The sequence below is a fragment of the Oreochromis aureus genome, linkage group 12, assembly GCF_013358895.1.
Source record: "Oreochromis aureus strain Israel breed Guangdong linkage group 12, ZZ_aureus, whole genome shotgun sequence".
NCBI classification, from domain to species: domain Eukaryota; kingdom Metazoa; phylum Chordata; class Actinopteri; order Cichliformes; family Cichlidae; genus Oreochromis; species Oreochromis aureus.
Window position 1 is genome coordinate 1,770,544 of NC_052953.1, and position 72,089 is coordinate 1,842,632.

Below are 72,089 nucleotides of genomic sequence, written 5' to 3' on the forward strand. Positions count from 1 at the left end.
TATTAACCATTCACACCATTCTCTCACTCATACAAGCAGCAAGCAGATCTTCATTGCATATGCTTATGTTCTTAGCCAGGTTTATTCAATGTCTCTATGCATTAAACTTCATGAGCTTGTCTTTGTAAAGTTAATGCATTTTCTGTTTGTGTGTGTTATTTATGCATCTATGGCTTCGCAGTCTTTCAAACTCCTTCCCAATTCTCCAGTTAAGCAGTCAGTTATCTCTTCCCCGACTTACTAGCCCAAATTTTAATTTCCCACCTTGAATAAAAGCCCTCCTGGTCTCCAGCCAGGAGCTAGGGCCTGTTTTCCAGGTTCATGGACACCTGATTCTGTGAACAATTCAACCAGAAACTTGCCTTAACTTATCCATTGGCGTTAACCTACAATTTTCTTCCAACTGCTGGATCTGGAGAGCTGGTCCGGGTCTGCTTTGCTCCTAAAAATAACAAACTAAGACATTTTCATTATTATCACGAGTGGTCAAACGACCCACTTTTCTCTTTCTCTGGTCAGAAATATCAATTATGTCATGTATGTCAGCGTGTTCTTCCTTGCGTTAGGCGGTCATGTTAATACAGTGTAAGCTGCTTCTTCCTTGAATTAATTCATTGAGTTCTTCGTTGCATTTCTATGTATTCATGTTAATGTACTCTACGTGTAAGCTGTTTCTTCATTGCATCTTAAATTATAATCAGTTTTACTTCATGCATTTTTCACTGAGGTTTAGATTCAAACTATCTCACTTCTGATTCATTTCAAAAATAATCTCACATATAACAATTTGTATGTGTGTTTTCTATTCATTAAGGTAATGACAATTATTTTCTTTCATTATTCCTACCTTTTCTAATGTTTACCTCTTTGTTATGCTGTGGTGGACATCCCTAAACAATTCATGAGTTCAGGCTTCAATTTTCAATCCAAACATATCCTGTATTCTCGCAGTCAAACTCGTCCAGCTTCATCTCTCACTGGTCCTTTTTCATTCACAGTGTCCTGTTCGGGCTTCAAAGTTCCAGCAAACACAGTCTCAACTCAGCTGTTGTCTTCTTCTCTGTTTCTTTACAGCCTTTCTTTTAGGTTAAGTCCCCGCATGGCAAAATATCACCTTCAGTCTTATTTTCATTTGCTCTGTTTTCTTCTCCATTCATGGCAAATATGAGAGTCAGTGCCTTCAAGCAGACACATCACCCTGTTCTTCACCAGCATGCATGTTGCATCTTTCACACTGCTGGACTCATCAGTGGTCATCAGTGTTACTGCTTTCGCTTGCACTGCTCTTAGCTTCAGTTAATTCTTCAAGTCCACGATGTTCTGTCGGTCTTCATCAGGAGATTGACTGTCCTTGACTGTCCTTTGAGTTTCTTCTCAGTTTCAGGGACAAAGTGAGAGATCAAGCCGCACAATTTCGAGCCAAAGACTGGCTTATCTTCTCCCAATTCTGTTAATCTATTGTTCTGGTGCTGCACTCAAGGTTCCAAAGTTGAGAGACGTCCACCTGTATTGGCACACTAAAGCATACAATTAGTATTATATTCATTTCTTTTCTTAAAGGCTTCATTTGCTTCATGTGTCTAGAGGTAGCTCATCTGTCTCTCTGTGTTATTTCTTTACACACTCAGTTCCCATATATGGGCATGCGTTTCCTGTCCCACACACACACACATACTTCCTGTTGCAGCAGCCTCCGCAGAGACTTCCTGCAGGCAACAGTCAGACTCTGTCTCCCTTTGAATTTCACAGTCTACAAACAATCAGTAATTCTACTAAATCTTGATCTAAAACAGTACACATTCATTTTCACTCACACACATTTAAATAGAGCTCTTTCAAACATCCCAACAATTAACCAAGAGTATATACTTATGTGTTTTTGAACTGAGAGAAAAAGAAACTCAACCTCTCATACCATCACTCATGCATTTCTTGAATTAAAAGCACTTTCAAACTTTAAAACATCCTACTCTACATCACAAAAGAAATATATTTCACACTCCTTTCTTTCATACACACTTTTAAAGGTTCTAACCTCTTTCAGACGCCATGAGTCGTCTCACACACACTGCCTTTTCTCTCACTCAGAGAACTCACGCAGAGTCACTCCAATCAAATACTGACAGCATTCACCCAGTTAAAATCACACAAAATTCACTTTCATACGAGTATTTTGGACATGCCTTCCATGATCAGAAAGAGCAAGTCAAAAAGAAAAGAAAAAGAAAACTGAAACCTCTCATCGTCCTCACAGCTTCTCACCACACACACATAACTGAAAAATAAAACACACCAGCCTTTATGGCTCAAGATATATACATCTATCAAAATTCAGTCAATTACTATACATCCACACTAATATATTCAAACTGTATTTATACTCTCGTGATAAGCAACACCAGCCTCTTAATTACAGGCATTTAGCAAAATTGGCAAACAATAGTCATAAAGCTCAATACTCTCGAAACTGAAACCACCCTCTCTGCGCGTCACCGCTCCTCATTTGCATTTACACACACCATCAGTGCACATCCGGCTGTGCATTGGTGACACAGAGACTGATCTTACTCATAGATCTCATATTTTATATTACAGACGTCTTTAATTACAACTGCACAGATTTAGGCCTTTTAAAACCTATATAATTTTGACAAATTTAATAATAACGGTCCAACCGATAAAGTCCCAGACTTTTTTGCGACCAATTTTAGCCAGTATTCCGTCCCTGACGGTGGCCCGATTACTAATGCCCTAACCAAATTTATCGTAGCCAAAAAAGCGCAGATACCGTTCCAAACGGTAAAGTGGTCCAACCACTGGCTTATCTCAGGATGCCCTGTACCCCACGGTCAAGCCAAACCGAGCTAACCGTATTCGCTGATAGGTCAACAATGTGCGTCCACATCGAGGAGGGATCGCAACGTCCGGGCTATGCGCTTCTTAAGGGTCCCAGACTCCTCGTCCTATAGTAATTTAGAATAATTTGAAACAACAATCTGCACCCAAACCAGGATTAAGATTGAGGACAACCCTCAACAGTTTTGGAGTTTCCCCAGTTCTCCTCGGATGTTGCCCGAAACTATCCCTAGTCGCAGCTAGGTGAAGGATAGATTTCTCCATCCAGCAGGGAGCGTCACCTCCGAGAAGCTTCTTAAGGGTTGCATGACCAATGGGGCTCCAACCCACAAAATGACCAAATTCCCTACCACACTAAATTAGCAGCTCCAACTGCTTTAATTCTCTTTTCATTCCTTTATTCTCATTACTCAGTACTGTCACTTATACTTCATTATCATTACTTCAACCGGTAAACCTCATAAAAACTTCACCAAAATTAAAAAACAGACATTCACCAGTAATTACAGTGACCAGGCTTTTAATTTGACATGCCCAATGTGACACCTTTTGGAAATATATTTCAACAGGCAGTGTCTTACCTTTAAATGCCCCGGGGAATGCCTGCTCACTTTCACCACTGATTACCGTCTGCCCGTCCAATTACCACGGACCCCGGATCTCTCCGTCTACCCCAATATTCCCTCTCTCTCACCGGAACGAGCCCCCAAATGTTAGGGTTCAATGTTGAGAGAGGAATCCATAAATAACCACAGATCCAGGCGTGTGCAATTTAGACGGCATTTTAATGAACACATGTGTGAGTTCAACAACCCAATCAGTATTGAACTGCTTTACCATATTCAAACAACGGTTTTATAGGGTTAAGATAGTACAGCCCCCTTTTCTGTTGCTAGGCAGATTTAAACAAAGCATACGTCACTCCAAACCACAAAATGTTCCGTGAACTTTAACATAGTTTAAAGAACATTACGTCTCATCTCCATCCCGGTGTCACCCCACGTACGCCTCCTTATCTCAACATCAGTTGCACTTCCTCTAAGTACTTCGGCACAATTCTGCAATTGCAGCAAAAACCCATCTTCACTTCTTACTTACCAAAATAGATCTATTATGGTGTGTGTGTGTGTCTGCAGTGTATGCTATGTATGTGTCATGACCTCTCCTGCACTCCGGCTCACCTCACACCCCTCGCCCTAGCCAGACATAAGGCCTGTGCTCGTGCACAGCTGAACTATGTGTGACTTCTAAATGTCACACTCAAATGATGATACTCAAACCATGAAGGAAACTTACTCAAACTGAACATAAATGAACCTTAAAACTTACTCAAAAGGATATAAGTGATAAATGATACAAACTTAACTCTTAGCTCTAAAGAATATAAGGATATAAGGATATAACTCCAGGCATATGTCATGTAAGCAGGTGTGTTGCAATTCCTTTCAGAGCTCCTGTCCTCCTCACCGTGTATTGGCAGATCATAACGCCCGCCAAGAGTTTCTGACCTTCACTTGACCAGGAGCCACAGCTCTTTAATATGCTCAAATGCAATCATGTATAAAAGATTAAAATCATTTTCATAACACAGGTTTTCCTTCTCAGATCTGCCAATATGTTTGCTCCTCCTAATATAGTCTAAAAGCAACCCCAAGCAAAACAATTTGAACTTTCCCCTATCAGTGATCCCTCTAACTAAGTGTGTGTATGTCTCGTCTGTCTGTGGGTGCACAGAGTGTGCATCTGCTCTCTGAACAGTTTCACTTCTGCAAAAGCATGGCTTGCAGACGCATTTCCTGTCAGCCTGCAGTCAGCTTCTCACCCACTGAAGACTTCAGTATAAGAATACAAAAACACCCAAAAGCCCCAAAACTATAGACCCAACTCAACAATCTGAAGTGAAAATAAAATAATAAATCAAAATGACAAAACATAATACTTCCTCCTCCACATTATCAAATTGGCCACGATGGGTGAAACTGGGGAGCCCATGGCACACCCATGTTTCTGCCTGTAGAACTGAATCTTGTATGTGAAGTAGGTGGAATGAAGACACAGTTCCAAAAGCAAACACACTTGGTCGATGCTGAGAGTGGTCCTGTTGCTGAGGTTGGTGTAATCTCTTACGGACTACCTCCAACGCTTCCGTGACTGGGATGCAAGTGAAGAGAGATGTAACGTCGTACGAGACCATGGTTTCATCTGCCTCCATAATGACATCTCTCACCTTCTCAACAAAATCCAGAGTGTTCTGGATGTGGTGTTCAGAGCTGCCCACCAGCGGGTTGAGAATCGAAGCCAGAAACTTGTTATAGGTGACCGAGTTGATCATGCAGACAATTGGTCTTAAAGGTGCACCCTGCTTATGTATTTTCGGTAAACCATACAGACTTGGTGTAGACTCCCCTGGGTACAGCCTGTGGTATGAGGTCCGGTCGATAGCCTTGTCTTGTTCTAACTGCTTCAGACAGTCTATCACCCTCTTCCTGTAGCCACTTCCTGGGTCTCGTTTCAGGGGCTCACAAGTATTTTCATCACTGAGTAGTGACAAAATCTTCTCATGATAGTCTTTCTGGTTAAGCAATACTGTGCACCTACCCTTGTCTGCCGGAAGGATGATAATGTTGTTGTCATCACTAAGTGATGTGAGTGCCTTCCTCTCCTCCATGGTGATGTTGGATGCTGGGGGCTTAGCATTGCTGAGACAGGCCGAAACTTTCGTCCGTAGTTGCTCTGCTTCCACTTCTGCAATATTGTTGTTACGAATTGCTGTTTCTGTGGCTGTGATCAGCTCCACTAGAGGGATTTGTCTCGGTGTGACGGCAAAATTCAACCCTTTAGCAAGGATGTTTTTCTCTGTTTGGGTGAGCTGTCTGTCAGACAAATTCTTCACCCACTTGTCCACATCCTCCATGTCGCATCCTTCTCTTTTCTGGCCGCTGAGGACACTCTCCGTATTTTGCGGTGGTTTCCGACGTACAACAAGTAAGTCAAACTTCCTTTGTTGCCTGGTCTTAGACTTCTTGTGCTGTGCTAGACGAGCCTTCTCAGTGAAGTCATCAACCCCCCTGTGGTCTTTTACTACTCAGGTTAAACATGATATATATAGTTAGTTAGTTATTTAGTTAGTTAGTTATGGCTATGGATTGAAAATACCCCCCACACCTACCCCACCCCTAACGGCTGCACCTCCCGAAGAATTTTGTCTGGGCTCTTATCTCACTTTTTTATTTCAAACAATCAACAGAAAATTTCACAAACATGGTTTCATAAGGTTTTTAAGGCTGTGGTGTTAATTTTTAAGTAACATGAGCCCAGCGGCAGCAGCAACGCTAGGCTAACACTAACTAGCTAGCAAGATTAAAAACCTGGTGCTAAACTAAGAGAAGCCACAAAATCAGTTTGAATAAGACTAAACATTTACTCACCAAGTCAGTGTATCAGGTAAAGATCCACAGCAATGACAACAATAATATCTTGAGCTGAAGCTTCTCAAGGTTTGCTCATAAAAAATGCACCATGAACATCCGGACTGATCTGTGCGAGGGAGGAGGACGGTAGTGACGTGGCATTTTCAAACCACATCGTTTCATCCTTCCGCACTGAGAAGCAAAACTTCCAGCTTACTTAGTTCTAAGTTAAGACAACTCAAATAAATTGAGCTGATCAGTGTTTTTGCATAAAAAGTACTGGTAACTTACTTAAACTGAGTTCTAATAACAAACTGATAAAAATTGAGTTCAGCTTACTTAATATTTTTAATTATACACAATATTAGATTTTACAGCGCAGGACACCCCAAGGGACACGGTTGAATGCCTTCTCCAAGTCCACAAAACACATGTAGACTGGTTGGACGAACTCTCCTTTCCAACACCCTGGCATAGACTTTCCAGGGAGGCTGAGGAGTGTGATCCCCCTGTAGTTGGAACACACCCTCCGGTCCCCCTTCTTAAAGATGGAGACCACCACCCCGGTCTGCCAGTCCAGGGGTACTGCCCCTGATCTCCATGCGTCTCTGTGGGATGATTATTGGTAATTTTTTCTCTAATGATTAAAATTTTATGTGTGAAGAAGTTTATGAAGTCATTACTAGTTAGCTCGATAGAGCTCTGACTGTTTGTCAGCCTGGCTACAGTGCTGAAGAGAAACCTGGGGTTGTTCTTATTTTCTTCAATCAGTGACGAATAGTAAGATGTTCTGGCTTTGCGGAGGGCTTTCTTATAAAGCAACAAACTATTTCTCCAGGCTATATGATGATCCTCTAAATTTGTGACACGCCATTTCCTCTCCAGCTTACGAGTTATCTGCTTTAGGCTACGCGTTTGAGAATTATACCACGGAGTCAGGTACTTCTGATTTGAGACCTTAGTTTTCACAGTAGCTACAGTATCCAGAGTCGTACGTAGTGAGGAGGTAAAATTATTAACAAGATGATTGACCTCTGTTGGAGTAGCGTTCAGATAGCTGCTCTGCTCTATGTTGGTACAGGGCATTGAAGATGATAACAGTGGGTGGATTATATTCTTAAACTTAGTTACAGCACTTTCAGAAAGACATCTACTTTGATAAAGTCTACTCTCCACTGCTGTGTAATCAATTATTGTAAATGTAAATGTTATCAGGAAATGATCAGACAGCAGAGGGTTTTCAGGAAACACTGTTAAATGTTCAGTTTCTATGCCATATGTTAAAACAAGATCTAGAGTGTGATTAAAGTGGTGGGTGGGTTCTTTTACATTTTGAGAGAAGCCAATTGAGTCTAATAACAGATTAAATGCCATGTTGAGGCTGTCATTTTTAGCATCTACATGGATGTTAAAATGGTAAATGGTAAATGGCCTGTATTTGTATAGGAGGACCCCAAAGCACTTTACACTGCATTCAGTCATCCACACATTCACACACTGGTGGTGGCAAGCTACATTGTAGCCACAGCTGGCCTGGTGGACAGAGGTTTTTTTATGTTTAAGTTGTTTGTTGCTGGTTTTTAGTTTGTTTTTTGTCTGTTTGGGAGCTGACACAGTCTCAGTGGAGATGGGTTTTTGGGGGGTAGCAGGAGGAGAGAAGCTGCAGAGAGGCGTGTAAGACTGCAACTCTGCTTCCTGGTCCCAACTCTGGATAGTCATATTTTGGGGGTTTAATAAATTTGTCCATATTTCTAGAAATGAGAGCTGCTCCTTCCAAAGTGGGATGGATGCCGTCTCTCCTAAAAAGACCAGGTTTCCTCCAGAAGGTTTGCCAATTATCTATGAAGCCCACATCGTTTCTGGGACACCACTCAGACAGCCAGCAATTTAAGGAGAACATGCGGCTAAACATGTCACTCCTGGTCTGATTGGGGAGGGGACCAGAGAAAACTACAGAGTCCCACATTGTTTTGTCAAAGTTACACACCGATTCAATATTGATTTTAGTGACCTCCGATTGGCGTAACCGGGTGTCATTACTGCCGACGTGAATTATGATCTTACTGTATTTACGTTTACCCTTAGCCAGCAGTTTTAAATTTCCCTCAATGTCGCCTGCTCTGGCCCCTGGAAGACAATTGACTATGGTTGCCGGTGTCTCTAGCTTCACATGTCTGAGAACAGAATCACCAATTACCAGAGTTTGACCCCCGGCGGGTGTGTCGCCGAGTGGGGAAAAACGGTTAGACACATGAACAGGTTGGTGGTGTACCTGGGGCTTCAGTTTAAGACTATGCTTCCTCCTCACCGTCACCCAGCCGCCCTCTTTCCCCAGCTGCTTGGGGTCTGCTGGGGAACAGCTAGCGGGGCCTGCGCTATCTTTGGCTGCACCAGCTACAGGGGCCTGGCTAGCTACGGGTGAATGAAGGGTGCGAAGCCGAGTCTCCAATTCAGTAATCCTGGCCTCCAGAGCTGCAAATATGCTACATTTGTTACAGGTATCATTACTGCTAAAGGAGGCCGAGGAGTAACTAAACATCTGACACAATGAGCAGGAAAGTGCAGGAGGGACAGGAGAAGTAGCCATGGTGCTAACGAGTCGGCTACAAGCTAAGCTAAGCTAGCGAAACAGTACAGAGACAGTGAGTGAATACTTTGGCTATAAATTAGGTAGTGAGTACACAGAAAGGGTGATTCAGATGAAGCACGTGAAGATTATACTATGAAAAAAGAATGTATCTAAAAGTTTTTAATTAAAATGCTAAGCAGATAAGCTACTCAGAAACACCACTGTGTTTGAGCAGGAACAGGAAGTGATACTCTACTGCAGAGAGAGCGAACACCAAGTGACAGCGCCACCAACAGCCATTATTGTTTCATTTTATTATAGAATCTTACAAGAACGAGGCAAAATTGTATTCCATTGTGCTTTATGAGCTGCTTCGGTGAAAAACAAATTAACACTGGAAAAAAAAAAAATTTCAAAACAACATACTGGACAACAGTTATTCATAACTTGATTGCTTCAATACAACCCTTGGGCACATATATGCGGGACTTTTCGTGGCTGTTTTGATCTCACTCTCCTTCTTAACCGATCAAGTCTGGCTGTGGTAGCAGCTTTAAACTCGGTATGGCCCAGGTTGATAGAGGTGCCCAGTCTGTATCTCATTCCAGCATTTTGTTGGCTGGATTGCCTAAAAAGCACAACAAGCATTAGCCCGCAAAGCCACAGTCAGTGTTGGGGAGTAACGGAATACATGTACCGCCGTTACGTATTTAAAATACAAAATATGAGTAACTGTATTCCGTTACAGTTACCGTTTATTAAGGTGGTATTCAGAATACAGTTACTTTGTTGAAATAAATGGATTACACGGCGGTACTTCCCTGTTTCATATTGTCTCGGGTCAGGACTGTTTGGGTTTGTTTGACAGCTATGTTCTGTTGTTCCAGGCGGCAGCGTTACGGTTGCCATGGTTACAGGGTGACGCGCTCTCTCTGCGTGTTTCCTGGGTGAGAGAGCTCTTTTTTGTTGTTGTTGTTGTGCTAAGCTAAAAGGCAGAATGCTACAGACATAGCTCTAAAGAATGTAGCCTCATGGGCAGTGTAGTCCGTGCTGCAGCGAGAATGGACTGCCATACACGTTATGTGTCTGTGAGCGAGGGAGGGAGAGAAAGGAAAAGTCCGAGCTGTCACGGAGCAAAAACGGGAGCTGGAAGCATGTAAATATAATAATAACCACAGCAGCCAAGAAGAGTGCCTGACGAGCCCATTTGTAAGTAATTTGTAACTATTAAGACTGAACTGTACACTGTGTTCGTGTAAATAAGTTCCGTTGGAGCAGCCTTTCAACGCCTCTCTCTGTCTCTGGCAAGCAAAGTTGACCCAGACAACAAAGTAAAGCTAGTTTTCGGCTACCAGCCCGACACGGAACCCACCGTATTAGCCAGAGGTCCCTTTACTACTGTTCGGAGCCGCGGACCTTCAGTAACAGTAATAAATCACAGCAATAGTACATTCATGTAGTTGTAAACAGCATGATAATATATTAAGTAATCCAAAGTATTCAGAATACGTTACTCTCATTGAGTAACATAACAGAATACGTTACAGAATACATTTTGGGGCATGTATTCGGTATTCTGTAGTGGAATACATTTTAAAAGTAACCTTCCCAACACTGGCCACAGTAAACAAAGCACCATAGCGTAACGAATTCAGTTCAAATCAGTATTATTATTGTAACCTACATCTACAATTATTTTATGATAAATTACGTGACAACTACAACAAAAGACTTACATATGTGGAAAGGCTTGGAGCAGACCAACATGCGAGCTGGAGTGTTCTGGAACATTATATTTGGTCTTTGAATAGCTGCAATCCAGGTCATCCTTCGCCTCTTCGTGACTTCGTACTTATGCAATTAATCACTGGACAGACGGACAGGTACGTTTATAAATAATATTATATTTGACCAATTTTCTTATACATAGCTTTGACCTGGGGGTAGAGTTGATTGTGAACTGGAAAGGGGAAATACTTATGAACTTGTAAAGTAAAAACATGATGCATTTAAGGTTATCTTGTTTGGTTTTTATTAAAGAAGAGAATTTGTTCCAGTGTGCGGTGGCCGAGTCTGCTCGTTTTCTTGGAGATAATTTCTCCTGCCTTAGATAAAATCCTCTCACATGGAACAGAAGAGGCTGGAGAGCACAGAAACTGCAACGCAATTGGGTAGAGATGCAGGAGTATGGTCTTCCTGGGTCCCACAGACTATCAGCTAAACAAATTAAATTGCTGCACATTTAGTAGAACAAGATTTTAAGATTATTTTAAAAATAAAATATATTTTTTATTCAATTTTCATTCAATTAAATTGAAAGAGTCAAATGGAAGTCTTTCTAAAGTTATTTAATGATTTTTATATTATGAAAAGCAGATTTTTGACATTTTAAGTATTTAATGTTTTCAGATAAAATAAACACACACAAAACAAAAGCAAATGAAAAGAACAGAATCCTAACAAACCCACACGATTGACCAAAATCAGCTCAACATACTCACACACAACAGACATCACATGACTGTGGCCAAATGAATCAAGCCTCGACACAGTGCTTCTGAAGCAAAGGGGTATGTCTATCAAAGACTATTACTTCAGTTTTATTTTCATTCGATGCGAGAAAGTTTTGTGATAACCAAACTTTAACATCATGAAGACAGTTAAACAAAGGTTGTAGTGGGTCAGAGACATCCAAGTTCAGGGGGAAGTAAACTTGGATGTCATCAGCTTAGCAGTGAAAAGAGATGTTAATATTTTTTGAAAGTATAGTCCAAAGGCAGCATATACAGGGAGAACAAAGTAGGACCAAGAACAGACCCCTGGGGCACACCACAGTAGATATGGGCAGAAGAGGAAAAGTACTGCCTCATAGCAACGGAGAAAGTCCTCTCTGAGAGATCTGATTTAAACTAAGATAGGACTATGCCTTTGAGACCAACAGCATGTTCTAGCCTCGATAATAAAATGTGGTGATCAACTGTATCGAAAGCAGAGGTCAAATCAAGTCGAACTAAAACCACAGAGCAGCCTGAGTGGACGGTTAAAAGTAAATCAATGTTAGAACTCAGGAACACAGAAGTGCAGTAACATGTATCAACAAGTCATTACTGTACATGAGATGAATTAGTTTGACCAGTCTGAGTCAGAAGCATATTTAATGTTGGTGTAAAGACCTGTGGTTTAATGATGACACTGCTGAGACTGATGATCACTAATCAGTTTCTGTGGCTGTGATCGACAGCAGGAGTAAAACATGCTCAACAACAAATCAGTGCTACTTTAAAGATTCTCTTATCTAAATGACAGAAAGAGAAGAACATCTGACGTTTCATTTCATAAAATGCTGCAGGCTGATGAGCTGCTGATCTCTTCTCCCAAAATGTTTTTCATCAACTCATTTAGTTGATCTTTTTGTTTTTCCTGGAGGTCTTCCATGTCCTCCTCATTAGTCCGATTGATTTGTTTTTCATGTTTTTGCATTAAATTCTTGATCTTATTCAGATTTTCAGTCTTTTTGGTCACACGTTTCACTAAGTCATACATTTCCTTCTTATGTTCTTCCCTCTGTTTTGCTAATTCGTCGATGTGTTTCTTCTGGGCTTGGTTGAACTCTTCAGCTTTCTTTCTGGCTTCCTCTTCATGTTTCTTCTTTAGATCATCCAGAGTTTTCTTATGAATTTCCTCCAATCCTTTTATTTCCTGTTCTCTTCTTCTTTGATCCTCCTCTTTATTGATTTTTTCACATTTCAGCTTTTCGTTATAATCTTCCTGTAGTTTTTTCATTTTTTCTTTCTCTTCCTCTCGTCTTTTGTCTTCTTCATGTCGTTGTTTGTCCCACCATTCTTTCTGTTCTTTCTCCCACTCCTCTTGTTTTCTTCTCATCTCTTCTCTGGCTTCTTCCAGTTTTCTGTCGACATTTTCTTTTGCCTCTTTTTCTGACTGAATTTGTTTGTCCAGCATTTCAAGTTCTTTTTCAAATTCTTGTCGACGTCTTTCTTCTTCTGCTTCCTTTTCCCTTTTCTCCTTTTCCCTGATTTCCTGTTCCTGCTTTCTCTTCTCTTCTTCTTCCCTAATTTTATTTTTCATTTTTTCTAGATCTTTTTCTCTCTGTATTCTCTCCTTTTCTCTCTCTTCATCGATTCTTTTCTTCATATCCTCCATTTCTTTTATATATCTTCTTTCAATTTCTTCCTTTTCTTTTTGCATCTCTTCTTCCTTCTCCTTTAAAATCTTCTGCATCTCCTTCCTTATCGCAGTTTCAGCCTCTTGCAGCATCTTGTTGGTAAAGCAGCGCCTTCCATTGTCCTTCATCATGGTGTCAATCTTTGCTATCAGCTCACTGACTTGTTTTTTATTTTGTTTGTCATTGTTATTGAACACGTGGTATCTTCCTCCACAGTCAGAGATCAGCTTCTTAAAGGAAGGATCACAGTTGTTTTTGATGTAGTCCTCTGAGGACAATCTGCTATGCTCCAGTTCATCTCCTCTGGTTAAAAGAACGATGGTGAACTTTTCAGAATTCTTCCCAAAGAATTGCTTGATGAGTTTCAGTGTCTCCTTCTCCTCTGCTGTGAATCTGCCAATATGAATCACCAACAGGAAGACATGTGGTCCTGGAGCCAGGAGGCTGACACATTTCACCAGCTCTTCTAGAACCTCCTCATTGGACAAACTTGTGTCAAACAGACCAGGAGTGTCAACCACAAGAACAGGATGACCGTCCACCTCACCGTGTACTTTATGACACTTCTGTGTAACTGATATTTGACTTGATTCAGCTTTAAACTCGTCTCTTCCTAAAATGGTGTTTCCTGTAGAGCTCTTTCCACAGCCGGTCTTTCCAATCAGCACAATCCTGAGACAGTCTGAGTCCTGTTCTCCAACTTCACCACCTAAAACATGAAAATAGTTGCATTTAACTTAAGGAGTTATATCAGGACTCAGTGGGTCATTGGAAAATATAAAATCTAAACTACTTACCAGTGACAAGTTTTAAGACTTTCTCCATTTGTGCGTGTAAAAATGTTGTGGCTGTGTAACAGCACAGTTGTCCTGTGGGCTGACTAATTTTGTCAACAATCTCAAACATCTCTGGGATCTGCTGTTTTTTCTTGATGTTGAGAACAACTGATCTTCCTCCACAGCTCTCACAGAGCTCCTGGATGTCCTTGTCTTCCTTTAGAAAGTTAAGAACAGCTGGATCTGTAGGATCTGAGTCCACAGTGAACAGAATCATGGTGAAGTCATTGACTCGAGAGCCGAATGCATCCTGGATGGTCTCTAACTCTCTCTTGTCTTCATCAGTGAGGGGAGCCACAGGTAGGACCAGGATGAAGGCATGGACACCCTCAGGATCACAGAGGGAGATACACCTGAGTGATTCCTCCATCACTGCCTCCTGAGGTTTTCCATACAGGGCAGGCAGCTCCACCAGGGAAACCCAACGTTCACACACCTCTCCCTGATGTTTAACACACTCTGATGAGTTGGAGACTGAATGAAGCTCAGTCTGACCTAAAATGGCCTTGGCTGCTGACGTCTTCCCTGCTCCTCTCCTCCCACACAGAACCAGGTTTACACTGGACTTCAGATTGGGTTTAACCTCTTCTTTTAACATTAGATATTTCCCCCAGTTTTTACTCACTATCTCATTCATTTCTTCCATCAACTCTGAGGAATCTGAGAAGGAGTCTTTTCTGTCAAAATTAACGAAGTGCTGCCTTTGTTTGGATTCTTCAATGAGTTTATCCACTGAGTTATTCCCTTCGTGATTATGTGTTAGGATGACGATGGAGTGATTAAAAGCATCTTGACCAAACAAGCTCAGAACCAAATTCAGAGTCTGTCTGTTCTCCTCAGTGAAATCAGAAGGTTTCACTAACAGCAGCAGAACGTTTGGTCCAGGAGGACAGAGACTCACACAGCTCTTCATCACTTTAAACAGCGCTTCCACAGGCAGGCTGAAGATGTCGGGAGTTTTTACAACTGTGAGAGGTTTCCTGTTCCACTCTCCAGAGGCAGCACCAGATTGCTTTCCTCCAAAACCTTTAGACTCTTTTTTCCCAACGAGGAGCTTTTCCAGGGCTGATTTCTTCTTCTCACTTTTTCCAAACAGCATTATCCTGAGTTCACGTGCTGCAATAAAAAAAAAGTTATTTTACCTCAAAAATTCCGAAACACATATTTACGTCACATTCCATTACATAGTTTGTAATTGTTAATCATATCACTTGAGAAATAATCATTTACAAATTTGTCTTAAAACAGGTTGCTTTGTGATAGCACTGGCAGGTACACTTTACAATATGGTTTCTTGATGACGGGCCGGGCTAAGTTTGAACAGCCATGTCAGCTCTCCATTAAGGAGGATGAGCTTCTGGGAAGGTTTTAAAGGCACTGGCCTGATATTGTTGGGCAGAGGTGGCAAAGGTGCAAACTCTGAAATGTACTCAGTGTAAGAAAGTAAAAAGTAACCTATTGAAGAACATTTCTATGAACAATTTTCATACAAAGGTAACTGAACCTTGTGCTATATTAATATAACAATGAAATAATGTTAGTGCATAAATCTAAATTCTAATGAATGTACTCAGTTTGAATCTGTTATGTTGGACACCTGCATTGAACGATAGTTTAAAAAAATAACTATTTTCTGTTGCATATATTGTAAATGTTAACAGTAAAATGAGTACAGTCAAGGGTTACAGTGGGCGGGTGGGGCAACCCTAAGAGGGAAAATATCACAACTCACAAAACCTTTTAATATGAGCTTCAGTAGATTTTCTTTTTCTTGACTGATGTCTGTCCTCTACACTGATACTAAACTGTTTATACTGTCTTTATACTAGACAGTATAAAGTTAGTATAAAGTTGGAATTTAGTTAATGAATCATCAGCTTAAACGCAAATTATAAGCACTCTGATCATGAGCACCACAGCCACTGTGCACCAGTCCAACACAATTCCTGACTGTGTGCTGGAAACTAACCTGTTTGTACTGGCAGTACCTCTGGATTGGCAGCCTGGGGTGGTGGTTCCCATCTTTAAGAAGGGGGACCAGAGGGTGTGCTCCAAATATAGGGGGCACACACACTTCACCCCGGGAAAGTGTATGCCAGGATGGTAGAACAATGTGGTTTTTGTCCTGGTCTTGGAACACTGGACCAGCTCTTTACCCCCTAGAGGACACTTCAAGGTGCATGGGAGTTTGCAAAACCAGTCTAGATGTGTTTTGTGAACATGGAGTATTGGGAGTCTGGTCCAGATCAGTCCACAGTTCTGGAGCTGCTCCTCTAAGTTTACTCTCAGTCCCGGGTACATTCAGGAGCAGCCGATCAGCTGACATGACAGAGCGGGTGGGTGTATAAGGCTGTAGCAGCTCAGAGAGATAAGATGGGGCTAGGCCATGGAGAGCTTTAAAAGCAAATAAAAGAATTTTAAAATGAATCCTAAAAGAAATGGGCAGCCAGTGAAGTGAGGCTAAAATAGTGGAAATGTGCTGAAACGTTCAAGTGCCAGTTAAAAAACGAGCTGCTGCTTTTTGCACCCTCTGTAGACGAGTAATATATGATGCACTGACCCCAATATAAAGTGCATTACAGTAATCCAACTTAGTGCTAACAAAGGTGTGGATCACTGTCTCGAAGTGCTTCCATGAAAAAGTTGGCTTTATTTCAGTCAGCTGAGTTAATCTGACTGTCAAGCTTCAGATCACAGTCCACTTTCACCCCCAGGTTTGTGACAGTTGGCTTATTATACTGGGCCACGGTATCTAAATACACATTGAGGGTCTCAGTGGGGCTACCAAAAAACATCACCTCAGGCTTTTTGTCAGTGAATTTTAAAAAGTTAAGAGACATCCAAGCCTTAATGTCATCAAGACACTGCAGTAATGGCTGTGTGGAGTATGTACCTTTGTTCTTTAGAGGGACATAGATCTAGATAGTCATCAGCATAAAAGTGAAATGCAATGCTGTGTTTTCTCAGTATACAACCAAGAGGAAGCAGATATAAAGAAAAGAATAGGGGCCTAGAACTGAGCCCTGTGGGACACCATACAAGAGAGGAGCGGAGGACGACACATGGTCACAGAGACTGACACAGAAAGTTCGCCCCGCCAAGTACAACCTGACCCACTCCAGTACCGTGCCCCTAATGCCCACCCGAAACCTTTAAAAGGGCTGATTCAGTGCTATGAAAGGGTTTAAAACCAGATTGGAAAACCTCTAAAACTTTTTGCTTTTCCAGGAAGGTCATTATTTGGCTGTGAACCATCTTTTCAAGAATTTTGGAAAGAAAACATAATTTGGAGATAGGCTTATAATTTGGAATAACCGTAGGATCAAGAGCAGGTTTTTCAATCAGGGGTTTGACTACTGCATGTTGAAAATCTTTAGGGACAACACCTGACATCAAAGTGGTTTACCAGCTCAAGAACCAACGGTCCAACTGTAGGTAACACCTCTTTTAAGAGTCGAGGCAGGACAGCAACATTTGTAGACCCTGCAGGCTTAAAATGGCCAACAGTCTCCTTTAAAGAGGACAGAGTCACAGGCTCAAACTTGTCAAAGACAGCAGAGCAGGAAGCAGAGACTGAGAGGTCACGAGCACAAGGAGACATGTGAGCCCTGGTGTCACGGCTGGGGCAGCAGTCGTGTTGTGGATGAATGAGGACCCAAAATGCAAGCAAGCGACTGATGAAGAGTGTGACGTTTATTTACAAAAGTGGCAGGGTGGCAAACAAGCAGTGAGGCATGGCAAATAACTGAAGGAGACCTAAACTGGGATAAACTAAATAACAAACCTGAGAGCACACAAAAGGGCTGCGGGGCAGAGAGACACGGACAGGAACGAAGCACCATGGAACGAGGACAAACGCAGATTAACGCAGAGATACACAGACGAGCCGACGACAGGCACAGACTGACACCCACTATATATACACCCACAAACAAGGAGACCAGGTAATGACATACAGGTGGGAGCACAGCTGATTCTAATACACAAGACGACCTGAGGATACAAGCTGAACACGATGACAACAGACACAGACCTACAGAATACAACAGGAAATCCAGAACACGAACAGGGCACAAGGGGAGGAGACAGAATACCAAAATCAGAATAACCAGAACAGAGGAAAATAATCATACAACACAAAACGCTGGGTCAAAATGACCCAGGATCATGACACCTGGTGGAGGAGACCTTCTCAGTAAAAAAGTGTAAAAAATTTTCACAGGCTTCACACGAGGGCTCGATACAGTGGTGCACTAAGAACAGAGTTAATAGTTTTCAATAAAAACATGCGGGTTGTGGCAGTTTGACAGAACAATGTCAGATAAGTGTTTTCTTTTGGCATCTTTTACAGTTTTTTGATACTGATGCCAACAGTCCTTTAGCATCTGGAATGACACTTGTAGTTTGTCCTTTTTCCACTTGCGCTCAGCTCGATGCAGAGCTGGACTGGCCATCGGGCAAACGGGGCATTTGCCCGGTGGGCTGATGGTGATTTTTCGTTTTTATGGGCCGATGGGTGTTTTTTTGTTTTGTTTTTGTTTTGTTGTAACGGTATAAACAATGAAAGCTGGTGGATTGACCAGATGCTGGCCAATGTGTAAAAATAACTCGTTTAATAACTTGTTTGGTGGTGGTTCCTATGGCGGAGCTTTCGCAGAGGCCAGCAGGTGGATGACGGCAAGGAGAGGCAGGAGGAGGGGAGACCCGAGGCGGCCGCCAGTCCGAGTGTCAGGTGAGCTGAACTTCAGGTAAGAAGTTATGACCTGCAGTCTATCTGGGTCAGATATAAACCAAGTTTAGGTGGAGTTTATTTTCGGTATGCTGATTTTTTACCGTCAGTTACAATAACTGGTACTGCGTACTAGCTAGCATGACAGAGTTTGTATACAGCTGGGTGGGTGCTGTGATGTTACTGATAGTGAACTTTATTTTATTCATAAGGTTAATTATTAGAGTTGCCAACCGTCCCGTAAAAAGATGGAATCGTCCCGTATTCAGAGAAAATATTACGCGTTTCGTACTGAGGTGAAAAGGAACAGTTTGTCCCGGACTTCAGCTACAATGAAAAAGACACAAAGCTGAAGCTGCACAGCTGCCTCTTCTTCTCTCATTCTCTCCCCCTCCCTCTCCTGTTTCTACGTCAATCATGAAACTGATCAATGATCAGCTGATCGGCTTTTCTCTCTTGTTTGTTTATTGCCCACTTTGCGCCAGAAAGAGGAAACCAGCGGATGTTGCGCTAAACAACAGCAGCACATTTAAGCTTGATCAGCTGTTGTTAGAATTTATTTAATATTAATTTCTAGTATCAGCTGATGTTTGCTGGAGCCACAGCTGTAAAGCTGCTGGTCATGATGGTTTGTATATGTGGTGAGAGGGAAACATGAAGATGAAACCAGGAGATGTCCTTACTGAATCATCAGAGCTGAACAGCTGATGGAGAAACAGGTTTACCTTTTAGGTGACATGAATGAGTTGAAGGGAAGCTATGAACTGTTTCTGAGAGACAAATAACACCAGGATCCTTTTCTATGTAGCTGACAGCTGGTAACTGTGCAGGGGCGGGTCTAGCAAAGTGTTGCCAGGGGGCCAGGTAGGGCATTAACAGGGAAAGGGGGGCACAGAGAAATACTTTTCTTACTTATTCTCATTTAAAATGTCTCGCTTTTAATAAGTAATAATCTGAATCTTACAACCAAAGTTTTTATCTGATATAAAATCTATAAACATCATACATATACCAACAAGACTGTACATCACTGTCACAACAGCGTTCGTTTTCATTCAAAGGCTTTATGGCTTTTCCTATAATACCTGGTGGGCCGGTCTCTAGTCAAAATGCCCAGGCCGATTTTTTTGTCCCAGTCCAGCCCTGGCTCGATGACAGTCGCGTCTGACAGCTCGGGTTGTTGTTCAGCCAGGGCTCAGATTTAGTTTTAGGGAGCCTGATTTTTAATGGAGCGACAGTGTCCAAGGCAGCCCGACAAGTGGAATAAAACCATGAGCTCAGGTTCTCAGTCTGTGTGCATGAACACTCCAGGATTTTAAAGTTCTGGTTAAAAACTGTTGATAATAACAGTGGAGGAGTTAAACATGCGACAGCGCTGAGCAGCAGCGTGATGTTTGACCCAACATCTACAGCGAATTAAAATAGCAGCAATATTTAACATATTGTATTGTTAAATAGTCTGTCTAGTCTAGTCTGTTTCTGTTACTGTACTGGAGCAACTGTAACCCACATAATTTTCTAAGGGATTAATAAAGTATGCTGATTCTGCTGATTCTGATTAGCAAGCGGTTAAGCAAGCCTGGCTACTGTCCTAATACGGCGGCCGATACAACGTCAGTTACCGAGTCGGTGTGTTTATGCCTAAGGAAATTTGTTAATAGCATGAGCCTGAACGAGCCTGTATTTTTATCATGTCAAGACTGCTAGATGAGCCGTTAGTGACACTGACACCGAGTTATTGATACTGGATGTTATGAATATGTTTTGGTTAATTCCACTGCACATTTGTTTGTAGGCTGTTTTTTTTCATTTAGTATCCAGTGATGCAATTTACATTTCCCTGAGCTCAAGTTGCTTTCTTTGGGGCAAAGGACCTTGAAAAGTATATATATATATATTGGGAACACTGAGTGGAAAGACACTAAAAGGAAAAGGGTTATTGTTTAAAATTGTGTTTACGTGTTACAGGGCGACCGTGGCTCAGGGGGTTGGGAAGCGCACCTGTAACCGGAAGGTCGGTCCCCGGTCTTTCTGTCCTGGTCGTTGTGTCCTTGGGCAAGACACTTTACCCTACCGCCTACTGGTGTTGGTCAGAGGTGGCGCGATATGGCAGCCTCGCCTCTGTCAGTCTGCCCCAGGGCAGCTGTGGCTACAACTGTAGCTTGCCTCCACCAGTGTGTGAATGTGAGCATGAATTGTAAAGCGCTTTGGGTGCCTTGAAAAGCGCTATAGAAATCCAATCCATTGTTATTATTTAATAAATGTGTTTATGAGTGTGGTGTTCATTATGTGCTGGAGGTCTTACTGTTCCTGTGGTGGAGCAGCTACCAATCAGCCGGACATCCATGACTATTATAACTTGCACATCACTTTTCTGAGTTTATATACACTAACTTATTGGAAGTTACATGTCTACTTTTTAATGCACAGGTACGATACACAATCTGTACTTTTCTAATTATTCTAAATATTCTTAACTATTTAAACATCTTTCAGTATCCTGCTCTGTTTGCACACTACAACCTGGGTTTACTACTTATCTGTAGTTTCATTTTAATAACTTTACGGTACTGTTTCGGTAATTATTGTCCATGATGTAAATATGTAAACTTTTTGTGTGTTTCTGTCCTGTTTTGTTTGAATATGTGTTTTTTTTGCTGCTGTTACAACCTAATTTCCCCTTGGCGGACAATTAAAGGATTATTCTATTCTATTCTATTCTATTCTATTCTATTCTATTCTATTACCAATCTCCTTTATGAAACTAGCCTCTGATGGGATCCAGATATTTGGGACACATTTCAATTCTTGTAACCTGATTCCAACTGTGTGATTTTTGGGCCTAGGCATCCTGGTCAAATTGTTGATACTGATGCTTAGTGAAGGTCAACAGTCCTGATTTCCAAGCATTAAACATTTGCTAAGTACAGATAGTGTTACACTGGATTCAGCAAGTGAAGCGACTGGAAATGAACAAGTGAGTATATCAGCAGAACAGGGCGACATGTACTGTGAGCATGTTGGATATGTCTATCAGCCAACGTTGCTCCTAAAACCAGCAGCACAGTGTGATCATGGCAGTTGGATGATGCTCCACCCTGCTGCTGCACCTGTTTGTTGTTTACTTTCACTTCAAGTACCTGAACAGATGTTACAGTTACTCTCTAAATCTGTGACATATTTGGACACTGCTGATCAATAACATATGAGTGGACTCACCAGCTGTTTTGGTTGCCATGATGTCAGTTTTCTGAAAAGACCAGGGGATGAACTGGAAGGAAAAAAAAATGCATTTTAGGTTCTTTGAACTTTGGTCTTGAGTTGGTCACCAAGAACAGTATGCTGTATACAAACTGGGGGAGGGGGGTGTCACATCTTTCACTTTCAGTTGCACTTTTCAAAGAAATTAAAGTCTTTTTAAAGACTGATCAACCAGATTTATCCTGAGCAAAAGACTGAAGAATCAGGGGACCTCAGTCTGAACACATGTAGAAGTGTTTTATACACATGAATGATTTATTCCACGTTCTCAACCTCAGAGATCATTTCTGATTTCAGGAAGCTTTCTGTGCACAAGAAGATATTACTTGAATGAGTTTTAATTAAAGAATATTTTGATGGATCCACTCATGTGTGCTGCATTCAAGTGCATAATTGGACCAAGATTGTTCCAAACAGTCGGACAGAAACGACCATAGACCACATCACCTGGATCATAATCACATTCACATCTTGCTACAAGGATTAATTTAGCAAAGGCTTCTGAGAATGATGATTAGATGAGATCACGAGAGTTTGAAAACTCCAGAAAGTGAAACACGATCTGAGTGTGGGCGGTACAATCTGCAACAAAGAGAATACCAGGACCTGTTCCAGCCTGCTGGGTACAGGTGAGCAGCTGCAAATAAGGTGTGTGTGTGTGTGTGTGTGTGTGTGTGTGTGTGTGTGTGTGTGTGTGTGTGTGTGTGTGTGGTAAAAAGTGTTTCTGCACAGTGTACCAGGGGCATGTAGAAACGTTGTCGTACCATATGCATGAGGAGTGTGTGTGTGTGTAGATAAAATATTAAAATATTCCTCTCCACTCAACTGTCTCACCCTCCACTTTACATGCAATATTTCTGTTGGCTCAGGTTAAATTATTTATATCATCATATGTTATATGAGAAATAACCTAATTTTCATGTATCTGCTCATTATCATAATATTATAAATAATAGTTCTGCATCATAACACACAGTTTCACTCTCTGCAGCCAAAAAGAAAAGATGTAAATGAGGAAAATTGAGAGTATATTAAAGGCAGTAACGATCAAAATGAAACTATCACTAACAAAGAGAATCACAACGCACCTCACAGCACAAACACAGCTAACAAAGGTGAAGCAGACCTGCAGAGAATCCAAAACATGAAAAAACATTTAGTGATGAGTTTAACTGTTGAGAAAAAACAGCAGATAAATTTGTGCTTTACCTGTTCGTCGTCCTCTGAGTTCACAGGTGAGACATGGCGCCTGCTTCTTTGTTTGGTTGCACCTCTGATGACAGCATGAAGGCGGGCTTTACACTGCCCAACCAATCAGAAGTTAGAAACACTGCTCATGTTTTCTCTGAGCCTTATTTTCTTCACTTTTGATTGGGTGGGAACAACCACCCACCCATACTCTGTGTGCTGGTGTTTGGGTGGGGTGAGCCTGCTCGACACAAATTTATGCTTTATATTTTTATATTTGTACAGATTTGTGTCGACGTTCAGAGGCTGGATCCATGCAGAACAGATGACAAAACATCTGCATCGGTGCGCCTTCATGTTTGTCGTCTCGTTGCACCGTTGTTCTGTACAACATCCTGATGTGTTGTCGGCCTGATGTTCATTGTTTAAAGTTTAAAAGAATACATTTGTCCTCTGTCACTTTAATGCAGCGTGCATTGTGGTTGTGTGAGAAGCTGAGAGCATGAAATTTAATAACTCCACAGACGACAGCTAATCTGTCAGAAAGGAAAAGGAATCCAGGGCCTGTTCCAGCCTGCTGTGTTAGGAACGACGGTTACAAATAAATGTGTGAGACAAAGATCGTCACAAGAAAAATGTGAGTGTGCGTGTGTCAAGCAGCCTGTTACAGTTGCTCCTGCTTTTTCTCTTCAGTTGAAATTTTTTTTGACTTATTTCTCAAGAGGACTCTCTTGATGAACAAATTGGAGTCTATTAGACACCACAAGTGTTATGTGTAAATACTGAACATAATTTTTGAACAGAAGGGTGACTGACTGAACACTAGAGCGTAGGGGAAGAATCAGATTTCATGGTCATTGCTTTGGAATCAGGGTTATGACGTATCATGTGTATCAGTGGGGGCTGTTAGTTTTGGTTCAAAGACTTTACTGTGATTACTCAACACATTCTCACTCCCAAAGTGTAACATTTTACACTAGGTGACAAGTCGTAACAGTATGTTACGCTTTCGGCCACCCAACACGTCTGTTTTTTTCTGTTTCTTATATTTTGGTGTTTTTCTAGATTATGATTTGTGTTCTGATTGTTGAGTTGTGCTGGTTTGGTTTCGTATTACAAGCTATATTTTCTGTCAAGTCTGTCTGTCTCTGTCAGGTCTACGTCTTTGTAAATTTTTTCCTGTTTTATTTTGATAGTTCCAGTCCTATGTCAGTGTATTTAGTTTTACTTCCCCCTGTCTCGTTAGCCCTAATTTCTCCCTCCTGTTTTCCATTCCCTGATTACTCAACTGTGTATTGAAGCCCTGTGTTTGCCTTTGTCCTTTGTAGCGTTTTATCCTCTACATGCTGTTTGTTTGGCATGGTCTAGTGGTCCCGTCTTCCATCTTCTCTGTTCGGAGATGAGTTTTATTTTTGTGAGTTTATTTATGACAAGTGTTTTTCCAGCAATAATAGCTGCGCCTTAAGTTTAACCCTCCTGGTTTTGAGTCCTGTCTCATCAAGACAACAACCCTATGTTACTAGTTCGGAAAAATGAGGAAACATGAGAACCGTTTGGAATGAATCTACACATGTCCTTTACTTTGTGCGTAGAGTGTTAAACTCTGTAACGTATTGAATTATTTAAATAGTTTAATCTGTTACTGAACTGTCTAGGTGCCACTGTAACCCAGATATTTTCCTTTGAGATTAATAAAGTATTCTGATTCTGAAGCACGCAAAACAAAATAATCAAACAGCACATCAAGAAATTTTCAACAGGGTTGAGATCGTGGCATTGGGAAGGGAATTCCAGAAGCCCAAATGAAATAAAACCTTTGCACATGGTTCTTGTTTTTAAAAGTCATTAAATATGTACACTTTACGCTTTAGGACACGAGGAAGAAACAGTGACAAAAGGAGCTGTGTGAGGCAGCAGCTGGATTAAAAAGAGCACCAGGCACAACCCCAGGTGCAGGCTGTGTAAAGATGCCCCAGAGACAATCCAGCACATAACAGCAGGGTGCAAGATGCTAGCAGGCAGGGCATACATGGAACGCCATAACCAAGTGGCCGGCAGAGTGTACAGGAACATCTGTGCCGAGTATAACCTGGAAGTCCTGAGGTCAAGATTGGAGATGCCCCCAAGGGTGATGGAGAATGACCGAGCCAAGATCCTGTGGGACTTCCAGATACAGACGGACAAAATGGTGGTGGCTAACCAACCGGACATAGTGGTGGTAGGCAAACAGAAGAAGACGGTTGTAGTGATAGATGTGGCGGTTCCCAATGACATCAGGAAGAAGGAACATGAGAAACTTGACCAAGGGCTCAGAGAAGAGCGAAGGTAACGGTGGTCCCAGTGTTAATCACAGCACTCGGTACAGTGACTCCCAAGCTAGGCGAGTGGCTCCAGCAGATCCCAGGAACAACATCAAGCTCCCAGGCCTCTGGTAGAGGACTCAAGCTTGAAGGATAGACCCACTGCATGGATGAGAAGGGAATTATTTTTATTTTAATTTTTTATATGTGTGTATAAAGCTATCTAGATATAGAGACGTAGATATATTCTTTTAAATATAGTTGAACTCTCATGTTGTCTGTGACATTTCTGCTCTAGGTGTAGTTTGAAAAAGAAAGCACCACTCACCTGCTGTTCCTCATATCTTAAATAACTCTGTAATCAACTTCTAGCTAGCATTCAAAGGTGTCCACATATTTTTCTGCATCACTGAGTTTCAAACAAAAAGAATTCCAACGCTGTGATTTCTTCCATTTACGTCATTCTTCAGTCACGTCAGTTCAGCTGTATTACTTTGTATTTTGGAGTCAAAGATCAAAGTGTATTAAAATGAAGACAGTATTTAGAAACAATGTACAATTAAACAGATTAACTTGCACAGAGAACAATGATAGATGTGTTACTATGAATACTGCAATCCTGAAGTGCTGTAAACGTATAAATCAACAATAAAACCTTCTCTGGAATTTCAGTTATCCAGATATTACTGCAAAAATCCCAGCACTGTTTGGGGAAGAGTTACAACAAATACATTTTGTTTGATGCCAGAAATGTCCACAACGGAAACTTGTGCAGTGTGTGTTACGTGCATTTAATTCTTTATAGACCAAGCTGTCAGACAACATGTTGTTGTTTTGGTGCCGCAACTTCTATTGACAGACAATTGGTAGTCTACAGTGGGATTCAGCGCTGTGTTATTGGGCCAGAGTCTACATTGTCTACAGTCACCATAGACTCCGGGCCTATGAAAAGACCAGTGTTGGGTAAGTTACTTTAAATTAGTAACTTAGTTACATTACTAGTTATTTCTATCAAAAGTAACTCAGTTACTTCAAGTTACTCGTTACTTTCAAAGTAACTAGTTATCAGGGAAAGTAACTTTGGTTTTACTCAGAATTCTCTTGTTAATGTGTTGCTTCCGTAACTGGATACCCAGCAAGATTGCCAGTCTTCTAGCTTGCTTACTTGCCACCAGTGCACTGTGCCACCTACCAATAGAAAGGAAAAAATAATGTGCACATTTCCAAGAGAGAAATCCCACGCCTGGACCGTCGCCGTGATTCTAGCCCAGCGGTCCCCAACCTTTTTTGCGCCACGGACCGGTTTATGCCCGACAATATTTTCACGGACCGGCCTTTAAGGTGTCGCGGATAAATACAACAAAATAAAACTAGTACCGGTACCGAAAAAAAGAAGATTTATTCATAACACACAGGAAAAGACCCAGGAAAATCGAGTTAACGATAAAAACGATAACAAAATAACGCTGAAAACCGATAAAATCCCTGAAAACCATACATTTCACACCTGAGCTTCAACTCTCGCGGCCCGGTACCAAACGACTCATGGACCGGTACCGGTCTGAGGCCCAGGGGTTGGGGACCGCTGCTCTAGCCTACATCACTGCGTCACGTGCGCTTTTTACATCCAACACGAAAACTGCAGTCGTGGTGCTTTCGATTGTACTAAGAACTCGGAAATTCTGCCTTCTGAATAGGAAGATGTAGGTAACACCAGACTGCAGATGAGCTGCATACAGAGCTGGACTGGGACAAAAAAATCGTCCCGGGCATTTTGACTAGAGACCGGCCCACCATTATAGGAAAAACCATAAAGCCTTTGAATGAAAACAAACACTGTTGTGACAGTGATGTACACTGTTCTGATGGTATATATGCATCAATCTATTAATTGTTTGTTGTAAGATTCAGATAATTATTTAATAAAAGCGAGATATTTTAAATGAGAATAAGAAAGTATTTCCTTGTGCCCCCCTTTCCCTGTTAATGCCCTACCTGGCCCCCTGGCAAAGCTTTGCTAGACCCGCCCCTGCACAGTTACCAGCTGTCAGCTACGTAGAAAAGGATCCTGGTGTTATTTGTCTCTCAGAAACAGTTCATAACTTCCCTTCACCTCATTCATGTCACCTAAAAGGTAAACCTGTTTCTCCATCACCTGTTCAGCTCTGATGATTCAGTAAGGACATCTCCTGGTTTCATCTGCATGTTTCCCTCTCACCACATATCCAAACCGATATCATGACCAGCAGCTTTACAGCTGTGGCTCCAGCAAACATCAGCTGATACTAGAAATTAATATTAAATAAATTCTAACAACAGCTGATCAAGCTTAAACGTGCTGCTGTTGTTTAACGCGACATCCGCTGGTTTCCTCTTTCTGGCGCAAAGTGGGCGATAAATAAACAAGAGAGAAAAGCTGATCAGCTGATCATTGATCAGTTTCATGATTGACGTAGCAATAGGAGAGGGAGGGTGAGAGAACGAGAGAAGAGGCAGCTGTGCAGCGTAACGACAGAATAACTCCAGCTTTGTGTCTTTTTCATTGTCGCTGAAGTCCGGGACAAACTGTGGTTTTTTTCTGCTCAATACGAAACGCGTAATATTTTCTCTGAATACGAGACGATTCCGTTTTTTAGGGGACGGTTGGCATCATAATAATTAACCTTACGAACAAAATAAAGTTCAACATCAGTTCAACATCAGAGACTCAAAAGTAAGGCTTTAAGCTTCAGAAGCCCAGGTTCCCTCCAGAAAGTTTCCCAATCATCTATGAAGCCCACATCGTTTTTTGGACACCACTCAGACAGCCATATATTTGAGGAGAACATGGGCCTGGGCCCCCTGGCCTTGGTGAGTTCCAGAGGGCGGGGGTTAATACTGGGGTCAGGGGGGGAACTGGGAACAGGGAGGGGCTACTCCCTTCCTTCCCTCCCCATTCTCAGCTCCTTCCCTCTTCCCGCTCCACCACAACCACCCACACATGGAGGGCCTTGGGGTGCTGGTTTGTCACCAGGGTGCAGGGGAGGCACTCCCCCTCTGTCCCCTTCTGGCCACCTGTGCCTCAATTTTATTCCGCAACCTAGACATCCACATTACTCGCACTCTCATAGCACATACATATAGGGCCTTGGGGGTGTGCACGTTATACAGCGCCCAGAGGATGGTCTGTGTATTCAAACCCACCTCTGGCGCCGGTGCCCACCTCTCAATTTTAAATCCATGTAGACATTGAGGGCTCTCGGGAGGGGTCATGCTGACACCTGCTCTCTGGGAGGAAGCACCATGGCCTCCCATGTTTTAAATGCACTTTAGAACAGCACGCAGCAACACTACATGTGAGCGGGCGGAGGGAGGTTTGGGGTCTTCACCCACCCCCGTTCTCTGTTAGCCATTGGGGCGGAGGGGCTGGGAGGAGGTGTTGGCCGTCCGATTAGGGTCTGGGATGCTGGGCCTCCCTGCTGCTGCAGGGTTAGGGCCCTGTGGAGGTGGCTCTTCTATGTTGTGCCATGCGTTTATGAAGTGGCTGTTTGGTCTCTCCAATGTAGAGGTCTGTGCATTCCTCGCTACACTGTACAGCATACACCACGTTGTTAAGTTTGTGTTTAGGAGTTTTGTCTTTGAGGTGAACCAGTTTCTGTCTGAGTTTCTCCTAATTGGGCTTTCATCAAGTCAGCAAAGAGGCACAGAAGAGAAGATCAGACACCAACTAGGGAGGATTTCAATTCAATTTCAATTTCAATTTTATTTCTATAGCACATTTAAAAGTCACGAGTACAACAAAGTGCTTCACAGATGAGCCGCATTTGCGGGTTACAGCAATAAAAGAGCAGAAAATACAATTGACAGCAAAGAAATACAGTTATAGAATGGTGACGTGACAGCAAGCATGAACCAGGGAGAGGTTAAAACTAAGTTGTTTGGAAGGCAAGCTTAAACAGATGGGTTTTTAACCGTGATTTGAAGGATTGGATAGATTCCGACGCACGGACATCAAACGGCAAGCTGTTCCAGAGTTTTGGTGCGGCAAAAGCAAAAGCACGATCCCCCTTAGTCTTCAGTCGAGACATTGGTTGCATTAAGAGCCCTGGTTAGAGGATCTGAGTGCTCTCGTGGGGACGATAGATTAAGGAGGTCGATCAAATAACTGGGTGCCAGGTTATTTAAAATTTTAAAAGTGTATAAAAGAATTTTAAAAACGATACGGTATTTGACCGTGATCGTTGATCAGAAAGACAAACTCAACAATGTTGTTGCGGGTTAATCAGAAAAACTCAGGAGTTGTCACGGTTCTGGGTCCGTTGGACCCAGTATTTTGAGTTTATTATGTTTTGGTTTACTTTTGCATCATGGATTATTCTTTGTTTCTCTGGTACTTGGTATTTCAGTTATCTTGGTGTTTTGGATTGTTTTCTCATTTTCTTGTTGTGATGATGATTATTATTAGAGCTTCATGTTTCTGTTATCCATGCTTTAGAAATAGTGGTTTCATGTATAGTTCAGTTCCATGTGTCATTTTCTGTCTGTCTGAGTTGTGATTCATGTTTCCTTTTTTATTGTGAAAGTCTTTGTCTTATGTTAGTGTGTGCAGCTTTGTTCCCCCGGTCTCGTTAGCCCTGATCTCTCCCAGCTGTGTCTCCCTCCTATTGCCGATTCCCTCATTACCTCAGTATGTATTTAAGCCCTGTGTTTTTCCCTGCCAGTTGTCGCGTCCTCCACGTTTGTTGTGTGCGTATTCATTGTCGTTTACCTTCAGGTTAGAGTCATTAGCAGCTCCAGTCTAGTGAGTTTAAGTTATTGTGTATCGCCAAGTGTGTCTCACCAGCAAATAAAGCTGCCGTTTAAGTTAATGTTTTGTCTCCGAGTGCTGCCCGTGGGTCCAGCCACTGACAGCCACACAACTCATCGTGACAGGAGGGTTTTTTTCTCCAAGCACGACATCCCAGTTTACTTCAGACCCAGCAACACACCCAGACACAAACTGGTTCATCCAGTTTTAGACTATCATGACCTGGATGACTGAGAACCTTCACAGACCCTTAATCATGATTCAGTCTTAGTCTATTTTTGACCTTGTTTAGCTTTTATACTTTCATGCTTGTTTTTTTTTTTTTGATTTACCTTGAGTTTTTATTTATTTATTTATTTAATATTTTGTACTATTGTAAGGTGAACTCGAGGGTCTTTAAAGGCGCCCATAAATAAAATGTTGTTATTATTATTATTATCATTATTATTGTTATTGTAAAGAACATCTCCAGAGTCCAGCCAGTGGTCCCAGACTTTGCAATGTCTAAATCATCTTTTGCCTAAACTATTGTAACTCTAACCCTGGACATGCTCCAGTATATTCAGAACTCAGCAGAGTTTGGAGCAACACGAGACCTGGCAACACATCAAACTTACAAGCATCAACTGGCTCCCGGTCAAGACCCATGTCCCCCATAAAGTCCTTCTCCTCACTTATAAATCCCTACATGCTCTTGGTCTCCAGTATTTAGCTGGTCTTCTCCTCCCCTACACCCCATCCCTGATTCTGAGGTCCACAGATAAAGACCTACAGTTAAATTCACTGAAGACTTTGACTTTTGTGTGTAAGCTGACTTTGGGTTTGTTAAAATAAATCTGATTTTATCATTATTATTATTATTATTATTATTGAATAGCACCAAATTTCAAATGACTAACTGGACGTCATGTAGCTGAAAATATTCATATTGTTAAGGTAAAATTTTGCATGTTATATAGTGTATGTATATTAAAGGTGTTGTATAAAAAATCTGCAGGTTTGTTGTTATATGAAACTCAGCAAATTACATACAGAACAAAAATCCTTACAGTAGCTCATGAAAACAAGACAAAGTGAGTAAAATTCATGTCTTCATCATGTTTCACCTGCCACCTGCAATTATAATCACTTCATCTCTTCACAAGAAAAATAGAAATAATCTTTACATGTAGAGCTTAATTTTATGTTGCTGCTCGTCCACTGCAGTCATCCTATAAAAGCAACATTATAAAGAACAAGGAAGAAAACATTAACAGAAGCCCAGTTGCTGGTTGTCTCCCAGAAACAAGAAAACGCAAATGAAGGCAAAGTTACAGAGAAGATCAAAACAAAGGTGGACTGGTTTTACCAAACGAACCAGAAATCAGCTACAGCTGGACCTGCACAGATCGTTAGATTGAATGGCAGACACCACACACAGGTGCCCACAGACACAAACTGTATCTTCCTTGACTTCCAACTTAAAGCATATCGGGTGCCGTTGGTCTTGCATGCTGCTCAATATGGTAAATGGACTGGTTCTTATATAGCGCTTTTCTACTCTGTCTGAGCACTCAAAGCGCTTATATTGATTATATAATGATTAATAATAATATAGATCAATCAAGTGGACCAATATAAGTACCGAACGGGACAGGCAAAAAACCCGAAAAAAAAACCCCAACAAAAAAAACAAAAAGAAAGATTTTAGGGCAGATATGTGTAACCCAGAGTAAAATCTGTTTTACTAGATTTCAGTAATTTCCTGCACTTATTTCCTGCCATTGAACACATAACAAATACATGACTCCAACCACATGACTTTGCTCAGCCAATCGGATGGCATGTAGGTCATAGTAAGCCTGTCCCGGCTTCCTCCCGTCAGATGCGTGGAGGCAAGCCAGGTGACAGAGCTGTTGCAGACGCTGATTACTGTGAGCCAGAGCCATAGTGTTGTTGTGCACTGAACAGAACGGAATTGGCCAGGTGAACCTTTTTGGGTATGAAAAAGGATGGCGGGCCAATGAACGGCTAGGAGCAGGACTCATTCTGCATTGAAGCTTCCACTGGTTGGGTAGGAAGCTATCAAAGACGACGCTCTGTCCCCATTTTCCAAATACACTGATTTCCACAATCATACACACCATTCCCCCCATTTATGGACAATAGCGCTTGGACATCTCTCATGGACATTCAGATAAAAACTCATGGACTTCAGTGTGGATCAGTGGTTTGGATGTTAACATGTGTTATTTATGGGGAACTGTTTTTGAGAATCTATATTGCTTGGTATAAGCCATAAGCCAGAAGAATTTGCTTAGTTGTCTTTGTGCACCCCCACTGGGTTTTTGATTAATTGAATAGCTGCAGCAGGAGTGATTATTTAAGTTTTCCTTTCCTTTTCTTGTTATTTTTCCTTTGGGTTTTGGTTAAATACATGGTACCTGCAAAAGCATTTTGTGTTGTGTGTATTTATTAATTACTGCCCATCAGCTCCAGTAGCATTCCTAAATCTTCTGATTAACCTAATATTTCACTCAATACCTAGCCTGTATTAATTCATTAGTGCTTCATCAGTGTTACATTTCTTAGCGAGCCAGCCAGGAGCTGATTTGGTTAATAATTAATATATATTCAAACTCATCAATTCATTTTTCCCCATAATGGAAGTTTTTGAGACGCTTGCCATTAAGATCCCAAATGCGGTTTTAATTGACGGAGTAACTGAGCACTCGGTTGATGAAGTTATAAATTTCCTTGAACAGTATGGTGACATAGGCCGCAAGGTTGCTATATTTAGTGGTTCCAAGACAAATACTTACTTGGCAGACTTAAAAAGAATAGCCAAATTATCTCGGAGGGATTATGCAGAAGTCCTCAGTGAGGGGATGACCCAGATACGCCGGTCCCTTGCAGAGCTCAACCCAGAGACTCCAGTGGTTGCGAAACCAGAACCAGAAGATTCAAAACCTCCCGATTCAGTCTTTCCTCCTTCACTACCAGCATCTCTTCCATCTAAGTCCCTTTCTGCTGCCAGTGGTGCTGAAGCACAAGGCGGAGAGAAGCATTCTGCCTCCATTCCAGCGGCTGATCTCAACCCTCCTGAAGTACAACGCTATGTTGTGGAACACGTTGTTCGGAGTGGGGACAGCTTGCTGCATGCATTCCATCGACTGAGAGCGTTTTCTGGTAAAGTGCCCAGGCCAATTCAAGAGACAGATTATGATACATGGCGGTCAGGTGTTGAATTAGCCCTGAAAGATCCATCTATATCTGATCTGCAGCGCACCAGACTGATTCGCGACAGTCTACTGCCTCCTGCCTGTAATATAGTAAAACATCTCAGCCTTGACACACCACCAGAAATCTATATGAAACAACTTGACTCAGCCTATGGCACTGTGCAAGATGGGGAAGAGTTATTTGCCAAGTTCATGGACACCTTCCAGGACAGTGGAGAAAAGCCTTCGGCCTATTTGCCACGTCTGCAGGTGGCATTATAGCATGCAGCAAAAAGAGGAGGTGTTTTAGAAAAAGACATGGACAAACAATTGTTGAATCAATTCTGCAGGGGATGTTGGGATAACAATTTAATATCGGAACTCCAACTTAAACAAAAGAAACACAACCCCCCTAAGTTTGCTGAACTTCTATTGCTCCTTCGAACTGAAGAGGACAGAGAGGCAGCAAAGACATTAAGAATGAAACAGCATTTGGGAACGACAAAACAGAAAGCCACCGCTAATGCCCAGTTTGTCAATACGGTGGAAGAAACTAACCTCTGTACTGTGCTAACCACAGCTCTCACAACAGATGGCAGCTATAAAACAGCAGCTTGCAGCTTTGACAGCACAACAGTGTAATGTCAAACCACCGTTTGCTGTCTGCCCAGCTCCAAAGCTATGGGCCGAAGAAGGTTGGTAAGAATCCAAAACCTAGCATCTCCAGCCCTAAACCAGGGTTTTGCTTCCGCTGTGGACAAGATGGTCACATTAAGCCACAATGTGAAAATGCACCCAATTCAGCATTGGTAAGCGCTAAGCGGAAACAATTTGACAACAAACAAAAGTGGCAGAAGCAAAAGTCCTCTACTTCTGAGGATTTAAACTAGTTCCAGTTCCTGTTGAAGGACAAACAGGAGCTGAGCTGGGCCAACCTTGTCCCGCTAAGAACAAAAAGCATGTCAAGTGTGCAAAATTGCAGACAAAGACAAAGATCCGCACTAGATTACCGCCAGGATTAGTTGGATCCAGATGTACAGCAGAAGTCAGCATTGCAGGTTGCAACTGTCCATGTCTACTGGATACTGGTTCCCAGGTTACCACAATTCCAGTTTCATTTTATAATGAGCATCTCTCCGATCAGCCAGTCCACCCATTGAATGAGCTTCTTCATGTGGAGGGGGCTGCTGGTCAGTGTGTTCCATACCTTGAGTATGTTGAAGTTGCCATGACATTTCCAAAAGACTTTCTTGGGAGTGACTTCCCAGTTCAAACACTTGCACTTGTTGTTCCTGATGTGAGACCTGATTTTCCAACCTCAGTACTTATTGGCATGAATACACTTGAAATTCTTTATGAACAATTCTCTTCTAGTAACTGTTCATCATTCCAGCCTACCTCTTACGGGTACAGAGCAGTTCTGCAAACTCTCCAAGTGACGTACCAACAGAATTGTAATGATCATCTTGGTGTTGTGACCACCGTTAGTAAATCTCCTGCGCTAATTCCAGCTGGCTGCACAGTTGTGGTCGAGGGTTCTGCCAAGCTTCTCAGCCCAGCTAGTCAATGTGTTGTCATTCAGCACCTGGGTTCAGGCCTGCCGGGTGGTTTGTGTGTCAGTAATTGTCTAGTTGCTCTTAAAGCTGGTACACACACTCAGGTTCCAGTTGTTGTATCCAACGGAACAGAGCAAGACATCTACATACCAGCTTTGAGTGTCATTGCAGAGCTGGGAGCCTATGACTGCATAGTCTCTGAGCACAGTGTGACCAACCTCCCAGATCAGGAGATGTTGTCAACACCGCTCACTTTCAATTTTGGTGAGTCACCAATACCAGCAGAATGGAAAGAACGGATCACAACAAAACTGAATGCCATGTCTGAAGTTTTTTCACATCATGACTTGGATTTTGGTTGCACTAAAGAAGTGAAGCATCACATCAAGCTCCATGAAAATACCCCTTTTAAACACAAAGCAAGACCTATTCATCCCCAGGACATAGAAGCTGTTCGTAAACATCTTCGAGAGCTTCTAGATGCTGGTGTTATCAGTAGAAAATATAAACACCATCACTGACTCAGCTCTATGAGCATAAGCTGGTTTTCCATCAGATTATGTGCATTTGCTTTTTGAATCTTTTAAACAATAACAGCAAACATACACCGTGTATGTGTTTTTTCCAGTTGGACACTTGAAGCTCTGACAGACATCGGCCTGTTAGTTCTCCTCATGTCTTAGTAGGCGTGCACTGAAACACAAACTAGAAGCTGTCTTTGTGTTTTTCGTGTTGCCTGAATAAAAATTAAATAGTTCTTCTTGTGATTGTGTAGGAAGGACGCACATACATGTGGACTGGATCTCAGCCCATAGCCAGAGTGAGTCAGCAGGGTCTGAACCTGCTCTCCATCTGAGTTTGCAGAGATGTCTTGTTATCAAACACATTTACAAAAATGTCAGCTCAGTGATCTGAAACATCTTTTCTCCTCTCAGTTTTTGATCACATCTCCACCTGTCAGGAGTTTTCCTGTATTGCAACTCAGGTCGGAATAAAGACGCTCAGACAGGTTTAACATGCACACGGGTGAGACTCAGGGAGACTCGCACCGTGCAATAGTTGTCAGCCTTTTTATTCATAGCATTCTCAGAGACGTACAGGAAGAGATAAAATAGAACTGTGCAGGCTTCCTGTTGAGTCTGCACTTCCCCATTTAAGTGTAACTTCCCCATTTAAGCTTAATACTGAAAGAGCAAACATATTTAGATAAAGAAACGTACTTTTAAGCATAACATAATAAAAATCCCAAAATCCTGAAATCCTTTGACATTCCCACCTGTTGTTTGATCTTTCCTTCTGTATATGTACATAGCAACCACTAACAGTGCATCAGTCTATGGCCACTTGTAAACATTTTTAGCCAAGACATCATAAAATAGTGGGTTTTGTGAGTATGTTATATCCAAGTGTCTGTCTCATTATCATCTTCATCATTCTGTGATAGGGTGATGTAAGCATGAATTGAAGCAGTTACCATTTTTGATACCATGTTCTTCAAACAAGGTATGACACATGAAGTGAAAAGACACAATAACAGTATTATAACACCAACAAAAACAAGTCCTTTAATCAGCACACTGTAAAATGTAATTCTAGATGTTTGTTATTTCAACATATTATTCTATATCAGTTTGACGATAGATGACTGAAGTTGTTGTTATAACATAGAATTACAAGTTAAAAACGTCCCAATTACACCAAAAAAAGCTAACTTGAAAACTCATGTCCAGCTAAATCAGCAACTTATGTGAACTTGACAATGTGGGTAAGTTGAGCACAGCAGGATTCAAAACTGCCTCACGTGACTGCTACCGAGGTGCATCATGGGGAATTGGCGGTTAACGACATGCTCACTTTACTTGGATGTTTTCTAATCGTCTTCTTTGGAATATGCTTTCAAGGTGAGTAACATTGGTTATAACTATGAGGAAAGAGAGCTACAAAAGTTGGAACATGTTTTGAATCTATGGCATGATGTGGGTTTTTCTCTTTTACCGAAATGTTTGCTTTAGCTAATGTAACTTTAGCCGACAAGGTCCAGCTTGTGTGTCTTGACCAAACTTGACCTAATAAACTGACACATGGCCTTTTTTATGGGTTTAATGTGGCACTGACCAAATCACAAGTATTGTGCCGCTAGCTTTAAGATTGTGCACTCAACCACTGTTGCGATATTAGCAAGCTAACTCAGCTAATTAATAAAGCTTATTTCATATTGTCTCTGTACTTGTAAATTTCTTTCAAGTTCACAGGCTGTTGTATTTTGGTGGAAGTTCATTTTGGCAATATTTCCAATAACTGACTGGGTTCAAAAAGAACTTTTTGGCAGGACTCCGATGCTTGTTGTCATCTGTTTACCCCTATGTAATCACTTAAGTTGTTATTAACTGCTGCATGCTAAGCTGCAAGAGTGCACTGAGGACTGAGACAAAATATGGTCTACAAACCAGCGTTATATTAGTTTTATCAGATAGTCCTCCGGTGTGTTTATTTTTGCTTTAATTCTATTGTGCAGTTATTTGTTACCCTGAAATGCTTTATGCTTAACAACAGCTCACCATTTTGACTTATTTTTGAACTCTTGTGATCAGTATGACTAGATTGTGTGAGTTTCCATACTAAAAGAGCTGTAGTGATAAAATAATTGGCATCAGAGACACTGATTTTGGCATGGTATACTGCAGAAGTTTTTTTTTTTTGCATAATTTACCTTTTAATTAAACTGCATTCTCTGTATTGTAACAAAACTAACATTGTTTATATGTCAGAAAATTAGCAAACATGAATAAATGGCGAAAACAATATAATTATAACTAGGGCTGTCAAATGATTAAAATTTTTAATCAGATTAATCACAGCCTAAAAATTAATTAATCATGATTAATCGCAACTCGAAATATGACCAAAATGTGTGCAAACATACGGACAGATAGCGGATTTTTACACACTTGTTAGTGTTATTTAATGCTAAGACCACGCTGAGTGGCCTCGTTCACTCAGCGTGGTCTGGACGTAGGCTGGGTGTTGTGCTGGAAGCGAATTAATCACAGCCTAAAAATTGATTAATCGCAACTCGAAATATATGTGTATATGTGTATATATGTGTAAAAATCGGGACAGATAGTGGTTTTTAACACACTTGTTTGTTTTATTTATTATTAATTGTGAGTACAAGCAGAACAGGGCTTCAAATAATTGTGAGGGATTTTTACTGAATGTTTTCCACCCGTTTAAATCTAGCACATTGTTTTATCCATATACATCTTCAAGTTCACAGAACATAGGCCTAATTCAACAGGCAAAATAGAAAAATCTCCAATCATCCTTTTGGGTAAGGTAGATTAGTGCAAAAAAATATGAACAACAGTGAAAAGTATTGTTTAAATCACATTCAACCATAGAACAAGCTCTAAACACACGGTCCTCTGGTCTACTCATCCTTCAGCCAGTTGCTGAGACAAACCAACTTGTCCACGTTCTCTGAGTGCAGAGCAGACCTCTTCTTGTTCACAATGTGCCCTGCTACAGAGAACAGCCTCTCACAGGGCACTGTGGAGGCAGGAGTGGCCAGGTATCTGCGAGCAAGGCGGGCCAGCTGGCTGTGGGCTCCTGCATGAGCTGCCCACCACTGTAAGGGACAGTCCTCTAAGGCAGTGCAGGGCTCTGCTCTGTAGCGCTGTATGGCTCTGTCCTGCTGTACCTCCTCCTCTGACTCAGAGTCAGAGTCCATCTGCAGCAGGCTCAGCCTCTTCTTGGCTGGACCTTCTTCTGCAGTGTGTGATCTTCTAGGAGAGTCTTCATGCAGCATGCCTGCCAGTGTGGTCCACACTGCTTCTCTGTCAGTCTTGGGCACACTGCGTAGGTCTTTAAAACGTGGGTCCAGTGCAGTTGCGATCTGGAGCCATGCATAGTTGGTATGTTCCTGGCGGGAAGCAAGGTCTTCCTTAAACTTCTCTTTAAACCTCACCACATATGCAGGGTCCTCATCAGTTACTTCCATGACACGGCGCAGGTGGCAGAAGGCTGGTAGAACTACAGAGCAGGAGACGTAGGCCTCTCCTCCCAGCAGTTCAGTCACATATCTGCAGTGGAATACACACACACACACACACACACACACACACACACACACACACACACACACACACACACACACACACACACACACACACAGATAAGACAGCAAATTAAAAAAAGCTTTTTAATACTAGGTAATATTAATAAAATATTTGATTTCATTTATTTTTTAAATAAGACATTTTCATAATAACAAAACTGATTTAAGATGTATGTTTGATACATTTAATCTAAACCTACAATTATGGTCACAATGACAGGCTCACCTGCAGGGCTCTAGAAGTGTCTCCAGTCTCTGGAGTTTGTCCCACTCTGAGGCGTCAGGAGGACAAGTTTATGCTTTTGTTTATCCAGAGTCGCGGTTACTGCAGTTTGGTTGCGGATCAAGCGCTTCACCATCTCCAGCGTGGAGTTCCAGCGCGTAGGCACGTCCTGGGCCAACGGCTCCTGCTTGCGCCCAGTGACACCTGCTCTGCGTTCAGCTCTGCTGTGTTTGCTGGGCTGTGCTTAAAATGGCCAACAATTTTGCGGCATTTGGCCAGCGCAGTGACAAAGCCACTGTCTGCGAGACTCACTGTGATGCATCTCTGTAGAATGTGCGCGGTACACGGCATGTGATTGAATGGCATGATGCGAGCCGCGGCGATCATATTGCGCGCACTGTCCGTGCCTACTGTTGTCACCTTCTCCTCAATTCTCCACCTGCGAGCAACAGTCTGGAACTGCTCTGCACAAGCCTCCGCAAAGTGCCGCTCTTCCGTTTTCATTATAGTCAGCGCAAAGGATGTCAGACCCCAGGCTTCAGTGATTAAATGCGCAGTAACTCCCAGGTAATTGTCATTACTCAATGATGTCCAGTGGTCTCCTGTCAGAGCCACGCATTCTGTGTGAACTAAAGCCTCTTCTTTTTTCTTTTTCTCCGTTTCATACAGTTCGTGGATTCGAATTGTTATTGTGCTTCTCGCTGGGGGCTTGTAGGACGCGTCCTGAGATGCAACCTTTAAAACATCCATAAAGCCCTTGTCCTCCACAATGCTTAGCGGTCTACAGTCCTTTGCTATCCATTTGGCTATATTGTCGGTCAGTTTGTCCAAAGAAGACTTACCGAGTGGCCTGCGTTCACTAAGAGTGGTCTGACGCGGGCGGGTGAAGCTGCTGCCCGACAAACGCGTGTTTGGCATTAAGGTGGTATTTTAAGGTCGAATTTGAACGGTGAAATTGAAACTCTTTACTACAGTGAGTGCAAATTACAACGCGTTTGTTTATTGTCCCATCTATGTTCTTCTTGTATTTAAATTCCCCATCCAGAAGGCCATCCTGTTCCTGCTTCTCCATTTTCAGTGGCGCAGTAAACAAATCAAGTGGAATTATGGGAGCGACTTTTCTGCGTGTTGCGCTAAATCAGGGGTGCCCAATCCCGGTCCTCGAGAGCTACCGTCCTGCAGCTTTTAGACGCATCCTTGTTCCGACACACCTGAATCAAATGAATGGCTTGTTATCAGGCCTTTGCCAAACTTGATGGCATGCTAAAGAGGTAATCAAACCATTTGATTCAGCTGTGTTGGAGTAGGGATACATCTAAAAGCTGCAGGATAGTAGCTCTCGAGGACTGGGATTGAGCACCCCTGCGCTAAATAGTTAAATATTCTAACGTAATTAATTCCAAAATTTAATTATCGCAATTAACGCGTTAATTTCGACAGCTATAATTATAACATATATTTTTATTTTAGGTCTGTGAAGCCAAACTTGATGCTGGGGATTTATTTTTGTCAGTGGAGTCAAATGGTAAGTTACAATTTGTGCATTTTGTCATACTGGAAACACCACAGATTATATTGTAACTTAATAGCTCTGTAGAACAAATGATATAAAGATTGTAGTGTCAGGGTACTTCTTAAGAAGTAATATGGCACTATTGATGATCACATGCAGGTGGCATAAACTAAATATTCAGACGTGCTACCAACAAATGATTCATTAACAAAAGCAATGGAGCAGACTGTTTAGGTTCTTGTGGTTGTAATAACATCCATAACTGCAGGTTTGTCATTAATTTATTTTCACAGGTCTAGATGATCACATCTGTCTTTGTCATTAAAATGAGGTGGACTTGCAAACTTTGCGCTCTTTTGGGTAAATTGCTGTCCACTACATATACACAGAATGTGCACAGTATTTCAGATCTAAAAGGGAGTATGTAATGGACTTGCTGGCTTTAATGTAAAAAGCCTGTTGTGTAACTTTAATGAGGCAGTTGGACTAAAACAGTATTGCTCATCAAGGTAAACATCTGAGGAATAAGGAAATTGTTACTTGTCCTTTTACTCAGTGTTCTTTTAATCGCACGTTTACTAAAGTTTTACATCACATAAGCCATTTGCACAATCATTCTACTTTAAAAGATTTCGAGACAGAGCTTATTGTTCTCTGAACTTCCTTGTTTGCTGAGCGGCAGGTAAAGTGCATCTTTTGTTTGTTTGCTTTTGTGTGTTTGTGTTTTCTCTAATGGGCCTCAGATGACTGTTTGCTTAAATTTGGGTCTCAAAGAATCTTTTTCTTATTCTGCCTGTACTCTCCACCCCTCTTCTTCTATTGCTCAGGTTGAAGCAGAATTTGCCCGTCTTACATCTGTTGACCTGAAAGGGTTCCTTTTTGCTGTGCTTGACCATTATGGAGAGGTTCGTGGAGCTGTACAAAATCAAGAGCGGCATAGGAGGGCTAACTAGGCTCATAAAATGCTTCAATGATGATGTAAGTGTTCAACTGCGAAATCTAATCCTTTGTTTAAGTTTTAGGTTATCCAGTTCAACTGATGAACTCATTGAAAGAAAGCTGATAAGTAAAGTCTGTCATCATATTTCACAACTGGACATTTAGTGTGGTAACTTTTACAGAATCTGTGTATATTGGTGGTAGGTTGGATATCATATTCTACTTGAATGTCCTGATAAGCCTGATTCAAAATCTCCAATGATAATCATATATTGATGGAATTATGTATCAAAAAGCTGTGAATTTGGAGCTGTCTACATGCTTCATAAACACTGTTTAAAAAGTGTTTTTGTTTTCTTTTGACTTCTTTGACCAGAGCCCTACACAAAGGAAGAGGACAGAGGACCTCATTTTCTAAAGGAAGATCCCTCACACACTTTCAAGACTGTGAAGGTTAGCATTGTTTCTTTTAGTAAATTTAATAATGACAGCACCACAGTGGATTTTAAATGAAACATGTGGCATCTATGAAACAATAGATGCCACATGATAACATGTGTACTTTTTTCCTCACCAAATGTATTATTACAAGATCTTTGACACTGGAGTTGGTCTGGGTTTCAGAGAAACTAACTGGCAAGCTAGCATTGATATTATTAGTGTCTTGTGTTTATTCATGTCTTCACCAGGGTCTTTGACATTTCGCTGCTGTACTGTTCACTTCAGCTTTACGTTTGATTTCTCACATTGTATATTGTAATGGCAGAGATATTAGGATATTTAAGGGCCTGCAGTGGCTGCTACAGCTGTGGGGGGCAATACTTTGGTGAAATGTCCTGGACCCTGGAAAAGAGACTGTGTAGACTGGGGCAGCAATTAAAGGTTACTGGCCCAGAGTCATTGGGCAGCTGGGTAAAGGTGGATGTTGATATTCAGTGCCAATTATGCAACCTGTTCAGCCATGTCTATATGCTCTTTTTTCATGCTGTTAATATAGGGGGGAAAAATAAACTTTAATCAATAAACTGATTAAAGAAGCATTGTCTATGGAGCCATAATCTGATCCTGTAGTGTAGCTGCAGTTTGCACATTTCATGTATTCTCAGCCAGATTTGGTTTAGAGCACAGCCAATATTTAGCATAAGTAGATTTAAATTCACACACTGGTGATGGCAAGCTACATTGTAGCCACAGCCGCCCTGGGGCGCACTGACAGAGGCGAGGCTGCCAGACACTGGCACCACCGGGCCCTTTGACCACCACCAGTAGGCAACAGGTGAAGTGTCTTGCCCAAGGACACAACGACTGAAACTGTCGGAGCCGGGGCTCGAACCGGCAACCTTCCAATTATAAGACGAACTGTCAACTCTTGAGTCATGATTCAGTCATCCACCCATGTGTGTGAATGACTGAATGTGTAAAGCACTTTGGAGTCCTTAGGGGACTAGTAAAGCGCTATACAAATACAGGCCATTTACCATTTAAATTGAAAATTTTGTTTGAATTCTGCAATTGAAGACATGCTCAGTTATTTATGAACATGGTCTTTGTTTAAAGCAAGAAATGGATTTGTAACATGGGGGTGCATATCTCATTCTGAAAAAAACTTTAACAACTAATAAGTGTTACCCAAAGCCAATCACCATCATCCAAAGCATCAGTATGGCTCTTCTTGGGAAAGACATGAATTGTTAAGCACAAGGGATATTGTGTAATTGTAATTGTGTAATTTTTTTTTTTTTGTCTTTGAACCCTTTTATAGCCGACAGGTATTGAAGACACGTTTTCTAAGAGGATGAAAGTTGGCATTGCGATGGTGAAAGAAGAAGACATCATCGATGTGTTGGTTGTCCTTGAGGCGGCAGTAATCCTGTCTAATCTGAGGGATGTCTCAAGTGCCATTTCCATGCTGATGGGCCTTCTTTTTGCCCTCAACATAGACTATCCAAAGGAACTTAAGGACATCTTTGAAGTCATTCAGAACATCCTAATGAACATTGGTGGAAGGCAGTGCATCTCACTAGTGCATGGTCTAAGAAACAGACTCTTGCAGAAAGCCATGCAAGTAGTATTATACCTGCAGCTTTTTTGCAGTGTATCTCTCAGTGTATGTGATGACAGGGAAAGTTTTATAGCGGCCAGAGGGGTTGAAAACTGGAGGTTAAATCCTTACCCTCTGAGCATAGAAGAGCGCACTACATGGTTTAAGGATATGTTTTTTATACAGTGGTGCGACTGGAGAGCTATGCTGCATATGTTTAGCAAGGTTGACGACGCCATCAAGAGAGATAGACTCAACACTGCGTACGAGGGTATTAGAAAACGCCTTGTTTTTGATGATTTTGCGACTTGCCCGAAGACTGGCTTGCCTTCTACCCTGTGCAAACCTAAAATCATAAGGCCGTCCGACAACTAAATAAACCAAATGGTAGGTTAAATATGTGTGTGTGTGTGTGTGTGTATCTATGCAACAAAATATAACATTTTTATTGTCCCATTTTCAGAGCGAGACACGCAACCGTGGGACCTCACAGACTCCCCACCCCCATCGCTGTTAATCCAGACCCCACCATCTCCTCCCCCCTCTCCACAGCTGCTGCTGCAGGATCCTACAGGATCGGGGCTGTTTGAGGAAACCATTATCGACATCAAGCTTGCAACCCACCATCTGCTGATGTTGGCGCTAAACGAGTTTCTACAGGATACATGCTACAGATGTCAAATATCTCACCCCAGTCAGGTGCAACACAGCTGCTTGCTCGAATTGCCCGAGTATTTCTTTGACATCTACTATGACGATGTGATGATAAGGCTCAAGACAGACCGATTCATCCCCGCCATACGCCTGTTTGTGCGCTCGTACACAGTCGATGGGACTGGAACACAATTCAGCAGGATTGCAGAACACACCATGACCGAACTGAGATCATCAGAACATATAGTATGCGCAATTGCGACAACATTGTGCAGTTGCTAGAAGCAAGTCGTTATGACCGACGTGCTAAACCAGCCATGCTTCGCATGATTGGTAACTACTGGGCTGGGAGACACCTGGTTTAATGTATGCTGTTCAGTATTCATTGTCTGTGTGAATGAAATAAAAAGACGTGTTAATACCGACAGCTTTATCATTTGTGTCATGCATGCATCATGGAAAACACCTTGTATAAAATTTATCATGATCCGGCCCATCCGGCTGGATTGGCCAGTTTAAATAAGCTCCGTATAGCTACCGCTGAGGCAATAGGTGTAAAACCCTCATTATCACAGGTTAAACATTATTTAGAACGAGACGACACTTACACACTCCATAAACCAGCTAGGATCCACTTTCCCAGAAATAGAGTATTGGTTAATGGAATCGACAAACAGTTTCAAGCCGATCTGGTTGATATGTCTGAATACATGTCAGATAATGATAATGTTAGATACCTGCTAACATATATAGATGTATTCTCAAAATATGCATGGGTTAGATGTCTCACAACCAAGACGGGCCCAGCCGTAGCAGCCGCATTTGAGGATATACTTGCTGAGGGAAGGATCCCTATGAAACTACAAACAGATGAAGGCAAAGAGTTTTATAATACAACCTTTAAACAGCTAATGAAGCGATATAACATCAAACACTTCTCAACAGCTAGTGAGGTTAAATCTAGTATTGTTGAAAGATTCAACCGCAGCTTCAAGGGTAGAATGTGGAAGTACTTAACATCCGTCAACTCAAGGAGATATGTACACGTCATCCCCGAGCTCACACAGGCATATAACAATGCTTATCACAGGTCTATCCATATGGCCCCAGCTGAGGTAAATAAGGATAATGAGAAGCAGGTCTTTAACACCCTGTACAAAACCAAGCCTCAGAGGAAAGTGTGTTTTAAATTTAATGTTGGCGACACAGTACGAATATCAAAACTGAGAGGAGTGTTTCGAAAAGGATACGAACAAACCTACACCGATGAGATTTTCACAGTCAAAGAACGTATAGGGAGACGGCCCCCAGTGTACAGACTAGCCGATCTAGCAGGAGAGGTGTTGAAAGGCACATTTTATGAGCCTGAAATACAACGGGTGATTGTTGATAAAAACAAAACATTTAAAATTGAAAGCATATTGGCTAGAAAAAAGGTGGGCCGAAAAAAGATGGCTCTAGTAAAATTGTTAGGATGGCCAACAAGTTTTAATTCATGGATTCCAGAAAAAGACATCATCGAGGTGTGATTAACCCTGATGACACAGCTCTGCAGTCATTCATTCACTACCGTGCAGAGACAGAGTAAAGAAGGATGGATAAAAAGAACAACAAGGCAGGCTTTTATGTGACCCTCTTCTCAAATGCGTCAACTCATGTTTACCCAGGCAATAAGATATCTAATTTTAGAACAAAGTTAGCAAAACCTATTGTTTTGAATCATCAGTATGAAGTAGCTGTTATAGAGATACAGTACCCGCGCACTTGGCTGTCTTTTCCACAAGCAGATTTGCGAGTAGAAATTTATAACCCTGTCAAAGATGACGTCCTATCCGCAACGACGATTGAGCTGTCTGTGGGTCATTATACCTCTGTGGAGCAGATAATAAAAGAATTTAATTTGAAATGCCAACAGCAGCCAGGCACGGCGGACATTAAAACACAATACAACACTGTTAGTAACTATGTCGGTGTTATGGGGCCTAGAGGCATTGTTCTCACATTTAGAGGGAGACTGGCAGAAATCCTAGGATTCAAAAAAGGAGAACCATTTGTACTTCATTATAAAAACACATACGCACCACATCCTGCTGACATATACGGGGGAAAATACAACATGTTTATTTATGCAGATATCGCCGATTATCAACTTGTGGGTGACGCCCACGCGTGGCTATTAAGGGCTATAAATATCACAGACGATGTCCGGCGCGTAGCCATTTTACAATTTGACACTCCACACTACACACCTGTGTCAAAGACATTAATCAACGACATAGAAATTGATTTGAAAGACGATCAGAATCAGCATATACCCTTTTTATACGGTAAGGTGTTTGTCAAGCTACACTTCCGTCCGATAAGACAACAATTTTAAAAAAGAAAGGATGGCTGTCTACAACACAGACGAGACAAAATATCTAAAATATTACATCGGGCAAGCCGGGGGTGATTTGGGGGGGTATATAGGGACCAGCACGCAATATGGCGCAGGTCTGGGCGGCTTGTTCCGCAGCTTATTTAGATTTGCAGTACCGTTGTTTAAAAAAGGAGTCGGTATACTCAAACCCCACCTTAAAACCGCAGCGTCAGGAATAGTGTCTGATGTCATATCCAACATAACTAAGCCCACAACCACTAAGCAGGACGGTAACGGAGTGTATGTGTATACGCCCAATTCTTCAAAAACCCCACCCACAACACGCATACCATCTAGAAAGCGTAAAACCACAAAACCAGCCAGAAGATCCAACAAACGGACACCGTCACGCGGAGTGAAAAGACCCAGAACCAAGCGTTCAAAAACTACAGCGTTTGACATATTCTAAATGGCGCTGTTACACAGTCAATCTGGAGAATGTGTAAAAACAGAGCTGGACCTGTTTACTGTTCCCTACACACAGACCAGCATTGAGAAAAGTACGTTTATTGAAATACCTCCTGTTTCGGCAATCACCGATGGAGGCCCGATCGAGTTTTACATCTCATCGTCCGGCGAAGACTACCTGGATCTAAATGACACATATCTCACATGTGTGAGAATCACTGGCGCTGATGGCTCAAACCTGGCTAGAGATGCTAACGTGGGATTTATTAATTATCCCGGATGCAGCTTATTTAGTCAAGACGATGTTAATTTGGGACACACGCTCATTAGTCAATCATCCAACACATATCCATACAGAGGTGTGATAGAATGTCTTATCAATTATAATAAGGACACTTTAGACACACAGTTCAGCACAGGGTTATTCTGTAAGGATACAGCATCACACATGAATGACACATCCATAGAAGGGGACAACCAAGGCCTTGTGACCAGAGGCGAATATACAGCGAATAGCAGCATTGTTGAATTGATAGCTCCTGTACACGCAGATCTGTTTTTTCAAGAAAAACTGTTACTTAATGGAATCGACCTGTCACTGAAATTTGTGCGCTCTAAAGACCTAATTTGCTCTCATGACAGCGGATGCCAATGCGTACAGAGTTAAAACTGTCTCAGCCAGTCTCTTTGTCAAGAAAGTTAGTATATCACCGGCGTCAGACTTGCACACAGCAAGGCATTGCACCATGCAAACGCAAAATATGCTATAGACAGAGTATCTTTAAAGACTTTCTCCATACCAGCAGGGTCTCGAATATCAACTAATGACAATTTACTTATGGGCAGGATACCTAAATTTGTCATCATTGCATTCATTGATAATGAAGCTTTTACAGGAAGTCCCACCCGTAACCCATTTAATTTCGAAAACTGTGATATAGAATTCATTTCTTTATACGCTGATGGTCAGGCTTATCCTGCTAAACCGTTCCAGCCAAATTTTCAGAGAAAACAGTATACCAGAGAATTCTATCAGCTGATACAAACCACTGGAAGACATTTAAAGGACAGGGCACTTGCCATATCGCGTAATGACTTTGGTAACGGGTATACATTATTCTGTTTCAATCTGGAAGCTGACGAAGGGCATTCAGGCAATGTATCGTTAATTAAAACTGGGAGCGTGAGGCTTGAAGCCCGTTTCAGAAACCCGCTACCCGCACAATGAACATCTTGTGTTATTCAGTATTTGATTCAGTCACTGAAATATCTAATATGAGACAGGTGCTCTTGGATTACTATTGAGACAGCAAACACGGTCATGAACACTATAGAGCTAACATCTGTGATCGGCAGGATTATCAATAAAACACACATTTTCTAGGGGTGTTAGCCAGCGATCAGCTACCCAATGCACAGCTTCAAAGACTGCCTGCTATGGCTATTGTAAACACTCACCCTTCTACAATGCCCGGGGAACACTGGCTTGCTGTTTATATTTCGAGAGACAAACGCTGTTATTTTTTTGATAGTTTTGGAAACTCACTAGACCGTTTTCCACCAGAGATAAAGGTGTTTGTTCTAAAAAACTGTTCCACTATTTTATATTCAGGAAAACAAGTGCAGAATGACTTCTCCATCACATGCGGTCAACATTGTGTATTTTTTTTATTTCATATACAAAATGGTGTATCTTATTCACGTTTGCTTAACATGTATTCTACTAATTTAACTTGTAACGATGCTATGGTGTGCCGCTTTGTCAACAACATAGAGCCTGTGGCAGGATGTAGCGATTATGTACGTGTGCAACAAGGATACTGATGTGTACTAGTGGTTATAATAAAAGACGATATGAGAGCATGATTTAATCGAGTCAATTGTATTTATTATCAAAAATGTTGCATATATATTATACAGCCACATCATACAGACTTCAAGAGTAATAGAAAAAACTGTAATAAAAGAAAACAATGTAGTAATAATGTAGTAATAAAGTAATAAAGAAATCAAACATTATACAATAATAAAAACTGTAATAAAAGAAAACAATCTATCAGTTAGTGAAAAAAATTACAGTAGAAAAACAACAAACAGTCAATATTTTAGGCAGACAAAAAAACAACAACATTACAGCTGTGATAAGAAATAGTCTGAATTCAAAAATCCAACCACTCGACAGGACCACCCTTTAATTTATTTTTTTTATTCTTTATTTTTTTCTTTAATGTACTATCACGCAGTGAGATGCCCGGTGTGTTCTTTCTAGGCGTATGTTTTAAAAAAACAGTGTCTTCAGGCAGTGTGTGATCTGCTTTATACAACGCAAGGGTCTTACGTACGCCGGCATTGGATATGGCTGATAACGGTATGTTTAAATCTGAAACAGCCTTTAAAAACTCTGTCCAGCCTATAGGTCTGAAACCTTCAGAAGGTGTGTGTGTGGATGTGACGGCTTTAATCAGATCATAAATGTGTGAGCCCGGTATAGTGTGTTTATCGACAACAATTTCGCCTTTGTCATTGTAAGAAATAGTGTTTGGCGAACAGTTCAGAGCTGATAGAATGAGTTCTGCATTCCTCCTACTCCTTTTAGATATGTGTGTCAAAACATTCTCTGCGATAAAGTCCTTCACACCTTCAGCGCCATAAGCAAGAGGGTGTCCGCAGGAGGGGTTTGCGCCTCTGTGTTAAGCTGCTCGGAAGGATAAAGACAATACGCTCTTTTCACGGGCCCCTTGTCTCACAAGTGCTAGGTATCTTTGGAGAATATCGCTGTATTTTTAGCTTTCTCATACACATCTATGTCTGATTCTTGCAACACCTGAAGCATTTCCTTGTCCAAGTCATTCTGAGCCTGTTGTCTGATGTTGCCTGTGTGCTGTGGTGGTTGCTTCAATAAGTCCAACTGATGCTGGGGCACCAAAACATCTTTTGCACATGTTCCATTTTCACCTGTTTGCTATCAGACTGGTGATGAAAGGATTGCAGCCCCTAATAACGGCAGTAAAAACCCTCCAGATTGGTTGATTGTCTTTCTCTTTTCAAAGTTTTTATTTTTTTGTCGGCAATCAGTCTGATTAGAGATTTTTCTTTTTAGCTGTTTGTACTGTTGATTGGTCAGTGGAATGTTACCTTGCAATACGTTAAAGGCTATCTCACACAAAGCATTGATGAAATCCAAGTTTGCATTGCTAATAATAACTCTGCGTGAGAGCCGGTGGAGACTTGTATATCAACTCCAACAGAGACAGATTCCTCCGCATGCAGCGTGATGACATCCTTTCACCTCTTCACAGTTTTTGTTTTGGGATATAAACAACCGGACGGTCTGACAGTAAATTTGTTCTGAGTCTTAAATAGTCCGGGGTCTTGGCTTTATAGTCTATTAAAAGATACCCGTATGTTGTGGATGTGGCATCATTAAACGCTTCTAAAAAATATTTAGTATTACCGGGAAACATTTGTCTACCTAAAAGCATGATTTGATATTTATCTCTAGGATTTTTAAACAATATTAGGTAGTTAGTGTTCAAGGAAATAGTTCTACTGGATTTTCCTTGAATAAACAAATTCTGAACCAGATATATACAACTCAAATTCCTATGATGCACATACTTTGTGAACACGTTTTGTACTTCTAAATTGTTAGCGGCATCGTTCATTACATCGTCTATAATTAACAAATTGTTCTTGTCTATAGGCAGAAGGGTGTCATCAGCCAGAGATTCGGGTATACCATTAACAAAGTTTATGTCTCTTATCTTAAGAAGCTGGTCATATAAAGGCTGCCAGCATGAGTATATATACACAATGTTATCAATGTTGTGCGAAATAATCCCGGAAGCATTTTCAATGACATTTTTGACAAAAAAAGTCTTGCTGCAGTTACTGGGACCACTGACCACCATGCTGAACGGGTGCTGCAACCTAGCGTCAAACCCCTGATCTAATTTAAAATCCATAAGGCAGGGTTGTGTAGTCTGGGAGCACACGGCGCTTGTTGTAGACAACTTTAAGCTTCTTCACAACGGATACATTCTTCAAATGAAGCTTCTTTTTATCGCGTTTGATATTATCAGACACAGCCACTAGGTGTGCATCTGAAACCTGATTGGATACAAACTTGTGGACTAAACCTTTCAAGGATTCGTGGGTGACAACTTTGGTGTTTTGTGCGTTCAGTGTTACACCTTTACATTTGACCTGGGTTTTGCCCAGCGATGTGTGATACGCGTAGCATTTTGGCCCACCGGAAACAAATTCTACTATGTGATCCTCCACACCACCCTCTCCAGAAGCTAATTCACTGGTGAGATCACCCAGAAAAGGGCCTAGAGGAGGCATCCAGTCGCCAGGGCGTGCTGTGAAAATGACGCTGTCTGTATCACAATACAGCACGCGCTGTTGCAAGTTGTCTAACAAGTCATACAACATGAGTCTGGCGTGTGCAGTGGTCATGGCACCCACAAAGACATTAACGTCCTTAACGCGGGATGCTCTACCATCGGTGTGGCGCCATTGCACCATGGCGACGTCGTCAGAGATGAAACAAAACTGCCGCACGTCGTACTGATCGCTGAACATTAGCTGACTAAACCTGGACGGGTCTGTGATGAGCTCAGACGACGCCATGTTTGACCTCATACTGAAACGACCCCATAATGAGTTTAGCAGCAGCTTGTTGCAGTTTCGAACAGCTTTATTTACACATATTTTGGACGGATCCAGCATTATTCCCTCCTTTTCATAATACTCGGCTATGTACTTTTGCTGTTCTTCAGGGGTTTTCACATGTTCTGGATACCTTGAGGCCTCCTGTTTAAGTTTTAGGAAGGTTTTCACATAGTCTTTAAACAATGTGTCGGTCTTGTTGGGGAAATGCCACACCTCATCAATAGAAACAAGCTTGTATCCTTTCTCAACAGCTTTTTCAAGCTCAAATGAGACCCATGTGCCTTTCAACACCCGTTCACTGTCACTGTGCCCGCATGCAGTGTGCTGGTTCTGGTCTTCAGCGCACATGCTGCAGAGTGGAAACATCAGTTTGCCGTGGCACCTGTAGGGAAGGACGGGGTGAAAAAGCCCTCTTGGTGGCAGTACTGTGCATTTAACAAAGCCGAAATAATTTTCTAGCTTGTCAAAGTTGCTGTAAATGATTTGAGGATGTCCTACAGGATAATCTTTTTTAGATTGCACCGTGGGATAGAGACTGGTGAAGTCGTAGTAAAATATTTTTTCATCACACGCAACCTTGTGGTACAGCTTTATAGCATTTGTGCGACCGCAAAAAAAGGGCGTCTCGGGGTTCAGGCGTTCTGGCTTTCTGTATGTATGCATGAAAGCCACAACTGCAGAGTCTGTCTGCTTCAAGGCAGCCCATTCGCACTCCCACATCACAACAACGCTCAAACTGTATTGTGATTTCAGTGCATCCACTTTGTCACAAAACATACGATGCAGCTGTCCGTAGGACGCTTTGCTGACAGGATTTACTTCACTCTCGGGGTAGCATTTAACACATCCGTGGTGAAAACATCCTGCAAATTCGTAAGCTGTGTTAGTAGCGGGGTCAAAGCCGTCCAGAAAATATGGTCCAACCCTTTGTTCGCCTCCTCTGAGAGCGTGTTTTATCACTGTGTTGGTGGTGGTGTGGGACACATATTGAAGCCATTCAATAGAGACGTTTGAAAACATCTTATTCTGCTCAATATATGCACCGTCATACGTGAGAGCGAGTGTGTCTCTAGGCAGAAACAGTGTTTTATACACACCCATACTGAATGCAGCCAGGGTTGTGTGCATGAATGGATCAACTTGTGTACAACCCAACAGAGTGTCACGATATATGGTACATGCTTTACGCAGGACATCAACATCGTTAACACAGTAGTGCCTGAGTTCAGCCTGAAAATCAAAGGTGTTCTGTGAAGCGGTCTGGTACCATTCCATGAAGCTCGCCTTACCACTTTCAGACATGCGCTCATAGCCGTAGAAGGAGGGTTCTGGGTATGGACCAACATAATACCCATTATCCCTAGTGTTGAACCTGTGTGGGAAATGGCCCTTCTGCAGGTCTTGAAAACCTAAAGCAGAGGGTATTTTGGCAAGACCCATGGGCAAAAAGCTGAACGAATCAATCCACCGTTGGTCATACTCCCTGTCATGCATCAAAATCACACGGCTCCCTCTCATTGTGACGGTAGGTGTTATACATTGCTTGACCATGTACTCCAAAACTATGTAATTATCGAAGCCGGAGGCGTTGTGGGCTATGAATGTGTACCCACGAAACCTCGGGCGTCTGTAATGCTGCACAAATGCAGCCACACATTTTAATGTATTAAATGAGAACTTGTTGCCCTTCAGATCAGACGCACACACAAAGTTGGCCTCATGTTTGCCGTTGTGATACCGTGTCTCAAAATCATATAAAATATATTTATCACAAGGCTCCTGTTGTTCAACAGGCTGTATAAAACACTGATGCTCAGAGTCCCCGGCTAATTTAGGCTCGCGGCAGTGCTCGCATTTAGGCTGGACACATCTGTGTGGTGATTTCTTTGATTCTTTAAATGTGACACCACAACTCAAGCAGTGCTTCATATTGTCACACGGGACCATGTTGTGTTTTATTTCTGGTAATTTGTGTTGTTGGTAACAGTGTTGTGATTTGCAGATGCGGTTACAGTCACTGCATTTCATGGCTGGACCTCTGTGGTGTTGACAGAGTGTGAAACATACGTTGCATCTATGTTTACAGCTGTGATAGAGTGGTGATTCATATGTATTGTAACAAAAATTACACACATAGGCTGACCCTAGAAAAGCGGTGGGCTTTTCAATCAGGTGATAGTGTTCATTGTGTAGGTACAGCATTACAGTGTTTGGATTTGGCTCATCATGTGTGAAAAAAGTATGCAGACGCTTACGCCCTGCTGCGTGATAATAGGTTACTATCTTAATGTTTAGGTGTTTCTCAAATTTGCAGACATCAGAGAATGATACTGTCTGTGTGTCCCATAGACCTACTTGAGCATGTAACTGTTTAGCAGTAGCATATTTTTCATGCTCTGGGGCTGTTGGGTTTAATGAATGTGCTATGCAAAGGGAGAAGCACAAATTGTTGTGCGTATTGTTTGGTGTATACAGATGTTTACCCTTCTTTGAGAGAATCTCATCATAAGGGATGTTTGCCAGTTTTAAGCGAGCCCCGCCACCGCTACTGTTTTGTGCAACTGTGACAATAAACTCTAATTCATCATCACCGATAGATTCGTCGTTACTTTGCATAACTTGTGCTATTTGGTCGAGAAACAGGTCAGGGTCATACTGATCATCAGGATTTAAAACAGCTTGAACATCAGAAGCCAACGAGGGTCCACGGAGGACCACATTTAGAACACAACCCTGCTGAGATCCAGCCACTGCTCTATCTATCACATTAGCTAGGCAGCTTCTAACTCTTTCTGGCACTTGTTCTGGATCATCAAGACTTATGTCCCTAAAATCAAGGCGCTCGCGCAACTCTCGTGCGTTGAAATTAGGTATCTCTCTGATGCTAAGCTGGCTGTGACTGCCAGACCCAGACTGAACAATGGGCTCAACTACTGCAGCATGTGTTTGTGTATGGTTAACACTTGAGGAATTTCCATTGTTTGAGGGGCTGTGTGGTGATGCGTCAGCAACAGCAACAGATACAGTAGCATCAGCCCCCTGATAAGCATGTGCTCTGGGTACACCCCCCTGTTCAGGGGTGAAAGAAGACTCAGGATACCGATGAATGTCTTATTACTGAGTAACAACAGTAACATTTGGGGTTACAGGAAACTCCGTCTGTGTTTCGGCTACATCATCACCAATAGTTTCAGAATGAGTTGGACGAGGACGCTCATTAGACACATCACTGCAGGTTGTAGCAAGACTACTAAGTGTTGCATGCAAAACTTGACAATTGCTTACTAATTGCGCAGCCGCCTGGTTAAAAGCCTCAAAGTCGAACCATTTAGCCCTAGCGGAGGTACCATCATTGTGCTTGAATAATTTACAGGGTGGGTCCATGATGTGGATTTTAAAAGTCACCTATTTAGAATGGTGGTATTAATGAGACGTAATAAACCTGAGGTCTCGTTTATTGCCTGGTGGCTACTTGTTAGAACCCGTGCTATTTCTTGCAAGTTGGCCTGTGCTGCTTCTCGATCTTGGTTAACTTTAGCTAGTATTTCTTGCAAGTTCAGCTGTATTGTTTGTTGTTGCTGGTTAAGTTTAGCCTCTATTTCTCGTTGATGTTGACTAAGTTTAGCATCGATCAAAGATAATATATCATTTTTGAGGCACAATGGCTCTGTTCAAAAGTAGAGGGTTTTGCTGCATTTAAGTATGCATCATATGCCTGCGATATTTGTGAGTCTGTTATGCCTCCTTCTTCAAAACCTATGTCTGAATCGCTGTTGTTTCTGAGACATTCTGGCGTGGCGGGTATGTCATTTATGTTGAAATCTGATAGACTGTACTCGAAAACATCGTTGAAATCACTAGGCAGACACTCACTCGCTGGTGTGTGCGGACCGGTGATGAAGAATTCTTCCGATTCTCGATGTTGCCCAAAGGTTGTGGTTTTTCTTGTTGTTCTGGGAGTTCAATATCACGTAAATATTCCAAAACGTCAAGGGATCTTCAAGGGGTCCGTAGTGGTAAGGGGTTGTGTGATCGCTGTGGAGATAGACGGGTGTTAGAAATATATATGGTGTATCATTTCAAAACAGGATGTGTTTGGCTCTTTTGATTTATTTATGCCTATACTCACACTTTGTTCTGTGTTATTCGGATGGCCCCGCTTCTTGACACGCTGTGTACTCTGTCTCGGCCTGGTGTATTAGAACGTTTGTAAATATTTAAAACCTTTTTCCTTTAAATTGAGTGTCATGTATAGAGACATGTATACATACCTAACGAAGGCTTGGTCTTATTTCCGCTTCTGTAGGTTTTTCTGGACAACTTATTGAACCTGTACCGGGGATAAGCACTGTTAATACAAGGTTTAAACAGAACACACACACACACACACACACACACACACACACACACACACACACACACACACACACAAAAAAGCTGCAGGTATAATACTACTCATGCAGAACTGTAATTGTATGCTCACAGCATACAATTGCCTTAGTGTTAAGGACAGTTTTTATTTTACTGTTTGTTTTTTTATTCTTGCAAGTTCTCATTCTCACTTTTGTATGTCACTAAATGACTACACTTTACATTCCAGATTAGACAATTACTCATTAGTTCATGGTTTAAGAAACTTATGTTAACAACAATATAATGGTGGACTCCGCAGATGCTTATCTCATGCAAGTCAGTAGTTTTTCCTTTGAGTCTGCTCAATTGCAAAACAAACTGATGTTTCTGAAATATTCATATTATCAAATGTTTCAGAAGCATGCACTCATTTTCAGAGATATTGGTTCTGTGGAATTTGTTGCAATTGTAAACGAAGACAAATACAAGAGTTTGACGTCTTAGTTGTTATAAACTGATCTTTACTGTCACTTATCAAAGGTTTTGTACTATTTTAATATTTCAAGTTTTATGCTAACAGGTGTGACTGAGCACAATGAAGTTTAAAAATTTTGCAAATGTAAAGAATAACTTTTCTAAAATAGCAAGTGTTCCGTTGATACATTACATTAATGCAGAGTTTATGTTGTTACTTCACAAGAATCACTACTGCTCCTAGAGTATTGGTCAGAATTTAATCTTCACCCAAACTGGGCTCAAGACCAAGTTCAAATTTATTGTTTCACAGGAGCAGCCTTTGAGTTTTGATGGATTGTGAGCCTGATGAGCTACGTCACTGATTTTTCTGTTTCTTAGATGACTAAGATGGCACAATAAATGGTGAATGTTGGGTGCTCATTAGTAATTGTCTTGTCATGTTCTTAAAACAAACTTTCTGTATGAAATGATCAGATAGACTTTAATGGAATCTGTGGGTTTTTATTTTTTTTCTGTAAACAACAGAAAATTAATTTAAAGGAATGTAGATATTTAAACCTGAGATCTAAGATAAACCTAACCGGTAGTTTTGCTGAAATGGATGTTAGAAAGCTAAAAAACAAAACTTAAGATGTTTAATACACATTTTTCTTTACATCCAGTCAATCAACTCTGATAATTAAAATGAAACTGATTTACAAGTTCACTCAGCTACCTTAAGGAGCTCAGTTAATTAATAAACTTAAATCAACTTAGCTAACAGGTTATGTTAGTTAAGCTAAAATAGATTCCTAAGTTAAAAGAACTACTAAAGTATTTGAATTAACTAAAAAACCCAAGTCAACTGAACTAGGACAAGAGTTTAAACAATAGATTATTTTAATTTAGCTGAAAGGGTTTTCCCAAGTAAAGATGACAATTAAAGGAGTTGAACTGACTAACAAATCTCAGTCAACTAAACTAAGACGAAAGTTTAGACAACATGTGATTTTTCATTAAGATAACAATTGGTTGTGTTATAAGAACAAACTCTTTCTTGACTTAACTTAAAATTTTAAGGCAGCCCTGTACCTGATATTTTTAAGTTGAAACAACAAGTTATATTTTACAGTGCAGGGACTTCCAAGAGCCGCTTAAAAGCCACGTAAGCCAGTCTTCTGTATTTGTGGCATAGTCTCGTTGTTGTGCGTCCTGAAGTTGTCTGAGTGTTTTCAGAGCATCAGTCATGTTCGGTGAGTGCACATTATCTGGAATGTATGTGCAACATGTGTTGTTAAAGAGAATTCTCCTTTCTCGGCGAGAATCATGTCCAATGCTACCCTGTGTTGCAATACTGCAATGCACAGAGCATCAATCTCCTGATCCCATTCGTCGTTGAATTTACATGAAGCATTCAGAACCTTTTGTCTTTCAGTCCAAAATTTAAATTCCTCTGGGACATCGGAACCCCACACAGAATCATGCTGCTTGAGGTCTGGGGTGCTTCGTCTTTTCCTTGTTGTTGACGTTGAAGTTGACGTGGCGTCCATGGTTATCTTGAAAGTGTGGTCAGATATGAAAATGGGAGCGCACTGACCTGTCCAATTCCCAGGAAGGATATCCCAGGCCATCCCTTGCACCCAGAAGGTGCCATTTGAGATGTTGCTGCTCTTCACGGGCCCTCCAGGAGCGTGTGTCTGTACTGCTTTGCAGTTGGCGGTGGTGTTTCCCATTGGCGTGGATCCGTTCTCTTGGCGGTAGCATAGGCTGTGGCTCAAATTCCCATTGTTTCCAAGAAAGACTGGGAATGATTTAGCCTTACTTCTGTGCTTCACTTTCATGTCAACCCAGAACCATTCGTCACATGTGCCGTTTCATCCTATCTGGAGAGGCTCCTCATGGTTGACCACGATTCCCTGGAATCGATGCCCACGGCTGGCGTAGCTCGCGGCACACTTTGCCTGAATTATGTCCATTCCCTTCGTATACAAGGTGGCGTATTGTGTCGTTGGGGGCATATAGGAGCAAACATAGCAGTCCTTTCTGGGTGTGCTGTCATGTATATATCGATACCATGCGTTGTTCATCCATGGGTGAATGTGGTCTTGTGTCATGTCATGAAGATGTGAGTTGTCATGTTTCCATCTTCTTTCCTTCGTGTCTGCAGGTGGTGTTGTTCATCTTCTTTCTTCCGGGTGAGTGTTAAGAAACTCACCAGGAGTGCAACATTAGCCACTAGGAGGACGAGTGTCTTCATGATGACCAGACACACCTGTGACCTCTGATGAGTAGACTACCGGCAAGAAGAAGAAGGCGGGGTATACCCGATCAGCCCTCCCTCCACCAATAGATCACCATACAGGAGTTAGGGGTGTCGGCGTCTAAACGTTTAGGTTGTCACTCACTTTTTTGCAGTGGCTTTGATGGATCCAGGACGGTCTTTCTGCTATTTTGCAGGCAGTAGGTGTGGTGAGTATCCCCTTGATAAGGACCTTCCCACCTTGGTGAACTCCAATTTTTCCTTTGGAGTACTTTGATCAGGATCCAATCACCTGGTTTCAACCTGCAAGACACTGGAGAGTTGTTTAGAACAATCTCTTTATTTTCAAGTAATTTAGTCATCCATTCGGCTAGTGTAGTTTCTCTTATTGACTTATCTATAGGCTCACTTGTAATTGGTAGTGGAAATGGTCTACCGTGAATGATTTCAAAAGGTGTGAGTTTCTGAGAACTTTGTGTCAGTCTCATCCACATTTTTACCAGGCCTATACACTCAGGCCATGGTCTCCCTGTTTCTTCCATGCATTTTCTCAGTCTCTGTTTTATTGCCGTTAGTTCTTTCCACCAGTCCGGCACTTTGTGGTCCACGGGTGTTTGATGCTAAATCCTAGTGCTTCAGAGACCTTACTGATTACTTATCATGTCTATGATCACTAGAGCGTATTCTGAGCCTCGGCAGTCATTTAGCTCAATAAAACCCATGTGGATCGTATGAAAAGGAGGAGGTGGTGTGCATTATGTGCATCATGTGCATTATGTTTTTGGCAAATCATGCATGTTCCGACAAATTTCTGAAATCTTATCTACCTACCCCCCCTCCTGCTGACAATAAAGCTGCTGATTTGTGTAGGAACTTTGGTAGTATTGGTTTGCCATTACAAGTCACCAAACCACCTTCTAGCTGTGCTCCACCTTTTAACCATTTCTATTGTTCTGTAGTTGGTGCGGCTTTTCATTCATTCATAAGCACATCAAGTGGTATTTGCATTGAGGAGTCAGACATTAATGTGTCTATAGTTTGTTGTGCTGCTGCTTTTGCGGCTTTGGTCTGCGAAGTTATTGCCTTCAGTGACCTCTGAACTGTTTTGGCAATATAAACACTTCCAACAGTGCCTTCAAAAGATTTCCATGTTGCAGTTGGGTTAGGCACGTATGACAGCTGTGAGTTCTGCACTCTGTGTAGAGTGTAAGGACGTTAGTGCTTTTGCTTCTAAAATTGTGTCTACTGTGGTTACCGCATAACCTACACAGTTCCGCCCAAGGCTACTTTTGGACGCTGAACCGTCTACAAAGATATCAACGACACCAGCCTGTGGGGTGCTGTGAAGGTCAGCGCGTGATACAGCATACAGCAATTCTGATGTGTGACAGTGTAAGCAAAATGCCTACATAGGAAAGTTGTCTGGCATGTGTCGAACTTCTGCATTCTTCCTTGCATTGCTTACAGTTCATAGCTCACAGCTCTAAAACTAGGCATCTACAAATCATATGCCCAAATCATTATGTGTCACTGTGATCACAAATATGATCACAAATTTGTTTTCCAAACTTACTAAGCAAACAAACAAAAATAAAACAAATTGCCTATGGCATCATCAAGGCTTTGTGTTCATATTAATTGAGTGTAAGCTGCTTTCTTCATTGCAAGTGTTTATTACAATAAGGTTTAATTCATGCATCTTATCACTGAGTTCTAAATTCAACCTATCTCCTCACACACACACGGTTTCCTGTCACCGACAGGCACACATTTCCTGTTTCTGCAGACTGTCTTTCATTGTATTTATAGTCTAAAAACCCTCTTTAATTCTACTAAAAACAATCTAAATCTCTTGATCTAAAAACGATACACCTTTATTTCACACACACTTTTAAATTGAGCTCTTTCAGACATCAGGAATCATCACACACACACTGCCTTTTCTCTCAAACTTCCACTTGTTCACCCACTCCACTATGAACCTTTGTAGTGTTATTATTACTTTTATTACTTTTTTAAATTATTTTTGTACAAATCACACCCAATCAACCTACCACTCACAGCATTTACACAGTTGGAATCACTCAAAATATGCTTTCATATTGTAATGAATTCAAACTCTATTTATACAATTGTAGTGAGCAAAACCAGCATCTCCATGCGCGTCACCGCTCCTCATTAGCTTGGTAGTGTCCACATATTTATTTAATTCAGCTTCTCAATCTTGTAGCTGTTGTATACAGGGTTTGGCTCATTAGTTGTTAGTATAGGTTTGCTCTTCATCTTAACAAAGTCTCATCTAAGATGACAGGTTTACAAGCAGGTCAAGTGTCTCTATCCACCTGATTAGTGTGGTTAATTCCTTATTTTCTTCATCTCATATATCATTGTACTGAGTTTGAGCAAACCTTAAGCTTGAATCAGACTACTTTTAACAATCTTCCACCTCACATCATAACTGACTGAGGTGCCGCTTCCTATTAATAGTATGTCATTATTAATGTTATCATTGTATTGTTTTTCCTTTTTTATAACAGCAATGGTATATCACAATACACTACTTCACTACTAATATACAATAGTTTGTTAGTTTATATTTTATTATGTATCCATCACGGGTCTGTGTGAATCTGCAGCTTCACACCTTCCCAAGCTGGAGACATTTTCCTTGGCTGAACAATGACACAGCCATAATATACCTTATGCATCTCTCTTTGTTATTTGATATATTTTCGTGTGAATTATCTGGTTTCATGCATTCTATTCATTCTAGGCACGGTCGTCATGCCAACTATGTTTCATTGTTAATACCAGTTTACAGGTTGTTAACCTTCCTATTATCTCCTATTATCATGCTTATCGCAGATAAGCTCTACTTTAATTTAAGTTATCCTTAATTTAACCTTTTGTTTATTCCACTTCATTCCTCTTTCCATGCTTTAAAATATAACTCTTGTGTACTCTTTGTTTTCTTTTTAGCTTCCTTTTCAGTATTTATTTCTGCTTGGAGGGTTTCTTATAGTTTAGTTAATGCATTTTCCCTCCCACGTGGGACATTTAGGTTTTCTTTGGATTTCTCCAGCACCTGGACATTTCTTTTCTAACCACTGCTCGTCAGCAGTGAGTTACCCATTTTAATCCTCTTAATGTTAATCCCTTACAACTACACAACTGCGGCACCTTCTCTGGCACGAGAATCGAGAGAGGTAGTTGACACGGCCTTCTACTTTCAAGCTATTCTTGAAAGCGGTGTCACCTTTACGTGATGAAACACGACCTGTTTCTCTCTTTTCACCAGTACTTGGGTGGCCAACAGCAAACAAAACAGTGGAATAGTTCAGCCTCCTTATTGTGCTGTAAAATCAACTTATTCCACCAACAAAAATAAAACAATACAAAAACAAAACAGTACTTTTATACGCGCGATACCTTTACCCACTACGGGGGAGCTACCAGTCCCTGACGAGCTCTATCTTTATTTTAAAATGCTACCAGCCCCTCTGGGCAAGACTAAACGTTTTACGCGAGGTGTCTGAGTGTTAATATTCACCTGGTTGCTGATTCACTGCCGGTCTCTCAGGTCTACCTCATCGACCCCCACCGCCGTGGACCACTTATAAGAACGCCGGCCAGAACCCGAGTTCACGTCTCTGGACTTTATCCTGTACCTGGACAGGAGCTGTCGACAGACTTCAGCGCGGGCTTCTCATGATGGCAGGACTCGATGAGGTTTTCCTGTGGGGTCACACAAAAGTGCTGTGTCCCATCCGGCTCGAAGGACCAAGAAATGTCAGGAGTTTTCCTGCATTGCAACTCAGGTCGGAATAAAAACGCTCAGACAGGTTAACGTGTACACGGGTGAGACTCAGGGAGACTCGCACCGTGCAATAGTTGTCAGCCTTTTTATTCATAGCATTCTCAGAGACGTACAGGAAGAGATAAAATAGAACTGTGCAGGCTTCCTGTTGAGTCTGCACTTCCCCATTTAAGTTTAATACTGAAAGAGCAAACATATTTAGATAAAGAAACGTACTTTTAAGCATAACATAATAAAAATCCCAAAATCCTGAAATCTTTTGACACCACCTCAATGTTTCGACCCACTGACTTTATGCTAAATAAGTCAAAAACATGTTGAACTTAAGGAGCAAACTGGCTGCTTGTGAAAGAAAAGCCTGTACAGGTGGTGGTTGCACGGGTATTAAAAATGTAAACAAAAACTAAAAAACCCCGTGTTTTTAGACATTAGTGTCATAGGAAGCTTTTAAAAGTGGAAAGTATCCAATCTGTTGAAGATTCAAATGAGTGAGTAAATGATCTCTGATCATTTTTGATGCGTGTGTTTGAACAATAGTTTTACAGTTACACACAAAATATTGCACATGTTTGTGAATCATTGCTCGTCAATCATTTCTACCCCTAAACCTTCAGCTCAGTAGGTGACTGTAGTTTGTGTTGTGTACCTGTAGCTGTCGAACATCATGCAGCAAACTGGAACAAGCACCAGAGTTCATTTTGTGTCTTTGTACAGCGGCTTGCAAAAGTATTCGGCCCCCTTGAACTTTTCCACATTTTGTCACATTACAGCCACAAACATGAATCAATGTTATTGGAATTCCAGGTGAAAGACCAATACAAAGTGGTGTACACGTGAGAAGTGGAACGAAAATCATACATGATTCCAAACATTTTGTACAAATAAATAACTGCAAAGTGGAGTGTGCATAATTATTCAGCCCCCTGAGTCAATACTTTGTAGAACCACCTTCTGCTGCAGTTCCAGCTGCCAGTCGTTTAGGGTATGTCTCTACCAGCTTTGCACATCTACAGACTGAAATCTTTGCCCATTCTTCTTTGCAAAACAGCTCCAGCTCAGTCAGATTAGATGGACAGCGTTTGTGAACAGCAGTTTTCAGATCTTGCCACAGATTCTGGATTGGATTTAGATCTGGACTTTGACTGGGCCATTCTAACACATGGATATGTTTTGTTTTAAACCATTCCTTTGTTGCCCTGGCTTTATGTTTAGGGTCGTTGTCCTGCTGGAAGGTGAACCTCCGCCCCAGTCTCAAGTCTTTTGCAGACTCCAAGAGGTTTTCTTCCAAGATTGCCCTGTATTTGGCTCCATCCATCTTCCCATCAACTCTGACCAGCTTCCCTGTCCCTGCTGAAGAGAAGCACCCCCAGAGCATGATGCTGCCACCACCATATCTGACAGTGGGGATGGTGTGTTCAGAGTGATGTGCAGTGGTAGTTTTCTGCCACACATAGCGTTTTGCATTTTGGCCAAAAAGTTCCATTTTGGTCTCATCTGACCAGAGCACCTTCTTCCACATGTTTGCTGTGTCCCCCACGTGGCTTGTGGCAAACTGCAAACGGGACTTCTTATGGTTTTCTGTTAACAACGGCTTTCTTCTTGCCACTCTTCCATAAAGGCCAACTTTGTGCAGTGCACGACTAATAGTTGTCCTATGGACAGATTCCCCCACCTGAGCTGTAGATCTCTGCAGCTCGTCCAGAGTCACCATGGGCCTCTTGGCTGCATTTCTGATCAGCGCTCTCCTTGTTCGGCCTGTGAGTTTAGGTGGACGGCCTTGTCTTGGTAGGTTTACAGTTGTGCCATACTCCTTCCATTTCTGAATGATGGCTTGAACAGTGCTCTGTGGGATGTTCAAGGCTTGGGAAATCTTTTTGTAGCCTAAGCCTGCTTTAAATTTCTCAATAACTTTATCCCTGACCTGTCTGGTGTGTTCTTTGGACTTCATGGTGTTGTTGCTCCCAATATTCTCTTAGACAACCTCTGAGGCCGTCACAGAGCAGCTGTATTTGTGCTGACATTAGATTACACACAGGTGCACTCTATTTAGTCATAGGCACTCATCAGGCAATGTCTATGGGCAACTGACTGCACTCAGACCAAAGGGGGCTGAATAATTACGCACACCCCACTTTGCAGTTATTTATTTGTACAAAATGTTTGGAATCATGTATGATTTTCGTTCCACTTCTCACGTGTACACCACTTTGTATTGGTCTTTCACCTGGAATTCCAATAACATTGATTCATGTTTGTGGCTGAAATGTGACAAAATGTGGAAAAGTTCAAGGGGGCCAAATACTTTTGCAAGCCACTGTATCAGCTGATATCCACAGACTGTGGTCAGAAGTTGCCATCCACTCTTCATGGGCATGAGTGTCAAGGGTTGTGAGTGTGAGTGCTGTTTGATGATTTTGTTTTGTGTGTTTCAGAATACTTTATTAATCCCAAAGGAAATTATGTGGATTACAGTTGCACCTAGACAGTAACAGACTAAACTATTTAAATAATTCAATATGTTACAGAGTTCAACACTCCAACTATAAAGTAAAGGACAAAGAAATAAGTAAGTAAAATTTCAACTGAAGAGAAAAAGCAGGAGCAACTGTAACAGGCTGCTTGACACACGCACACTCACATTTTTCTTGTGACGATCTTTGTCTCACACATTTATTTGTAACCGTCGTTCCTAACACAGCAGGCTGGAACAGGCCCTGGATTCCTTTTCCTTTCTGACAGATTAGCTGTCGTCTGTGGAGTTATTACATTTCATGCTCTCGGCTTCTCACACAACCACAATGCACGCTGCATTAAAGTGACAGAGGACAAATGTATTCTTTTAAACTTTAAACAATGAACATCAGGCCGACAACACATCAGGATGTCGTACAGAACAACGGTGCAACGAGACGACAAACATGAAGGCGCACCGATGCAGATGTTTTGTCATCTGTTCTGCATGGATCCAGCCTCTGAACGTCGACACAAATCTGTACAAATATAAAAATATAAAGCATAAATTTGTGTCGAGTAGGCTCACCCCACCCAAACACCAGCACACAGAGTATGGGTGGGTGGTTGTTCCCACCCAATCAAAAGTGAAGAAAATAAGGCTCAGAGAAAACATGAGCAGTGTTTCTAACTTCTGATTGGTTGGGCAGTGTAAAGCCCGCCTTCATGCTGTCATCAGAGGTGCAACCAAACAAAGAAGCAGGCGCCATGTCTCACCTGTGAACTCAGAGGACGACGAACAGGTAAAGCACAAATTTATCTGCTGTTTTTCTCAACAGTTAAACTCATCACTAAATGTTTTTTCATGTTTTGGATTCTCTGCAGGTCTGCTTCACCTTTGTTAGCTGTGTTTGTGCTGTGAGGTGCGTTGTGATTCTCTTTGTTAGTGATAGTTTCATTTTGATCGTTACTGCCTTTAATATACTCTCAATTTTTCCTCATTTACATCTTTTCTTTTTGGCTGCAGAGAGTGAAACTGTGTGTTATGATGCAGAACTATTATTTATAATATTATGATAATGAGCAGATACATGAAAATTAGGTTATTTCTCATATAACATATGATGATATAAATAATTTAACCTGAGCCAACAGAAATATTGCATGTAAAGTGGAGGGTGAGACAGTTGAGTGGAGAGGAATATTTTAATATTTTATCTATATGAAAATTTTAATCTCTCTACTGAAACTACCATAAGACCCCCCTCACTCACACACACACACACACACACACACACACACACACACACACACACACACACACACCTTTGCAGCTGCTCACCTGTACCCAGCAGGCTGGAACAGGTCCTGGTATTCTCTTTGTTGCAGATTGTACCGCCCACACTCAGATCGTGTTTCACTTTCTGGAGTTTTCAGACTCTCGTGATCTCATCTAATCATCATTCTCAGAAGCCTTTGCTAAATTAATCCTTGTAGCAAGATGTGAATGTGATTATGATCCAGGTGATGTGGTCTATGGTCGTTTCTGTCCGACTGTTTGGAACAATCTTGGTCCAATTATGCACTTGAATGCAGCACACATGAGTGGATCTGTGGATCAAATGGATCCATCATAATCTTCTTTAATTAAAACTCATTCAAGTAATATTTTCTTGTGCACAGAAAGCTTCCTGAAATCAGAAATGATCTCTGAGGTTGAGAACGTGGAATAAATCATTCATGTGTATAAAACACTTCTACATGTGTTCAGACTGAGGTCCCCTGATTCTTCAGTCTTTTGCTCAGGATAAATCTGGTTGATCAGTCTTTAAAAAGACTTTAATTTCTTTGAAAAATGAAATTGTGAAAGATGTGAACCTTCTTTCCGCCGTTACTCACGATGTCTTAATGGTCTAAATGTAATTGGTTACACTTGACCCCCCGCCCCTCCCAGTTTGTATAAAACATACTCTACATGGTGACCAACCGGAGACCAACTGAAGTATAGCATAAAACGACCAACATCACAATAACAACTTCTCTTTCTTTGTGCTGTTGCATTTGAACCATTCATGCTTACAGCGCCTTTGTCCTCCTACCATCGCATGTTGTGTGATTCAAAGAAGCTAAAATGCATTTTTTTCCTTCCAGTTCATCCCCTGGTCTTTTCAGAAAAGTGACATCATGGCAACCAAAACAGCTGGTGAGTCCACTCACATCTTATTGCTCAGCAGTGAGGATTTTGCACTCACACTGTCCAAATATGTCACAGATTTAGAGAGTAACTGTAACATAAGTTCAGGTATTTGAAGTGAAAGTAAACAACAAACAGGTGCAGCAGCAGGGTGGAGCATCATCCAACTGCCATGATCACACTGTGCTGCTGGTTTTAGGAGCAACGTTGGCTGATAGACATATCCAACATGCTCACAGTACATGTCGCCCTGTTCTGCCGATATAGTCACTTGTTCATTTCCAGTCGCTTCACTTGCTGAAAGAATGAATGTAAATAAAAAAATAAATAACTGAAAGCTGCTTGAAGGCTACTGTGTCTTCACATGCCCAGCTAATGCATGTCCTTTGTGTGGGCTGTCAAGTTAACATTCAAAGACTAACACCAGCAACGAGTGTTTCTCATACCAGCAAGTCCAACAGCTGTGGCTCTACCTGCCCTTGATAGACAACAACAACTTACAAGCTAATCCAGCACAATGCTTCACTTTCCACCTAGTGTGGGAGCAACAAGTGTTAACAGTTTTTTTCTTCCATGCAGTGGAGATATTCTGACAGTATATGTGTTCTAAATCTATCCATCAATTCAAAGCAGTCAGGGTCTGTGGGTTTTGCTGTGCAGTTTTGTTACTATTAAATATTTTCAGTTTGCTCACTTTTTCTAATTTTTTATCATGTCTGATTTTGCCAAAAAAGCAAATGCCCTTTGTGATGCAACCCTCCCCATTTATCTGGGCTTGTGGCATTCTGTGGGTGGGTTTTTGAATATGAACTTTAGGAATAAGGAGGAACATAGAGTGAAATATAAGAGTGGAGGAAAGAGGACACAGTGGGTTCTTGACCTCAACAGGAGGCCGAGAGTAAGATGTTAAGATGTTCACTGGGAGTGAGCAGGATTAGAGAGGCTTAGATGGTTGTGATGTGTGCAGATAAAGGACAGTGGATTTATTGGATTTACTAGACAAAGGATGTTGGAGATGAAGCTGCCAGGCAGGAGGAAAGAGAAAGACCTCTGAGAAGAGTAATGGAGTGAACCAGGACATGCAGAGGGGTTGAGGTGACAGAGGAGGATGGTGGGATTTTTTTTCTTGCTTAGTCATGTTGATAATTTCCTGATATATATATTTTTTACTTATTATCCCTGATGTCTTAAGTTTTACTTCCTTTTGATTGTCCTGATTTGTTTCAGCCCTGTTTCCACTTACCTATTACCCCCGTGTGTATTTATAGTCCTGGACTGTTTTGCATGTGGTCGTGTTGTATGTGTATAGCTGTGTAATTTTGTGTTTTTGCCTTTAGTTGGCAAAAAGTAATTTCATGTTTTCCAAATCTTGGAAGTTATTACAAAACAAACTGACAGAACAATGAGATCTGATGGTGTCACAGTTTGCGAGGCAAGCTGTGTGGGGAATTATTAAAGGACCCAAGATGCAGGCACTGCTGATGTGAGTGAGCTTTATTGAGGAGGATAACATACAACAAAAGGCGAGGGTGGCGAGAACAGAACTTACAAAACCTAAACTGGGAAAACTAAGAATAAAACAAACCTGAAACCTTGGGACAAAAACAGAGATGCAGGGGAACAACACAGACAAACCCGCAATGCACACCACAAAACACAGGACTTAAATACACACAGGGCAATCAGGGAATGGAAAACACAGCAGGGATTAATTGGACATAATGAGACAAGGGGAAGCGGAACTAGAAACACTGACAAGAGACACGGACCTTCAAAATAAAACAGGAACCACACCGACTGAACTCCACACACGCAAACTTAACACAGACTGGGGAGACAGAACATAGGAACGTGAAGCGTGGAACAGAATTACAAAGGACACAAAACAGTAGGGATAATCATAAAAAAACAACCCAAAATAATCAAAACCACAGAAGAGTAATAAACTTAAACATACACACAGAGTCCACAGACTCCGCACCATGACATATGGACCCAGCAGATGCAGCACTTCATGAGGAGCCTGAAGAAGTCTAATGTTTCCTCACAATTTCATGTAATGTGCCATGTAGATCACGGCAGGTGAACTCAATCACAGACTCGGAAGCACTGTTCGGTGTGTTTATTTGCAGTGAGTGAATCAATATACAACTAGAAAAATTTGCATTTCCTGCGAAAATGCTGTGTGGATGCCTTAACGCTGAAGCTTTCTGCTGAAAAGCTGAAAAAGCTGAAAAGTAGAAAAAAGTTGCATGGTGGTGAAAAAAAAAACCATCACCCTGAGCAGGATTCGAACCCAGCCCTCCTGGATTCAAGGCGACAACTCATCTCACTGTGCCAAACTCACTCTCACAAGGAAAGAGCTGGAGAGACTGACAATTATGGTGGAATGAGCAGAAGCTGCTGAGGATTGTGCTGTTAAGAAGTGATAAGGCTGAAAATTTTGCAGAAAAGAGGTGACTCAGTAGAATTTCTGCAGAAAAGAGGGAAAGAAGCAGAACGTTGCGCTGAAAAGAGGTGAATGAGCAGAATTTCTGCTGAAAAGAGGCAGAAGGTTCTGTATGTAGAAAAAGAAACACTGTTGAACCATGTGTGAAATAAATAAAGAAATGAAATGAAAGAACAACCTGGTTCTGCTCAAATTCACCAATCAGAGGTACTGCCTCAGTCTGCTTCATCAGGCTGTTTACTTGTATGTATTTCTGCCATGTGGTGTTAACAAGAATCTGAGGTCCATATTAGAAAAGCTGCTAAAATCATAAAACTTTGCAGAATTGTAATAAATTAGCAATATAAATTACACGTCTGTGATAGTGTATCAATTTGTAGTGAAAAAAAAAATGTTGAACAAGGTGGGATTGAACTCACCACCTTTGAGCTGCAGAGCCGTGTCATTACTGATTGCGCCACCTGGAAAGGGGGCGGGGGTCTGAAAGACAGAGACTTGGTCAGTCAGAATTAGATCGCGGTGAGAGGCAAAATACGCCGTTTTTTGGTGTTACAAAACGTCGTGTAACTCAAAAACTAGGAGGGCTAGCAGCATAATTCTTGTACTGGGTGAATCAGCGGACTTTGGTGTACTTTGACTGCGATTTCATTGCTCTTTGTACCTCTGTCGCCGAGATATGACGAGAGAAGAAACGGCTTCATTTTCGGAGTTTGAAAACTGAGAGGAGGACAGATTTCCACCCCTCAAACAAACGTAATTCATTGCTCAACGGTAAGATAACTGTAAAAACTGCTTCCACTGTGAGTGTCAGCAGTGTCTGAAGATATATTGGCACAAGCCTCATGTCCTAACCTTGCTTTGTTTAAGAGATATGACGATTTGAAAATGCCTCTCATTAGAGAGTCCCAGCGCTGATTTTGAACAGACTCTCCATTGACTTTGTATGGAGAGTTTTAAGACCTTGTGTTGGTCTGAGGCGATTTGATAAAAATCTGTAACTTCCACAACAGTGATGGTGACATTTTCTGAAAGCCAGCAAGAATACCTACGTTTTGATGTATAATTTGTCGGGGTTGAGTGGAAATTGAGCGAGTAGCAAGAAGTTGTTTAGACATGAAGAGAAAATTCAGAATGGACCAGCACTCACTCTGACTTAATTGCATAGCAACCATAGCAACGCATGTATTTTCTGAAAAATCACAATTTTGCAACTGAAAACTTAAAAGAGATAAGATTAAAACGGTAGAAGATCTGAAAAGCTGAATCAGACAGGAATAGCCCAATAATCTGAGAACATTTTAAAGTTTGAATGGAGTTTCTAGGTGAAAGCATGAGGATGTAGTTAAGTTTCAAAAACAAGCAAGTTTTAGCAGAATTGTGGAAGTTTCCCATTCATTTCAATGGGACACAAAAAGTGTAATATTTTAAAAAGTATAACAGTAATAAACACCAAAAGATATAGCCGGAATTAGCAGAAATAGCAGAACAGTTTAGAGTTTGAATGGAGAAAATCGGCTGAAAACTGTGGGAGTAGATCCACGGCAAAAAACGGGGGAGCAACTTGAAGAATAAAGTTTAAAGAGAAACAGGATCTCAATAGTGTGGAAGCCCTTTAGGGCATCCACACAATGAGGTGGCAATGTGCAAGGGGAAAGGTCTTCTGAATGGAGGTGCAAAGGGGTCCAAGGTGTCCAATTTTTACGGATGGTCTGATATCGTCGTGTTGGTGTTGTTCCCAGATCATCATGAAAATGTTGTTCCAGGTTCAACATTGCAAGTGACCAATCACATTGTTGTGACGTTATTCTTTTGCACGTCAAGCCATTGGTGCATTTATGAAATTCCAATGTTGCAAGGACAATATCAATTCTGCTTACCGTTTATTAAAGGGTCAGGGTCAGGGTCCGTTGATCGGTGGACAGAGGCGGTTTCTCGCAGCTTAAGTACAGTGTTTTGTTTTACGGCGGTTTTTCCCGAAGTCGCAAAAGTATGACGTCACAACATTCTGATTGGTCACTTGCAATGTTGATCCTGGAACAACATTTAGTATGATGATCTGGGAACAACACCAACACGACGATATCAGATCGTGCAATTTTTACAGTCCTCTCAAGGATTACAGGCTCACCACACCAGGGATAGGATGCAAAACCTCTGCACAGAGAGGGTGGTCAGTCGATCCACAGCAAAGGGAGATGTCACAAAAGCACAGTGAGATGACAGGCAGGGTTTCACTAATGGGTG

The 72,089-nt window shown here is 41.6% G+C and overlaps 2 protein-coding genes across 4 annotated transcripts in view; one reads left to right on the forward strand and one right to left on the reverse strand.

Annotated features, from left to right (window-relative positions):
• Positions 1–11,382: 11,382 nt before the first annotated feature.
• LOC116314913 (GTPase IMAP family member 8-like) lies at positions 11,383–23,102 on the reverse strand. Of its 2 annotated transcripts, XM_039621220.1 has the most exons (5): positions 23,054–23,102; positions 22,933–22,970; positions 21,803–21,854; positions 13,816–14,970; positions 11,383–13,727 (listed from the first exon to the last, which is right to left on the reverse strand). In XM_039621220.1, exons 3-5 carry the CDS (start codon positions 21,819–21,821, stop codon positions 12,169–12,171), a joined length of 2,733 nt encoding a protein of 910 aa, XP_039477154.1. In that variant the 5' UTR covers positions 21,822–21,854; positions 22,933–22,970; positions 23,054–23,102; the 3' UTR covers positions 11,383–12,168. The 2 variants fall into 2 exon arrangements, with proteins under 2 accessions (XP_039477154.1, XP_039477155.1); XM_039621221.1 differs by lacking the exon at positions 22,933–22,970 and having other exon boundaries at positions 23,054–23,093.
• Positions 23,103–65,948: 42,846 nt separating this feature from the next.
• Positions 65,949–72,089, forward strand: part of LOC116314358 (GTPase IMAP family member 8-like) — a 15,902-nt gene continuing 9,761 nt past the window's right edge. Inside the window, exons 1-3 of one of the 2 annotated variants that reach the window (XM_031732339.2) lie at positions 65,950–66,005; positions 66,088–66,125; positions 67,354–67,405. In XM_031732339.2, coding sequence (XP_031588199.2) covers positions 67,387–67,405 — 19 coding nt within the window. In that variant the 5' untranslated portion in view covers positions 65,950–66,005; positions 66,088–66,125; positions 67,354–67,386. Of the gene's footprint in view, positions 66,006–66,087; positions 66,126–67,353; positions 67,406–72,089 lie in introns of both variants that reach the window. The other variant, XM_031732340.2, reaches the window with a different exon arrangement.

Bases quoted from the DNA above. Each gene is read 5' to 3' on its own strand.
- LOC116314913 (XM_039621220.1), bottom strand. The intron at 13,728-13,815 runs GTAAGTAGTTTA...TTCATGTTTTAG, and splicing joins AGTCTTAAAACTTGTCACTG to GTGGTGAAGTTGGAGAACAG.